The 72,089-nt window shown below is 40.8% G+C and overlaps 2 protein-coding genes across 4 annotated transcripts; one reads left to right on the forward strand and one right to left on the reverse strand.

The window, feature by feature from the left end:
* The first annotated feature begins 3,655 nt into the window (after positions 1 to 3,655).
* Positions 3,656 to 30,134, forward strand: LOC134645965 (galactocerebrosidase-like). 2 transcript variants are annotated; one of them, XM_063499614.1, is made up of 17 exons: positions 3,656 to 3,859; positions 4,009 to 4,077; positions 4,153 to 4,216; positions 4,516 to 4,629; positions 5,124 to 5,263; positions 6,283 to 6,321; positions 6,508 to 6,635; positions 21,189 to 21,344; positions 21,549 to 21,673; positions 22,078 to 22,205; positions 23,496 to 23,585; positions 23,670 to 23,759; positions 23,848 to 23,992; positions 24,099 to 24,279; positions 24,466 to 24,629; positions 27,071 to 27,147; positions 27,780 to 30,134. In XM_063499614.1, the coding sequence occupies exons 1-17, from the start codon at positions 3,719 to 3,721 to the stop codon at positions 27,921 to 27,923; spliced, it is 1,995 nt and encodes a 664-aa protein (XP_063355684.1). In that variant the 5' UTR covers positions 3,656 to 3,718; the 3' UTR covers positions 27,924 to 30,134. The 2 variants fall into 2 exon arrangements, with proteins under 2 accessions (XP_063355684.1, XP_063355683.1); XM_063499613.1 differs by lacking the exon at positions 6,508 to 6,635 and adding an exon at positions 8,780 to 8,910.
* An 8,954-nt stretch (positions 30,135 to 39,088) lies between these two features.
* LOC134645035 (galactocerebrosidase-like) lies at positions 39,089 to 59,074 on the reverse strand. Of its 2 annotated transcripts, none has more exons than XM_063498272.2 (17): positions 58,812 to 59,074; positions 58,594 to 58,662; positions 58,455 to 58,518; positions 58,021 to 58,134; positions 57,475 to 57,614; positions 56,395 to 56,433; positions 53,149 to 53,279; positions 49,100 to 49,255; positions 48,771 to 48,895; positions 48,239 to 48,366; positions 46,907 to 46,996; positions 46,733 to 46,822; positions 46,500 to 46,644; positions 46,213 to 46,393; positions 45,863 to 46,026; positions 43,345 to 43,421; positions 39,089 to 42,713 (listed from the first exon to the last, which is right to left on the reverse strand). In XM_063498272.2, the coding sequence occupies exons 1-17, from the start codon at positions 58,950 to 58,952 to the stop codon at positions 42,570 to 42,572; spliced, it is 1,998 nt and encodes a 665-aa protein (XP_063354342.1). In that variant the 5' UTR covers positions 58,953 to 59,074; the 3' UTR covers positions 39,089 to 42,569. The 2 variants fall into 2 exon arrangements, with proteins under 2 accessions (XP_063354342.1, XP_063354341.1); XM_063498271.2 differs by lacking the exon at positions 53,149 to 53,279 and adding an exon at positions 56,081 to 56,208 and having other exon boundaries at positions 39,091 to 42,713; positions 58,812 to 59,072.
* Positions 59,075 to 72,089: the final 13,015 nt, after the last annotated feature.

Consider the following 72,089-nt stretch of genomic DNA (forward strand, 5'->3'; position numbering starts at 1 on the left):
CTGCGGGAAGAAACGGTAAAAACGGCGTTTTATAAGAAAAAAGGCTCGAAAGCACTCTCCGCCTGTGAGCAAAAACAAACACGTCCAAAAAAGTACCATGTCGACCAATCAAAAAAATGATATGGCAACGTGGCATCTAGTTGTTAAGACACGGGGGGAAGTTTTAGGAGTGACGGCGGTGCTTTGAGATGTGAGAGATTTGAGACGTTTAGCGCAAATCTTGTGTAGTTAGTGTGTAGTGTAGTTTTTGTTGTGTGTGTCAGAACAATGAGGCAACTGCTGAATGTTACAGGTGTTACAGGAGTGATACATCTCCTGTTGTCAGGCCTGCAGGTATCAGGCTGTTGTTCTCCTTTATCTCACAGTGGACAGAAATTAATTTTTGGAGTGGCACAAATAATTTGTGTGGCATCAGACTTGATGCAGAACAGCTGATTGTTCTGTAAATAGTTTGAAATGTTTATTTAAAAACACCTTGGCTGCATTTAAGAAAATAGCTGCAAAAAACTTTGTTGTTTGCAAAACTCAGTTACTTTTTTTTAAAGAAGTAACTATATAATTAATTGCCCAGCATTGGTCGTTATATACTATATTTTGCAGACAGAGAGTTACAGGACTCTCTCCCAGACCATACTCATAATACAAGTCAGAGCTTTATTTAAAAAAAAAATAAAATAAAGTTGTGTTTTCAAAATTGGAGTTCAAGTTATTTTTTACTTCCAATAGTGTTAACATACTACACAGGTCATGAACAAGATTTTTTTTTTTTTTACATTTTCATTGTAAGTGGGCTAAAGCAGTTAATTAAAAGTAGTCTAACATAAATGTAAATGCTGTAATTTGATTATCTTAATAAACCATGTAACTTGGATGGATTCAATGCTGGCGTGACCACATTGCACAGGTCTGATGTCGCTCACAGTGGTCCAAGGGCTCGCTCAGGGCGCTTGTGTGTTCGCTCAGACACGTGAAAAATTAGAGGGAACATTGCTAGTACCCATAACTTTAATTATCATTATCAGGAGGCTTAGTTTAAAAAGAAAAGACATATTTTTCACGGACCATAATAGCTACTGTTAGAAATTCTGAACCTAAAAATAAATAATGCTTATGCTAATTGGAAAGCAATAAGTATAACCTTGGCAGAGGGTCTGAGGGGGTGTTCAGACCTTTTTGTAATTTTATACAAACCCTTTTGGAAACAGTTCGGATTCGAAGAATTCTAATGAAGCATGTTTCTGTTCTTGTATGACAGCTTGTTCCAATATTAAACTGTAAAGATATTCACAAGTGGATTTCTTTCAGTTCAGTGGGTTTCTTAGATTTAGATTACAATCACGTATTGATCAAATAAGAAAAAATCCCCAGCATGAGAAAATGAAGCTGACAAGTTTGAATAAAGTATTCCTTGTGTGGGGCTGGTCCTGCCCTGTCATAGATCAGCAGGACACAGCAGCAAGCTCAGCCAGAAGCTACACACAGCTAAGTTGATTCCTGAAAGGAAAAGAAAATGAACTGTCCCCAGACTCTTCTCTGTCAGTAGTATTAAGGAGGTCCTCAAAGTATTCCTTCCACCGCCTGTCTATATCCCCAGTTATAATCAGTAGTACCCCAACTGCCACTATCCACTGTGTAAATAATGCACTATATTCCCCTTCTGAATTGTCTGGTGGTTTGCTAGAATCGCTTTGAGTCAGACCTGAGTTTCATGGCCTCGCCGAACTACTTTTGCTTCAGCAACTTCCTGAGCAAGTTCCTAGTTTTCCAGTGTTAATTCTTAGTTTCCATGTTCAGGGTGTTGGTTTGCTTTTCATGTGTTTATTTAATGGAGTGTTTTTCCCAGCAATAAAGCTACCATTTTAAGTTACATTTCCATGTTCGAGTCCTGTATTTGGGTCCTTTCTCCTGCCTGCCACATAGCGAAACATGACAACAGTGACCACTGGGTAATTTGTGTTATAAACATGGATAAACATTACTACTTTGTAACGTGGGTTGTATTAAGTGGTTGAGAGGAGGTCGCAGAAACATTCAGCAGGACATGACCACACTGATACTGCAAATTCCACAGTGTTCGTCTTTTAATAAACACACTCTTCACCAACCTTACAAAGGCCCGGTTGAACAGCTGCTGTCTTACATGAAGCAAGCAGTGTTCATACAACCTGTAACATTACTTTGAGTTTGGGAGCTGAAAATACGAGGTCCATCTCAGTCCATGTGTCCATGTGTAAGCACGTTTCTCCCACACTCTACAGAGGGCAGTAGCACATACTTGTGACATCATTAAACATTAACTTGGGTTGTCTTAAAGAGACATCACACAGTTGTGACTGTTATAACTTCCTAATCAGTGTATATGAATTTAATAACCCATCTCAAAATAGACAGTTTTTCTCTGACATCTTTGTTGCTATTGATAATCGTAGGCTACTACCAAAGTGCTTCTGTAATTATGAGGGCAGATTTGAATATGGTTAATGACGAATTCCTAGATTTCCTCCCAAATTCCAGTGTGTCTCTCATAACCCTATTCTGTCACAATTATGTAGCACTCACAGTTTATCAGACCACTGGAGGCTTAAATTTCCAGACACAAAGCAATATTTTTGGTTTAAACCTAACAATGCAGAAAAATCAATATTAGATTACTGGCTACAGTCATCGTCTGTTCTTCACACACTCAAAAAAATAACCTGTTGGTTGAACACAATTTAATCATGGCACACATTTCCACGTAATTAAATCAAGTACAAAAATCCCCTCTTTATCACGTCAAATTAGCACACTTGGCATTCGTTGGTTAAATCTATTATCTATTACCTCAGCTCAATTTCTTCTCTTTGTATTGAAGCCAAATGTTTTATTTAAGTAAGTAGAGCCAAATTCGATTGAATTGATTGAACACACCGGTTAAAAATGTAATATGACAAAATCAAATCTTGTTATTATTATTTTTTAACAATGAATATGTCATTTGATAGTTTTTCCTCATTTCAGTCTTGTTTTTCAATTAGACTTGCTTTAATTTGTTTCACAATAAATATATTTAATAACCCATTACTTTACAAGTTCTCTCATTTTGAAGACTTCACTAAAAGGGATATTGTTTATGGACTCATTATGCACAATAGCAAAGATGACTTTCTGGTGAATGTTATAATCACTCTTTGTAAATTTTAAATACACAGATCTAAACATACAAAGGTGGCTTTTGTAAAAATTTACTTTAAAGCCCTTAATTTTATGAAAACAAAAGATGCAGTGAAACCTTTGAACACAACTGAAGAATATGATTTAGTTAGTAAACCCAAATTTACCCCTTTATTTTGTCTTCCTTTTTTTTTTAAACTGAAAGCTAATTTCTTGTAATCACCTGCTCCAAATGAATGTTGCATGAGCCATGTTGTTATATATTAATTCTTGTTTTTGCATCAATAAAAAAGAAAAACAAAAAAGCCTCTTCTAATGCAGCACACAAATGCGTCACCGTTTTTCCCCGGATTTTAAGGGTGGGTCGTGTGTATCCTTACAAAAAATCATTGCGAACACTGTTTGAAGATTTTTTTTTTTTTTTTTTTAATTGCGGACGTTCGTAGAACGAAATAAACGTTTAAAGGTATGTGACGGGTTTCAACGTCACGTGGCCGCTCAGCTGCGCTGTCATGTGATAGAGAATGTGTGCGCGCGTACAGCGTCTTGTCAGCTAGCGCTCAGGATGGACTGCAGAGAGTCGGCGTTATTAGTGTCCGTTCTCCTCCTGGCTTTGGATTTGTGCTCTGCTCAGAATTATGTCCTGAGCGATGACGGGGGGTTGGGAAGGGTTTTTGATGGAATTGGAGGTTTAAGCGGCGGAGGGGTGAGTTTAGTGTACTTTTACTAGAGTACTTCCTTGTACGACACTGCCTCCACAGGAACAAGCTGATCTATGCATGCCTGCACGTTTCTGTTTCTCTGATTAGCTTATCATTTTACTAACAGAACATTTCGACTTGTGCCTTAATGTAGGCGACGTCTCGGTTACTGGTGAGTTATGCGGAGCCGTACCGCAGCCAGATACTAGACTTCCTGTTTAAGGTACGGCAGAAGCAACTCATTCACACAGTTCAGTTTTAAGCACGGGAACTCACTGCTCTGTGTTCCTATTTTCAGCCAAACTTTGGAGCTTCTTTGCACATTCTGAAGGTGGAGATCGGAGGAGATGCGCAAACTACTGGTAACGTACATTTAGTCGAACTACATTCCTGACAGTTTCCAATTTGTAACTTGTTACATTTCAAATTCTCTGCTGCCAGGTCTGAAATGCATTATAACCCGCAGCTAAAGTCCAGCAGAATGACATAAATTCCTTCTTAACAAGGAAACACTTGTGACATCTGCTGTATGGATAGGATATTGGCTATAATCACCACATATTTTGGTGCTGGGGTCGTGATAGACACTTTGGATCATAGTATAACTTCAAAAATAAACTCTCTCCATTTTTTGGTATTACTGAACCTCTGACTTGATCAGATGGAACAGAGCCGTCTCACATGCACTATGAAAATGATGAGAACTACTACAGAGGCTACGAGTGGTGGCTTATGAAAGAGGCCAAGAAGAGGAACCCAAATATCACACTCATAGGTAAGAAGAAACATTGTTTCCTTTTCTGTCTGATAACTTGACAGCAGTAAACCAAAACCAGTAGACATCAGAGGGAAAATGTCATAGTAGGAAACTGAGATTTAGAATCTACATGTGTTGTTACAAATGACCACTCCTGCTTTTCTTGGGATGAACACATTTGGTATTACTGGCAAACCTCGTGGAATTTCTGCCAGAACTTTCCACCCATTTACTTCTATCCAGAGATTTTGTTGTATTTTTTATTTTTTTTTTAAATTTGAATAAAGTAGTTTTGATATAAAAGTTACAATTCAGTGCATGCAGTTATTTTATATGGAATGTAAATAATACAATAATAATATTGATATTATTGAAAGCTTTAACAAGTCTGCTCAGTTTGTTGGATAGATGGTGGGGGTGATTGGAAATGTGACCAGATAGTGACATTTATATTAAATGTAACACAAAAAGAATCATTGTCTTTTCTTGTGTGTCTGCTTGTTTTCATATAGGTTTGCCCTGGGCGTTTCCCGGTTGGGTGGGCCGTGGCAAGAACTGGCCCTATGACTACCCGGATGTCACTGCAACATATGTGGTGAACTGGATCCTTGGTGCCAAGCAGTACCATGACCTAGACATTCAGTATGTTGGGGTGTGTATACCACTTCTCAGATTAGAATGCAGCTCTGCACAAACCCACAAAATTTATGCATATAAATCTGTGTGTTGAAGTAGGGATGATTATTGCTTGTGTGGTCCTTACAAAGGCTGCTTCCTCAAAAAGTGAATGCTTTGCAGCTTGGTGGCTTTTGGCCTGTTTTGAACTTTCCTCTCATATCAGGATTATAATTAATTAATATAGCTATTAATTATAATTCTTTGTTACATTTCAAACACACACAGTCATTTTTGAGCTCTGGTTAAACTGTTTGAACATCTGACTGCTTGCAGTATCTCTCAGTATCTCTGGCATTCTCAGGATTTTAATAACCAAAAGAAGTAATGGTCAAAACTTCTAAACACTAAGCAGTTTAAAATTAGTTAGATTTGAAACTTATTTGCAGCCACCTAGTGACAGTAAATTCTCTAATGTAAGTCCTGTTACCAACTTCTGTATTTCATCAAATATAAACCAGGAATTGGAACAAAGATGGACCTCTAGTAGCAGATGTGAGTCTGGTCAATGTGACCAAGTGAAAACCAGCCCACAAACACAGGGAGGAAAAAACTAGTTCTGTTAATGTTAAATGTTACTTATTGCTCTCTACAGTAACTTACATGGCTTTGATTTATTCATGTTGTCTTAATCCTGTGCGACTGTTGTTGCATGGAAGTAGCCCTGTTAGAAAATGAAGGGTTTCTGTCAACTAAAGTGTGACTTTAACATGGTAAGTAGGAACGTATTAAAGCCTGACTTTGTTGTAAAATGTGACAGATGACATTTATTAGTTGCTTAGTACTGAAGGCCTGCCTGGAATATAAAAGTCATTTTTGTCCGTTGAGGTAAAGAAAGGCTGTTTTCATTATTTTGCAAATACTGTGTTCAGTTTGCTATAAAGCCTGTTGAATCAAAGCTTTACCACGTGATACTGGATAGATGGATTTGCCTTAGCAGGAAATTGAGCCTGCAAAAGTTTGTTTGCAAACTAAAATTCTCTTTCATCCATTTAGATCTGGAATGAGCGAAGCTTTGACATCAAGTACATTAAGGTAAACATAACTTACTGTAATCTTTCACTGTACTTTTGTCATAACGAGTAGCCTGCAGTGTAAATTGAAGTAGAAAAACAGCCACTAACATTGAGTTGTCCTACTGAGAGATGCAGTGTGACGGTGTTTGGGATGATTTTAAAGCTCTAGCTGAGTTCCACTGAGAGCATGTCTTTGTCGCCAAAGGTGCTCCGGAACATGCTGGATAAAGTTGGTCTAACTGATGTTGGCATCATCGCAGCAGACGGCGATTGGAGCGTCGCTAATTCTATGATCCTTGACCCATATTTTAATAATTCTGTTGATGTGATTGGGTAAGTACAGAGTCTCAAGAAGTTTGAAATGAAATGCTCCCACTGCGTAAATCATTGGACCAGGTGGCACAGTAAAAGCAGAACTTTTACCATGTGCTATAAGTTTACTTGAAGGCTATTTGGTGCTTAACGACTGATTGCGTAAATCCGAAATGTCCACTGAGTTTGGGTGTGTCTCTGTTAAAGCACACTCTTCTTCCACAAGTACCCAGCTGAATGTTTGTGGCTGTTATTCTGCTGGACTTGAAAGGTAAAAGTCAGAGCTGAATCATGTGTAGGTGTGTTGCTGCCGTAAAATATTTTCAGATCTGCCACATTTCTTAGGTGGTTTTAAAGCTGCATTAAAAAAAATTTTTAAACATAAATATTGACCCAATACAGAAAGTAATCATAAGTGCTGAGAAATGTTTTTATTGAATTTGGAGTCTAATTTGCATCTGTCTCTCCTGGGTGACAGCATGTTGATGTGCCACTGTAGGAAAAAACAAATGACTACAGTTGTGCCACACACTTATAAAATCAAGCACCTAGGCATGCAGACTGCTTCTACAAACATTTGTAAAAGAATGGGTCGCTCTCAGGAGCTCAGTGAATTCCAGTGTGATACCGTGATAGGATGCCGCCAGGGCAACAAGTTGTTTTTCAAGAGTTGGGTTCAGCCTCTTATTTCCAGTGAAAAGAAACAGTTAATGCTTCAGTATAAGACATTTTGAACAATTTCATGCTCCCATCTCTGTGGGAACAGTTTGGGAATGGCCCTTTTCTCTTCTGACATGACAGCACAGAAGTGCACAAAGTAAGGTCCACAAAGACATGGATGAGTGAGTTTCGCAAGGAAGACCTTGGCCTGCAAAATCCAGACCTCAACCTGATAGAAAACCTTTGGGATGAGTTGGAGCAGGCCTTCTCATCCAATGTTGGCATCTGACCTCGCAAATGCACTTAATTGTTTAAAGGAGTAGTGATATAGGTCATCTATATCCACAGTAAATAACAACCTTTGAACAGAGGGTCGATCAGTGTATATATATGGAGGAGGACGGGAGAGAGGTACAGTGACTCCAGCCATCTGTAAAACACAGTGGAGACTCTGGCATGGTTTGGGGCTGCAATTTTGACAAGGATATTGTCAAAACTGATGGAATTATGAATGCAGGAAAGTACGCTCATATTTTATTTCACATTTAATAACATCTGGGACAAATCTGATTGGCAGCAACTTTATTATAAGCATATCAAAAATCCCAAACACACTGTCAATGTAGTAAAACCACACCTGGACAGAAAAACACTGTGGTGTGAATGAGACATGGCGGGTCCATAGATCACAGTTCTGAGCCATTTTATTGATTCCGACTGCAGCTCTCGGCTGTCAGCCATACATGCTTCACACCACAAAAAAACCCAACAAACCCCAATTCCCCGTGTTTTAACTCGGTGGGCGTGACTGCGGATGCCATGCAGGTGCATCTGCACTGCCCCGCACACCACACCCCACTACAAACACATAGTAAAACACTGTCAGTCATGGACTGACCCATTAACATTACTGAAGCAGTGTAGGATCATCTTGACAGAACAGAACAAAAGGTAGCTTGTTAAGGAATAAAGGTAACCATACCAAATATCAAGAGTTACTGTAAAAGCAGATGAAGCTGATCACCATCCTCAATCCCTGCCCCCCTCAAATTCCCTTTCCTGGACACATGACTGTGATAGCTGGCCTGGTGAAGAGACAGCTGGAGTGAATGCATCTATGTTCTGTTTCCTGGTGTAATATAAAGAAAAAAAGGAAAGATTCAAGACTTTACAGTAACATTGTAGCATCAGAGAGCACCAAAATGTATCAAACATTATATGAAGGACTGGGAGCCATAACCTCAATGATGACTTATAATAAATTGTCCCAAACATGGACAGAATCACTGAAATGTTAACTGTAGTCAGCAGTTTATCCCTCCTATTGCATCAAGTCTCTGCAAGAGCATCTTTAATGCCACCAGTTTCTTGAGAAACTAGTTCTGTATATAAAAGTTTTATATGGAAGCAGCAAAGATTGTATAGACAAATTCTGAATTGTGCTAGCTGTGAATCCGTCTTCTCTGCTGTCAATCTCCCTCTATGACTGTGACTGTCTGCACCAGCTGCTGCGATACACTCTGGATAAGAGTGGTCTGGAGAGGGTCAAGATCATAGCCAGTGACAACCTGTGGGAGCCCATTGCCTTCTCTCTGCTGCTGGACCCTGAGCTGAGCACAGCTGTAGACGTGATAGGGTAGGATCCTCCTCTGTCCATAGTTTGTATACGTAGCCTATGTTCTCTAACCTCAGCAGCTAAAACTTCAGCCAGCTGATGGTTGCTGCTTAAAAATGAACCACCAACAAGGCTTCTGATCTTTTGCACCTATCGGGGAACGTGCTTTTTCTTTTCGTGCCCCATTTTTGTGGAACAACCTTCCTCAAGATATTAGGCAGGCATGCTCTATGGAGGTTTTCAAAGCTAAGTTGAAGACCCACTTGTTCACCCTATCCTACATGTCTTAATTCTTTGCCTTTTAGTTTTTTTTTAATTTTTATCGTTTTTAACTTTTATTAATTCAATTCAATTCAGTTTTATTTATATAGCGCCAAATCACAACAAAAGTCGCCTTAAGGCGCTTCATAGATTAGGGGCCAATGACACGATATGGCAGCCTCGCTTCTGTCAGTCTGCCCCAGGGCAGCTGTGGCTACAACTGTAGCTTGCCTCCACCAGTGTGTGAATGTGAGAGTGAATGAATAGTGGAATTGTAAAGCGCTTTGAGGGTCTCGAAAAGCGCTATATAAATGCAATCCATTATTATTATTATTATTATTATTATTATTATTAGCTTGTATTAGAGCAGGGCGATATGACCAAAAATATTTATCACGATATACATTTGAAAATTTGCGCTAACGATATAACTGACGATATAATTGACACTAGACAAAATACTTTACAACTCCACAACTTTATTAGTGCAAAAAAACCAACAAAAAAACAGTGCAAATGCAAATTTCTTGCTGACAGTTTAACCAAAAGGCATTTCCAGTGGAAATTGGCCTATACATATCCTCAGCATAAGAATGTATAATATCCACAAAACTTAAAAAGAGGTTATACACACACAATACCGTAATATTATGTTGAAGCACAGTACGTATCACTCCGCGAGGCTCCTGCCTACGATAGCCGTAATGTTCCGACAATCCGTTAAGCGGTGCGGCTTCGTAGCTTAGCAAAGTCGTACTGAAACATTTGACACGTACCACATAAAATCGTTTCGAGGTCAGTAAACACAACCAGAATAAGGCACACGGGATTATAAGGGACACTGTCGATTTTCAGAAAAATCAAAGGATTGATTTTAAGTGTGCCGTATTTTCCAAAAAACACGGTAATAACGACGGCCCGCTAGCATGCTCTACCAAAAATAGTGCTTTGTTGTGTATCTGACGGACGAAAGCTAAACCAGTTCCACACCACTGAAGTTGCAGCATTTCTACAAACCAATTCTGGTTCATCCGTTTCATTCAACGATCCGCTTTCACCCTTCTCATTCTCCGCCATACTTTTTCCGCCATGTGCATATGAAAACAAAGGCATTGCGCATGCACCTTTTACCCATATTCTATCGCGATATTTTGTTTTCTTATCGTTGCCCGACATTATACCGGTATAGGGCTTTGGAGCGTGATGTCACGGGAGCGGGGCCACGCCCCCTCCCGCCATGACAGTAGGCCAAAGAAAGCACAGGGAAGTGTCAGCTATGGTTCGTACGTGCTGTGTTGCAACGTTAGAGCACACGATAGGGAAGGCAAGAACCTGGAAAATGGGCTCTCTTTTCATCGTTTCCCCTCCTGGAGGCAATCATGTATCCGATATTACTAAATGAAGACGTCAGGCTTGGATTGCAGCGGTCAGACGAGCGGATATCGCGTTCTCTGCCATCCCCAATTTTTTGTTGGTTTGCTCGCAGCATTTTCTTTCCGGTGAGTTCTAAATAAATTCATATCTCTCTTAATAGGCTTTTAGTGTTATTTTGAATGCGCTGAGGTCATAGATAATTAGATAAAACATCCTAATGTGTGATGCTGCAGAACCACGTCATGTTGACGGAGTAGCGTATTATTTGGCATTATTGCAGGCAAACCAGCATATGAAATATGAAACAGAAAAGAAAAGTATGTTTATTTTTTTTATTCAAGATCTGTTCACATGTACTTAGCAAGTACATACACATGAAATGCAAACTATTTACATGGCAACGCACAGCTGGCAACCTCTGGCTGTATCTTGGTCATATGGTCAACGTACTCACAACGTGGAGGCTTAAAAACGGCCAAATCTTGTACCCAACCGTTTGTGAATTAGATGTGCGCCTCCAGGAATTTATAATTCTGAAAATGATTCGCCGTGTATGCGCTGACTCCACAGACAAGGTACGCGAAGATATCGGGATAGGACAACGGCGGTAGGCCGTCTGGGTTTCCGCTCCACTGCCTTTTTTCATACGGGTCCACATTACCAATGCACGCTATTTTTTTCCATGAACCGTCTCTTGGCGTCTGGGCACAATCGTTCGCGATACAGCCTTTGTCTTTTGCGCTGATTTTATGCATGTTTCTGGCAGTCCTGCTTCCAACACAGTGTGTTTGTTTTGATTTATGGCCTTCTGACATGGCGCCGCGATCCCACAATGCACTGCGGCGTGACGTCAACTCCAAAGCCCTATTACCATGAACGGTATGATATGGCCCAGCCCTAGCTTGTATTGCTGTGCTTCACTTTTATTTATTTAGCTCTTAATTTTTAAATAGCTGTACAGCACTTTGTCTGAAAGCGCTTTATAAATAAAGTTGTTATTATTATTATTATTATTATTATCATGATTATTATTATGGCCCTGCGACAGACTGGCGACCTGTCCAGGGTGTACCCCGCCTCTCGCCCCATGACAGCTGGGATAGGCTCCAGCGCCCCCCGCGACCCTGAAAAGGATAAGCGGAAGCGAATGGATGGATGGATGGATGGATTATTATTATTATTATTATTATGTAAACTACTAGCAGTAAAAACAACATGCGTTTTTCTAATGGCACTATAGCACAGAGTAGTTTGTTATTCGTTCTTTTGCGTTTAAACAAAGTGCAGCATTTAATAGCTTCTAAGACGGATTTCATCCAGGTTTCAGAGCTCATCACAGCACAGAAACGGCTTTGGTGAAGGTTACAAATGATCTTCTTATGGCCTCTGACAGTGGACTCATCTCTGTGCTTGTCCTGCACAAAGATGAGTGCAGGACAAGCACAGTGCAGCATTCGATACTGTTTTATCAGAGCAATTAAAACATGCTGTAGGTATTAAAGGTACTGCACTGCAGTGGTTTGTATCATGTCTATCTAAACCTCCTGTTGTGTGCACTCCCACCCCCTTTACTTTAGTGTTCCGGTCACAATTGACTGGTCTTTCGTAACAGCTCTTAAATTAACATAAGAAACGTTTTTCACCAAATTCAGTTTAGTGGGTGGGTCAATGGGTTGTTCAGTGGTCATTCAGTGGGTGGTTCAATAGGTCGTAAAGTGGGTCTTTCATTTTGTCATTCAGTGGGTCAGAGGCCAAAGGGGAGGGGGGAGAGATTCCCATTCATTTTCTATGGCAGTCACTTCTGACCGGGAACACCACAGATGTAACAAAGTTGATTAAAACACTCAAAATTCAACGAAAGAGGTGCTCATCACTTTTATATGTTCAAGTGCATAGTGTGCAGGATGTCATAAGGCCTTGAGGCAATCGGATGTAAAACATAATATATAGGAGTTTTTAAATTTGTAAATCGGGCAGATTTGACCCGAACACGACAGGAAATGGAGAGTCCTTTTCACACACTAAGTTTAATTATGGAGTTACACTGGGTTCTGTGCTCGGACAAATTCTGTTTAAACTATACCTGATATTCCTATGGCAGTATCATTAGAAGGCATAGCACACATTTTCACTGCTATGCAGATGACACCCAACTTTATCTATCCATGGAGCCAGATCACACACACCAATTAGTTAGACTGTAGTAATGTCTTAAGAAGCTCATAAAGATGTCTCATAATGACCTTGATGACCTCTAATTTGTTTTTGCTTCTAGTATCAGAAAAATTGTATCTAACTAGATGCTTACTCTGGATGACATTACCTTGGCCTGGATGGCATCCTGGATTTAGGATTCCACAATTGTAAAAAGTTGATAATCAATATTTGATCAGAGCATTTGTTCACTGTTCATCAAATCACATCAGATCAGCAATTTTACTAATAACCAGGGATCTAAGTACAGAGCAGAAACAGCTTTTTAATATTGTTCTTGCTCGTACCTTTGTGAACACTTTTAAGATTTAAAATAAACAAATATATAAACTTATTAAACACTTATTCCCTGTGGTCTGCAAGTCCAGGCCCAGAGACCAGACTGATGGATCTAAAACAGACATAACTAAAGTTAATCCAGTGGTTACCGGCACAGAGATAACCACAAAGCATAAAAAACTTAGCTGCTGCAAGCTAGGTGTGCTACAAGCTTGGTGTGCAATGTAATATAATATAAGATCCTTTAGATTTACACAGCATGATCAGACACTAGTTCAGACCAATGAGCTACTTACTAAAGATGTCCAGACTCTTTTCTTTCCAAGCGCCTTAGACTACTAATGACACCCTGTTACATCCTCCTCTTCTGTCCACTCCACAGATTGTCTGTTCAGGTTCATCTAGATAATATTTCAGGCTCTCTAAACTCACAGTTAGTGGAGCTCTGCAGCCAGATGTCTAAGAAACAATTTTGTTTCTTAGATGTAGCATTTCTTAGGAATGCTGCATGCTTAAATCATAGAAGCTATGTAATCATAGAAGCTATGTAAGTAAATCATAGAAGCTATTTAATGCTATGCACAGCATTACATAGAAGCTGTGTAATGCTGTGCTTGTTGCACAGCATTACACAGCATCAATGGGACAGCAGTGCAGAGGATTCAGAGCTTGTCTTAGAATCCTCGGGTTTAAAATATTTCTTCAACATTAAATCCAGTGACACACCAAACAATAGCTTGATTGTTCCAAACTTTATTTTTCAAATTGTAAACAAATACAGTTTAAAAATGTGATAGCAACAAAGAAGAACACTTTCTTCTTTCCATAACAAAAAATGAGAAGGGAGTCAAGGATTAAATGGAATTTTAAAAAATATATGATTTTTGTAACCGTATTATTCAAATTGGATAATGCAGCTTTTCTGTTTTTCTTTTTTTTCCCCTCTGGTAAACTAATCAGTTCCCTTTCAGTCAATTCACTCAGTACACCACATAAGTATGGGATAGTTCGCCCTCGCACATCCTGGCTGAAGAAACCTTTATTCATGCCTTCAAGGCAGATGACCTGTGTTGACATGCACACAGCCCCGCCTGCACATATAACCACTATCATCACAGACATCCCTCAGTTCTTACGCTCTTCCCCTCGCTGAGAACACCTCTGCTGAGTTGGGCTAGCTATCTGCTGCTAGTTAGGTCTGTTGTCTGCTGACTTGAACTTAGCTTAACTGCCCCTGTTGGTGTTAGCCTCCATCGCTGGTTCCTGATGACAGCCCGCTGGCACCTCTTCTTAACGAGGTCAGCGTCGCCACGGATTACATCCTTCGTGCATCCCGCTGTGCAGCGCTCTCCCTGGGCAGAGGGATGGCTTCGACAGTAGTAGCGCAGAGGCACCTGTGACTGACCTTCTCTGGCGTCCCTGATAGGGACAGGGCAGTATATCTGGACTAACCAGTGTCTGCGGCTGGGTTATTCGGACATTCACTTGAAGCCATTCAAGCTAGATTCAATCTGAGGAAGAAGCAGACAGAAGCTTTGCACGACATCATCCCCAGATGTCAGGCGAAACCCAAACCTGCAGCTAGCTCTCACAGGGCCACCGCTCCTCTGCCAACTGGCAAAAGACCGGTGCCGACTGCTGCAGTGGGTGTGCCGCCAGCGGGAGCACATCCTCCGGCCTGAGCTCCGCGCCAGTCAGCCCGGAGCAAAGGACAACCCTTGGGCCCCCGGCGGGACCCGACGCCCAGGAGGAAGCCTCAGCCCTCCTAGCTGTGGTTCTGAGTAGAGAAGGGGGTCCGGTGGCAGGGAGACGCTGCTTTTACCCCTCTGTTGCTGCCCAAGAGGTGCCGCTGAAGTTCTGTTCAGGTTGTCAGCTCCAGAAGGCGCTGCACTTTCCTAACACTATCTCCCAAGCACAAACTCCCTGCACACAAAATGCCTCAGGTTGTAATTCCCTGATCAGGTGTGTTAAATGTTCAGGTGACTACATCAAGTGTTCCCACTGTTTTTCATTGCTGTGCAATCAAAGAGTGTTTATTCTCAAATAATCGCAAAAGCTCATCCTGCAGGTAGAATGAGCCAGGTCAGGCAGGTGATGCATTCCCCTGCAGACACACTGGGGGGCGACAACGCCCCGCCAACGGTGCTGCAGATCAGCCGGCTTGCTGCTCACTTCCCTCACTGGCATGCTTGCACCCCCTATCGTGTGCTGCGAACTGTTGCTATGGGTTACTAGTTGCAGTTCCAGGTCAAGCCCCCTCATTTCCGCAGAGTCATAAACACGACTGTCAGCATCAAAGCATCAGGAAGAAAATAAAGGCGCTGTTGCAGAAAAGAGCAATACAAGTGGTCCCCCAGCCTGAGACAGAAAAAGGTTGATACAGCCGTTAGTTTGTTCAAAAAAAAAGGGGGGAGGGCTTCATCCCATCCACAACCTGTGAGTCTTGAACATGTATCTACGAATGTACAAGTTCAAGATGCTAACACTCAGACAGCTCTTGAATGCAGTTGGTCCGGGAGATTGGTTTGCAACAATCGATCTAACAGATGCTTATTTTCATATGGCTATACACCCGAACTACAGGCAGTTTCTGAGGTTTGCATTCGAGGGCGTAGCCTACAAATACCTGGTGCTGCCTTTTGGGTTGTTGCTCGTCCTTGCACCTTTGCGAAATGTGCCGAGGTGGTGCTAGCACCCCTCAGAGAGAGAGACATCTGCATCTTAGCCTACCTAGACAACTGAACTCTCGTAGCTTGCTCCAGAGAGCAGGTGGAGACTCAGCTGTCACTGGTTTTGTCACACATTCACACACTGGGTTTCTCGGTGAACTTTCAGAGCTCGCTAATCCTGAGTCAGCAGATTTATTTCCTCGGTTTAGAAATATGCTTGCTTTCCAGCCGCTCACGTTTGTCGGAGCATCACTGCCTCATTCAGTTTCAGCTGGGACGCAGACTGCATTTCCAGACGATATTAGGTTTGTTGGTGTTACGTCCCCACATGAAAGCTAGGCGAAGAGGGTGGGGGACAGTAACAGTTGGATCTGGGTTGAAATGAAAAGAACGCCAGGCAGAGGTATTTAACACAAAATAAATCTTTATTATAATCAATTAACTCAATAATCATATAAATAGTAACAACAGAAAGAGACAGCACCGCTGCTTTAATGATAAATCAGACAGGTCAACACAAAGAGATGGTGACCACTTCAACAAAGAAAACAACTATAAGGCTTCAACAGAAAAAGACAGCAACGCTGCTATTAACAATAACCAGGCAGGCCAAACAAAATAATGGAGGCCGCCGTCACTTAGGGAAAACCACTGCTCAGTTAAGAACTACTCACAAAGAGCCACGCACGGTGGGGCTGGTCACACACAGCAGGCCTTTTCCACACCTAGACCAGTAGGGATGGGTATCGTTTAGGTTTTATCCGATACCGGTGCCAAATCGGTACTTTTGAAATGGTGCCGGTGCTTAAACGGTGCTCGAACCGGTGCTTAAAGAATGGAGAACACAAACTTCGTCCAAAAACCTCTCATGTTTTTATTTTTAGCAGTCTTTTTTTCTGCAAAATGATAAGAACCGTAACAACATATAAACATCATCTGTGCAAAGATTTATGTTTTTAAAGTGAAACAGTGAAAAATTACAGCGCTGTCAATACATGAATATCCAGACGTTGTACAAAAATGTCCAATTCTGGCACACAATTGGACACCATGCCAGTTGGTTTTTTTTAGGTATTTAAGAGCAGACATTAATTAATTTTATTAACATGCCTAAAAATGCTTTTTTAAAAATACGTTTTTGAAGAATTAACCATACATTTACATGGTAATGGGCCTTTTCTGCCATGGAGCGCTTAATTGGTCTCTGGCCCTTTAAACTCTGAGGGGCTGTAACTTTGGTTTCTTTTGGTCAATTTGCATGATTGACACCTCTTTTTAATTGTTTGAGCCAATAGAGTCACAGTAACGATGCCACGTTCACGTTAATTCAATCAATCAGACATTCCAAGGCCAAAACCCACGTGGGCCCAAATTTACTGCATGTGACGTCTGTCCAGTCACGTGTCTATAGGTGGGTCTAAAATGGAGGTTGTTGACGGAAAACGACTCTGATGCGGCTAGGTAGGCGTGGTAACTGCTGATAATCACATGGCTACCGGCTACCGGCGAAAATAACGGAGGAAATCTGGACGGTAAGACAATTTCTGTCTTAGCGCATTTGCGCCGCTGTGTGTTTTTGTAGTCTTCTTTTGCGGCTCATTCAGTGAATTTTGGTCAGAGTGTGGTGAAACTTGGTGTTTGGAATTGGTGATAGCTCTGGAAGATAACCAGCTTTTCTTTAGCCGGTTACATGAAGTCTGGAGAATTTCTGGTTCGCCTTGTTTGTTTAGCGGACTTGTGCGCATTTACATAACTGCTCGTTTAATCATGGCTTGTTTTCGTTGAGTTTGGTGGTTGTAGAAATGGTTTATATGACATTTTAGCTGAGATTCAGAGGTTTCTGTGGATACCACACATGTCTGGACTTATATTTCTCACCCCGTGTTATAACCGATTAAACGTGATCTCCTCCTTTTTGCTCGCTGTACCGGGGGCATGGGGCTTAAAGCACTTGTTGCAGGCTGCTGAGTTTGCATCTTTTGCTGTGAAGTACAGCCAGACTTTTGACCGCTTGGACTTGGGCATTTTTAATCTGTAGCTCTGCTCTAAAAGAACGTACATACCTGGACCCGCCTATTATCCTTGTAAAGGTAAAATGATTGGCTAGAATCCAAAGTGTATGACATCTCAAGAAAAAAAAAAAAGCACCGAAATAAAGCACCGAAATGTGCACTGCTTTTCGGTCTGGTTACTACCGTTTATGTCAGAACCGGTGCCATTATGGCACCGGATACCGGTACCCATCCCTATAGACCAGTATCACACACTGACCAACACAGAGGATATCCACCAGAAGCCTCTCCCACATCCACACTGCTCTCCTCCAGCTTATATCACCTCTGGAGGGCAATTGGTGATAAACGAGGGCAGATGAGCAGCAGGTGTGTCCTAAAGGAGAAGGCAGGGGCAGAGAGAGACAAGGGGAGGGGCAAGAAAGAAGGAGGAGGAGAGGGAGAAGACAACACCACGCCCACACACTCCCACAGCCTCACAGGATGTAACAGTTGGGCATGATGGCATCTATGATCGCCGTAGTGCCACTTGGACTTTTAAAGATGAGTGTTTCAGTGCTGGACTCTCTCTTATTGCCTGTGGGCATCGTGTCACCTCGGGAGGAGGCATGCTTGCTCTCCGTCCCTGGAGGAATCCCGGGCTGTTGCATCAGGGCTCTTGGACTGGGAGGGTGTTGTTTCGCTAGGTGGTGTCCACAGATGCTTCCCAATGGTGGTAGGGAGCGCCGTGCGGTGCATCAGTGAGAGGGATCTGGTCCCCAGCCCGGCGCGAGCTGCACATCAACCACTTAGAGCTTTTAGCAGTGTTCTTAGCTCTCAAACATTTCAGTCGTGGAGGGCCAACATGTCCTAGTCAGGATGGACAATTCAACAGTGGTCTCTTACATAAACAGGCATGGAGGAACACGCTCTTCTCAACTGTTGAAGCTGTCTCGCTCTGCTGTTATGGTGCAGTGTTCATTTTCTGTCCATCCATGTTCTGGGTCACCTGAACCTGGGGCCAGACCTTCTCTCTAGCGGGGGGTCCTCTGGTGAGGGAATGGAGGTTGCACCCTTTGATAGTGGCTCAGATTTGGGATCTGTTAGGCAAGGCACAAGTAGATCTTTTTGCCGAGATAAGGGCCTTTCATTTTCAACAATTACGGTTTATTTAGCAGCTATATCTGCTTGTCATATTGGCTTTGACGGGGTGACACCAGGTGCACATGCCCTTGCCTTACGTTTTCTGAAAGGGGTTCACCGGCTGAGACCCATGCTTAGGCCCAGTGTCCCTGCTTGGGTCTTATCTTTGGTGCTGGAGGCCCTTTGTGGCCCACAGTTTGAACACATTGAGACTTTGGATATGAAATTTCTCTCATATAAGATGCATTACTTCTCGCTTTGGCTTCGGCAAAGCGAGTGGGTGACCTTCTGTGCACATACATATGTCTGTGTATTGCGTTCAAATGGTGCCTATTTTCCCAAGATCATGCCTGCATCTTATAGCTCAATGGAGTTTGAGTTGCTGAGCTTTTGCTCCCCTCCTTTTGCATCTGAGGAGCATAGAGGGCTACATTCTCTTTGTCCTGTGTGTGCGCTACGTACCTACATTGAGCATACTCAGAATATGCGTTTATGTAACCAGCTGTTCATCTGTTTTGCTAGTCCAGCCAGAGGTAGAGTTCCACCAGGGGGATGGCAACTTCATGGGCTCTTTTGGGGTGCCTATAGCTGATATTTGTGCAGCAGCTAGTTGGGCATCACCACACACTTTTGTGCGGTTTTATTGGTTCGACGTTACAGCCCCTTCGGTGGCTCATACTGTCCTTTCTGCTGGGTCTATCGCACACTAAGGTGGTGGTGGTCCGATTCCAGTTCAGTGGCTGCTCTGCAGGGCGTGTATATATCTTCCAACACAAGGTTGTCCCACTGAGCAGTTTGCCTTGTGAAGAGCGGCTATCGAGCTAAGGGATGTCTGTGATGACAGCGGTTATATGTGCAGGCAACGCTATACGCATGTTGTTGGGTCTGTGTTTCCACAAGCCCCGCTGGTTCAGAAACTTATTCTCGTTAACGACAAAAACAAGACAAACATCTTTTACTTGCTAGCAAGGGAGGCCCCAGCCGGTGTCTCAGACCGCAAAATGACCTCAACGACGGCCTCCGCTTGCTGCCTTTTATTGGGAAAACAGTTCACACAATACACATCACAGCAAAGCACCTCCCACCGTAAACCCCCCAAATGGTTCTAAGACAACGCACTATGTGTGTGTATGTGTAAACATCTGTATGCATGTGAGAATGTGTGTTGTGTGTGTGTGTGTGTTTGAGTGAGTGTGTGAGAATGTGTGTCTCTCTGTGTGCGTGACTTCCAACTGTTTCTAACAACATCCTTCAAACAAACCTTCACAAGGATGTGCTTGTGATAAAACACTACAGCCCTCCCAGAACCTCGAGAGGCTGGGGAGGGGGACAAAGGAATTCTTTTCATCACAGAGTTGAAACAGTGTAGAGATGGTAAGCATAAAAATGACAACATTTAACAATTCACTTTAACATATGTCATCACGGGTCATCTGCCTTAAAGGCGTGAATAAAGGTTTCCTCAGACAGGACACGTGAGGCATGATATCCCATACTTATGTGTTGTACCTCGTTCCTCTCCTTCAAGGAACAGAAGTAATAAACATAACTGTTTGCTTCACAAGCTATAAAATACAGGCTTTACAATCTGTGACTGTTTGATACTCAGCCTTAACTCCTTAAGGCTAAAGCTGGCTCCTAGCTACTTTTGTTTTGTTTTGTTTTTTTGCTGTATGGAAACAGCTTGAATACAGAAATCTGAACTGTGATCACCAAGATTGACCTTTTGTATGTCCAGATTGGACTATTGCAACTCTCTTTACTTGGAGCTCCAACTCTCCCTCCTTCAGCTCCTGCAATTAGTCCAAAATGTGGCAGCACGCCTCTTAACTGGCACTAGAAGGCATGAGCACATCACCCCTACCCTCGCTAACTTACACTGGCTTCCCGTCAAATATCGCATGGATTTCAAAATCCTTCTGCTCACTTTTAAAATTCTAAATAACCTGGCCCCTAGCTACCTAACTGATCTCCTTGATCTGTACAACCCAAAGAGAGCACTAAGATCCTCCTGCTCGTAATGCAACCAAGGTCTTGTTTAAAAACCAGAGGTGACCGTGCCTTTGACATTGCCGCCCCTAGACTCTGAAATAATCTCCCAGTTGATATCCGTAAATCGGAATCAACTCAGCCATTCAAATCATGCTTAAAACACACCTGTTCAACTTAGCTTTTGAAGCAAATTAGTTTGACTTTCATTTGGCCTGCACTACACCATGCAATGTAATTTTAATTGTAACTGTTCTACTTGTTCCTTGTTCTGCCCGCATTGCGGTTTTATTGTGAAGCACTTTGATGTACACTAGTCTTTCAAATGTGCTATAGAAATAAATTTTGACTTGACTTGACTTTTGTATGTGGTGATCAGGGCTCACTACCCGGGTACCACCACAATAACAGAGGCCCTGAAGACACAGAAGAAGCTGTGGTCGTCAGAGGACTACAGCACCTTTAACAATGAGGTGGGAGGAGGTTGTTGGGCTCGTATCCTCAACCAGAACTATGTCAATGGACAAATGACTGCGTAAGTTAAAAAACAAGCAGTACATGCTAGCAAAATATTAAGCATTTCACAGAATGTATATTAAATTTGTTGAATTTTAATCAGTTTGATGGTAAGTTTATTTTTAGTTAGAATAAAGTGTAAACTTGGTGAATACATGCTTTGGACAGACTGTTAAGCCTTAATGTCGAACAATGTGGTTAATGACTGTGATCCTTCCTCCAGCACCATCTCCTGGAATCTGGTGGCCAGCTATTATGAGGATCTCCCATTCGGCAGGGACGGGCTCATGACAGCTGAGGAGCCCTGGAGTGGCAATTATGTGGTCGAGTCTCCAATTTGGATCACGGGTCTGCATACAGAGACAGATAGTTTGAAAATGTGTTTCAGATCAACATAACATTTCTCATAATAGCAAAGTTATTAGAGGGTGTTCTGTTACTTATTTATCGTGGATCATAAAGGTCGGCAGTGTACTTTTAAATCCAGAAATCATGACACTAACCCTTAGGTTCTGAGTAAATATAATTCATTATGTCACTACATTTTTAGTGTTGACTGTATGTTGCATACTGATGGGGTAGACTGCATGTCATTAGAAGACATCTCACTTGTGAGACAGATTTGATGGGTTGGTGAAAGTTTTGGCATGAGAGCAATCTGATTTTTTTTAGAAGTGAATTAGTTTGACAGTTGTTGGGTCTGGCTGAGCGATTGTTTTGTAACCCTTTGTTTTCAAATGTTTTCCTTGCAGCCCACACCACACAGTTCACCCAGCCAGGATGGACCTACCTGCAGACTGTTGGACATCTGGCACAAGGTGGAAGCTATATTGCTTTGACTGATGGGAAGGGAAATCTCACTGTTGTCATAGAAACAATGGTAAGTTAGTTACACACACACACACACACACACACACACACACACACACACACACACACACACACACACACACACACACACACACACACAGAGCTGGTAAAATAAGTACCGAACATGTCAATTTAATTTAATTTAGTTTTCATATTTTTAAATATTAACATACTTTTTAGTAATTCGCTTTCAGTCTGGTGTACTCAGTAGCACTGAAATAATAATATCAGAATAGCCCCACCCAGGTTGGAGACAGAAACACTGGAAGAACATATGGGAAAAGGACGCAACAGATAACTACAATGCTTAGTGGTTAGTGGATCTAAGAGCTGACACCATGAGCCTCCCTGAACAGGATCCAGTAAGGATCCCCAGAAGGGACTGGTCTCATCCAACTACTGGCCAATAACAGGCCTCAACAACACACGGAAGCTCTTGTCAGATCTCACAGCGGCTAAGATGAACAGGCACATGGCTGAACATGAGCAGGGAACCAAAGAAATTGACATAAACATCAGAGGGGGCAAAACATCAGTTCCTGGTAGATGGAGCAGTCTGTAGACCGTAAGACCAGACTGACCAACTTGTGCACCACCTGGGTTGACTATAAGAAAGACAATGCCAACTCAATGCCTCACACATGGATCCTGGAGTGGCTAGAAATGTACAACATGACTGACAACAGGACCCTAAGAGCCTTCATCAAGAACTCAATGAAGATGTACTATTGGCTTAAAGTTGGCCTCTACTTTTGTTCATTACAAGTCATGCCAAATACAAGCAGAGAGTCTTATCATCTTATCACTATGCGGAACAGAGCTTTCAGTCTCTTGGCTCCTCGGCTCTGGAACTCACTTCCTGCAGAGATAAGAACTATAGATTCCCTTCCCTTATTTAAGTCACAGCTCAAAAACTACTTGTTTAAACTGGTTTACTGGCTTTAATTCAGATCTTTTTTGCTGTCAAATCTTGTTTATTTGTTGTTGTTTTTTGTATTCTAATTTATTTTAAACTATTTTAATCCACTGTTTTATTGATATCTTTTTCTCTTTCTAAGGTGACCTTGGGTTTTAGAAAGACGCCCTGAAATAAAATGTATCATTATTATTAGTAGTAAAACCATTTTAGCCGACTCTGTAGACAATGTTTTTTTGGGGTTTTTTTTGTGTGTGTGTATGTGTGTAGCTCAAATACATATAAATATATAGCTCAAACATATGAGCACTATCAGCCACATCCAACTCTGCTTTCTAATGTTTGGAATGCTCCTTTTAACAAAGCTTTTTGTTTCCTTTATAGACTCACAATCATTCAGTGTGCATAAGACCTCCACTACCTCCCTTTAATGTAACATCCCAAAATGCAACTTTCTGGCTAAAGGGGTCTTTTGTAAGTTCATGTTATCTTCTTGAATCTGCTGAGAGTTTCTGACTTGTACATCTCTGATGTTCAAGATTATTTATTTCTTCTTAGGCATCCATTAAAGAGCTCCAAGTGTGGCGGTCACAGTTTGACTTTAAGACGAACAAGCCTTCCTTTTTTGAGAAACTAAAACCACTGAAGGTATTGTTTACACTCTGAAGAAAGATGCACCTCAGTGATATGTGGGCACCAGTTTGTCAACTGTAACACTGTCTTTATATGACATTAGCTTGTAGATGGCTCGTTTACCCTGAATCTGGCTGAAGACGAGGTTTACACACTGACCACTGTTAGCACAGGAAGCAAAGGCAGCTATCCCGACCCACCTCCCTCAGCTCGCTTCCCTAAAGTGTACAAGGATGACTTTGATGTTCGTAAGTTAACCATGTGCATGACCCCAAATCTCACCGAATTTTTAACGTCCATTAAAATGACAGAAAAAGTGACCTTTATTTTAAATCTGCTTCTGTGTATGTATAGGGAGCCCACCTTTTTCAGAAGCTCCATACTTTGCTGATCAGACAGGAGTGTTTGAGTACTACATTAACCTGACTGATCCTGGACCTCACGTTTTCACCTTAAGACAGGTTCTGACAGAAAGGCCCATCACATGGGCAACGGATGCTGATCAGACCATTAGTGTCATCGGAGACTATTACTGGTGAGTAGACCTGTGACTACTATGATTACTTTAGTTGGGTTAGTCACTACTATCACTAACCCAACTAAAGTAATCCATGGGGTGTCTGTGGCTCAGGAGGCAGGCAGACACACACACACACACACACACACACACAAAATATATATATATATTTTCTCCACCCTGTTACATTGTTATTTTATACAGGCAGAACCTGACAGTGACATGTGACGTCTTCTTGGAGAAGATGAATGCTGGTGGTGTGTTCATAGCAGCCAGAGTGGATAAAGGGGGACAGTCAATCCGCAGTGCTAAAGGAGTCTTCTTCTGGGTGTTTGCTGATGGCACCTACAAAGTTACCAATGATCTTGGTCAGTACAATCTGTATCTGCTCCAACCTTATATAAGAGTGCTCAAAGATGTCTTAAAAAATGATCAATCTGTCTTTATTAATGGGCTGTGTACCACAGGGTTTTAATGTTCCACTAGTTAAACAATTAATTACAAAGCTATTACTTGATCCTGCTGTCTTAGCTAGTTCTAGGCCAGTCTTCAACCTTTTGAAAAATGGCCTAACATAAATATTAGATTTGTCAACTCTTTCTCAAATTTTTGAAAGAACAGTTCTAAAACAAGTAACTGATCATCTACAGAGGATTGATTTTATTAAAAATGATAATAATACATTTTATTTAAAAAGCGTAAAAATCATTTTACGCTATCGTTTGCTTCGTGGTGTCGCAAAATAAACTGTTTACAGCAATATTTTTTCATTGTTTTGATGGTCACTGTAGTGGCTATATTGATTTCTTAAAGTTCTCTCTTTCTCTTATATTTAAGATAACCACACTACAGACGGACAAGCGCCTGTTTTTATGCGTTGTCGTTAGCAACAACGACGGTAAAACCACCGCGTGTCCGCTTGTTTATTTTCCACGTAAGCCTTTCACAATAAAGCTCAAGATCCTGTTGAGACTTTTCAAAATAAACTGAATCACGTGAAAGATGCACAGTATTTACGGATGAAAAGCCAAAAAGAGCCGTCAGGTGCTAAAAAATAAACCTTAGACTCAAACGTTAGAACAGGCTTTTCCCCACAGCACGCTGTGTAATAAATACTCACAAAGAAAACGGCGGCCGTTACAACTTACGTCTAAAAATGTATAGTTTCATGCATCGGTTAAAACACTCGACTCCAGGTCCACGACGCCCAGCTGGAAACACTTCACGCAAGTCGAGCTGCCCGAGATTCACAGAATTTACAGAAAATGTTACATTTTTGTGATTTATATCGTTATCGGGACAATAGATGTCTTATATCGGGATATGAGATTTTGGTCATATCGCACAGCCCTACTTTAAGCAGAGATTGGCGTGCCTCTTTGTTGGTCTCCTGATCTGAAGGCACTGTCCCATGCTCTTAGTAGGGCTCGCACCTCACTGTTGAGCCATGGCTTCTGGTTCGGGAACACTTTAACAGTCTTTATTGTTGTTACACTCTCATTACAGAAGATGATGAATGAGAGTACAGCAGATGTGTGGCCCTCCAAGTCTGATCCTTCTGCAAATACACTCCAATTCATGTTATCAAAACAGTCTTGTGGGGCCGTGGTGGCTTCCACAGTCTACACTCGTACTGTTTTTACAGATGGTTTTTGTCTTTGAATTAGAGGTTTATAAGCAGGGATCAGGGACAGAGAGAGATGGTCTGAGAGTCCAAGATGAGGCAGTGGGGTGGCTTTGTAAGCATCTGGGATGTTGGTGTAGACCTGGTCAAGTGTGTTGTTTTCGCTTGTCGGAAAGCTCACGTTTTTAAAGAATCCAGGCAGGACAGATTTCAGGTTTGCATGGTTAAAATCTCCTGCCACGATCACAGCGCAGTCCGGGTGCATTGTTAGCTGTTTATTAATGGAGCGCTGGAGTAGCTCCATGACTGACTGCACTGCAGTGGTTTGTCATCTAATAGACTCCAATTTTTTTCCTGTTAAGGAGTCTTCTTCAAACACTAAGGTTAATTATGGAGTTCCACAGGGCTCTATGCTTGGGCTAATTTTATGTACATTATACTTGCTTCCTTTAGGAGGTGTCATTAGAGGGCATATCATACATTTTCAGTACTATAGAGATGATACCCTGCTTTGTCTTTCCATGAAGCCAGATGACACGCCAATATAGTTAAACTGCCGGAATGTCTAAAAGACATAAAGAGTTGGATGACCTCTAATTTCCTGCTTCCGAATTCAGATAAAACTGAGGTTGTTATAGTCGGCCACAAAAATCTTAGAAATATGGTATCTAACCAGAGGCTTACTCTGATTGGCATTACCTTGGCCTCCAGTAACACTGTGTGGAATCTTGTAGTTGTTTCTGACCAGGGTATGTCCTTCTGTGTGCATATTAAACAAATATGTAGGACTACTTTCTTCCATTTGTGCAATATCTTTAAAATGAGAAATATCATGTCTCAGAGTGACGCTGAAATACAGGTTCATGCATGTATTACTTTTAGGCTGGACTACTGTAATTTGTTATTATCAGGATGTCCTAAAAACTCCCTGAAAAGCCTTCAGATGATCCAAAATCCTGCACCAAGAGTACTGACAGTATTGACAAAGCTCCTTGAGGACACTGCTGTTAGGATTTGGCACTGTATAAATAAAATAGAATTGAATTGGTTCATCACACTTAACTCCAAACTGAAAACCAAAATCATCACTTGTAGTCTTTTATTTCGTAGACAGTTTCTCCATAATTTCCATAGTTGGACAGTTTGTTGTTGCTGTGCCTCTCATCACTGTTCTTTTGTCAACAGTTGGCGAGACTGTACTCGCAGAGGGACAGTCTGGTACTGAGGTACATAGGTGGTACACCTTGTCACTCACTGTAAAAGTAAGTAGACACTTTTTACTATTTCTAATGTTTCTTTATACTCTCACTTCTTCCACTGTTATGATGATTAAAGGAGTTTTTAATCCAATAAACCATGTTAGGACTTGGAGATTAGATCAACTCAGATTAGCTACTCTCATTATTAATAGTATCTTTAGTCAGCATCTTAATCACATGAGAGATTTAAGATGATGTATTAGCAAGACAAAGCAAAACAAACTGCCTTTTTCCTACTTGGATTTTATGTGGAGGGTTTTTTTTAGGCGATTTGTAGATTTGTAGGTGTGTTAATACAGTATGTCAAAATCAAGAAATAACAGAAGTCACACTTGAGGTTGTACTGAAAAAAGGCAAGGTAAACAGATCATATATGAAGGCAAAATAAAAGTGAGGGATTATAACCTTGACGACACAATTAACTGGGGGCAGTAATCAGTCCTGTTTGTTGGTAGCTGTGCAGGAACAGTCCTTTCTGATGTAGGTTATTGTGTTGACACACTGTAACTAAACATTTCAGCAATATGCCTGTCTTGTCAACAGCCACATTAATTTACGAATTAACCTATGAAAAGTTACATTGTATCTTGTTACATGGATTTGAAAATGTAAAGATGTTTTTCTCTTTACTGTAGGGACAGTATGCATCAGGGTCACTGAATGGATACCCTCTGTGGAAGAATGCTGTGGTACTGACCCCAAAGGCTGGCTGGGCTGCCATAGGAACACGCTCATTTGAACTGGCCCAGTTTGATAACTTTGCTTTGGTGGCAGAGTGATGAATTAACTTTAAATCATGATTTACACTATGCTGAATGTCCTGATTCATTTATGGACGTGATTAGTACTTTACAGCCGATAGCTTCAAGCATAATAATCATGTTGTGTGTAAAATTTTGGGCATTGTATTGACAGAAATGGGTTATAGTATTTAATTACCATGTAATTATGCATCACTGTGTTTTTGTTGGAATGATCCTGTCATATCAAACCTCAGTCCCGAACAGAAACTAATGTCTTTCTACAGCTCACAGCCAACAAAACACTGGTTTAAGACCTTTCTTTGAAGAGATGCCAAGACTTCAAGATAAGGCTGGAAATGTGTTGGGGCATAACTTGTAGTGAATCGTGTGTTTTTAGCACATCAGAATCCATCACACTTGTACAGGATGTGCCTTATAGCCTGGTGTTAGAATCAAATGATCATATTAGTATTTGGTGTTAGCCATGTAGTTGGCTTGTCACTACCATAGGAGCATCCCTCAGTTTCCTCAATGGGCTCCACCCCTCATTTGTTGCATCTGTTTTCAAAACAGCTAAGTTTCAACGCACCACGCTTCTCAAAAATAATACTTAATGTCTTGGCGGTTGCCTCCATCTCCTCCACATAGAAAAAAATATATCATATGGCACTGAATCCTGGAACTTTGTTTGATGTGATTGTAAATGATTTTGTAGTTTGACTTTATATTGTCTTAACTGCTTTGAATAAATCAAATAGAAAGCCAACCACAAGTGTAGTGTAACCTGAGCCTCCTGCAGAAAACAAGTTTACTAAACTGATATTGTGATAACGCCAGAGCCAGCAATATTTGTTCATTCAGTTGTTTTAATGAAAAAACGCATTATTTATTATGTATTAGCAATATTATGTGTTTAGACCAGGCGTGTCCAAAGTCCGGCCCGCCGGCCCGCAAGTAATTTTATAAATAGAATAGAATATGGCCCGCACTTCAACTTTTGCTTGAGTGTATTGCACTTCTTAGTTTTAACACCAGTGGGAGCTGCTGTTGATCAAGGCAGTTGCTCCACCAAAAAGGACAATCACAGAAGAAATTTACCCCGAAGTTATTAAACATGGCAGAACCAAAGAAGCGAAAGGTAGAAAGTGAATGCAGAAAATTTCAGACAAGGTGGGAGAGTGAATATTTCTTCAAAGAATTCAAGGGGAAGTGTATCTGTTTGATCTGCACTGAAATTGTGGCAGTTATGAAAGAGTATAATGTACGACGTCATTATGAAACCAAACATCAGGCCTATGCATCCTACACTGGTGCTGAGCGAGAGCAGAAATTACGGTAAAGCAAATGCTAGCTCTCCTGCGAGGTCAGCAACAGTATTTTTTTTCGTGCTCAAATTGTCCAGGAAAAGGCTCCAATAGCCAGCTATGAGGTCGCCCAACTCATCGCAAGACATGGCAAGCCTTTTTCAGATGGAGACCTCATAAAACACGGCCTCGTTAAAGTCACCGAAATAATGTGCCCGGAAAAAGTGCAGGACTTCAACAACGTCAGCATGTCCAGAAATACAGTTGTGCGACACATTGAAGACTCGTCAGCCAACATTAAACTGTAAATGGCTGATAAAGCTGTGCTTTTGATTTTTACTCCATCGCATGCGATTAGAGCACCGATGCCACAGACACCGCACAGCTGCTAATTTCTTTGCGGGGAGTGGACGAGAGCACGAGCACTTTAGGTGAGTAAAAAAATGTATTCCACAGTACCCGTGTGTTAATGTGCAGGTACACATGCTTCAAATATCAATAATGCGCACCAATTCTGTCACTACCCTGCTTTTGCGCACCACTTTCTTATATGCGTTTTTCTTGTTAACACACAGAGTACACACCGCTGTGCACAGCGCACGCACACGCAGAGTCAGCTGATCTCATCTGATGCAGATTTGCTCCTTGATCAAGTGACATTTGTCCAGATTTTTGCCACGAGTGGCGATCAGCACCGCAGCTGGATGGCCCGATTTACATACCCAGCGCAGCTGATACTCACCAGAATAATTTACTAAAATTATATGCACTCCTGTTATTAAGTCCAGTGTAGTCTGTTAATGTTGATAACAGTTTCAAACGAACGTTAATAGATGTGTTGCTAAGCCTAATAACTTAAATAACAAACTTGAAATGTACCCGTCCCATTTTCCCCTTTATTGTTTTTTTTCTCTGTGCTGTAAATCTTCTGTCTAAGAAGAAATCTGAGGCTGCTGTTCTGAGAATGAGCTACCAAAGCTTTTTCTGAATAAATCAATAAAGATCCATTTATGGAAAACTGTGATGAAGGCAGTTTTGTCTTTAATTATATTCAACAGTATAACACATTTGACCACTTTTAAGTGATTTTTCTAACTTTAATACACTAAAGTTAAGGTTATATACCTAATTTCTAGTAAGTGGCCCAGCCCCTCCGATATTTTTATGTATGTGGCCCTCAGCGAAAAAAGTTTGGACACCCCTGGTTTAGACACTCGAGCAATAAACTAAAATCAGATAGTTTTTTTAATAAGGACCACTGTATCGATGGTGGACAATCAAATACAAAAAAAAAAAAAAAATACACTGGCCAGTGTGGTTCATCTGTGACTCCCCATTAATCATGTCTGCTCCCTACTCCCATATAGCTAACTGCACAGTCACCAGGATAACCTAAGACAGCAACACACGTCAGCACAAGCACTACATTTTAATTTACATTCATAAAATCACTAAATTTAGGGTCCAATCCTGATCTGTTTCCTATGTTTTGAGTACCCTAGTTGTCAAAAGTGGAATAACACTGGGATTTGGTTTAGTCAGTAGAAATCTCCAGGTTTGGATACTTCTTTAAGACACAACAGCTTACCTGGCCATGCCCGAAGCTTGTCAAAAACAGCTCCAGGATACCTTACTTACCTTGTCGGGGACATCAACTTACCATGTTGATGTCCCCGACATCAACATGGCGGGGACATCAACATGGCGGCGGCGCACACAGTTGCAGCAGCTCGATGTACCACTGGTCGGTGTGGTGTTTGGTTATTTTTGTACGTTTTGTGTTTTGTTTTATGCGCGATCAGTCAAGCGAATAACATCTTCAGCAGACACGATCTCCTTAAGATCGGAGTGAGCTACCGTGTGAGTGTGACCACGGAATTTATTCACTCACACAATATACCAGAGGAAGTAGCAAGGAGACCGGGCGCTCCTTGGATTACTATTCCAGAGGGAAGGAGACGCAGGCGGCGACGAGAGAGAAGGAGGAAGCGAGGCTGTCGGGCTGGCGTGCTAACCAGGCTAAGGAGAAAGCCTTTTAGACCACCGCTCCCGAGTTTATATCTCTCGAATGTCAGATCTTTGGCGAACAAGATGGACGAACTAAGGCTACAAATAACAACGGACAATCGCATTAAAAACTCATGTATTCTTCTGATCACTGAGTCCTGGCTGCATCAGTCCATCCCGGACTCTGCTATTGAGTTAGCAGGCTACACCGTACAGCGCCAGGACAGAACAAACGACTCCGGTAAGAGAAAAGGAGGGGGAATCTGCATATACGTAAATAACAGCTGGTGCACTAACACAGTGACCATAGACAGGCACTGTTCTCCGGACATAGAATATTTGACTGTCAGATGCAGGCCTATCTATCTGCCACGGGAGTTCACTGTGGTAGCAATAACAACTGTTTACATACCGCCAGTTGCAAATACTAACGTGGCACTAGCGCTTTTACACACGAACATTAACAACTTACTCAACAAATACCCCGATGCAGTGCACATTATAGCGGGTGATTTCAATCAGGCGGATTTAAAAACAGCAATCCCTAACTTCCACCAGCATGTGAAATGTGCTACGAGAGGGGCTAATACCTTAGATAAAGTCTATTCTAACATCAAGAAAGGCTATAGGGCTAGACCCTTACCACATCTGGGCCAATCTGACCATCTATCCTTGCTCCTAATCCCTGCATATGCTCCAATCAGGAGAACTGTGCCGACTATCACTAAAATTGTAACAACATGGCCAGAGGGCGCTTCTCAACAGCTACAGGACTGCTTTGACAGAACCAACTGGAATATCTTCCAACATCAAGACCTGGAAATGTTCACAAACAGTGTCCTTTGTTACATCAAACACTGTATAGACACTGTCACAGTAGATAAGCAGATCCGGGTCTACACCAACCAAAAACCATGGATGACCCGGGGAGTCCAGCAGCTGTTAAAAGAAAGGAACAGCGCCTTCAGGTCTGGAAACAGGGAAAGTTACAGCAGGGCTAGAGCTAACCTGAAAAAAGGCATAAGGAAGGCCAAGGCGGACTATAGGAAGAAGATCGAGAACCACCTGGAGAGTAAGAACAGCAGGTTGGTGTGGCAGGGTGTCCAGCAGCTGACAAACTACAAGTCCAAATCAGGTGCGGCTGCAGGCGACCCAGCACTGGCAGAGGAGCTGAACATCTTCTTCACACGCTTTGAGGTCACTGCACCCTACGCCTTAGAGGAACAGCCACAGCACACAGCCCACAGTAGAAGTACCATCATCACTCTGGGAGAACATGAAGTGAGGCGCACCCTGCGGGCCGTTAACCCGAGGAAGACAGCCGGCCCAGATGGCATACCAGGACGTGTGCTGAGAGACTGCGCAGATCAGCTTGCCTATATTCTCACCAGGATCTTCAACCAATCCCTTGAACAGTCAAATGTCCCACCTTGCCTCAAGACCTCCACCATAATACCTTTGCCTAAGAAACCTCATATCTCTAGCCTAAATGACTATAGACCAGTGGCACTAACCCCGGTGGTGATGAAGTGTTTTGAGAAACTCGTGCGCTATCACATCATAGCAGCCCTACCTTGCAACCTTGACACACACCAGTTTGCCTACAGAGCAAACCGATCGACAGAGGACGCCATAGCAACAGCACTCAATGCAGCATTAACACATCTGGAGAAGCGAGGAAACTATGTGCGTATGCTCTTTGTGGATTATAGCTCTGCATTTAACACCATTCTCCCATACAAACTGGATGCTAAGCTAAAAGACTTGGGGCTCCCCCACAGCACTTGTAAGTGGATTAATAGCTTCCTCACCGACCGCAGACAGAGAGTGAGAGTGGGATGTCACACATCTCCAGCCCTTAATTTAAGCACTGGGTCGCCACAGGGCTGCGTGCTTAGTCCACTGCTTTACTCGCTTTACACACATGACTGCATCCCCGCCCACCAGAACAACACCATCGTAAAGTTCGCAGACGACACTACTGTGGTGGGGCTTATATCTGGGGGAGATGAGTCTGCCTACAGAGATGAGGTGGAGCAGCTGTCTTCATGGTGTAAGGACAATAACCTTCTCTTAAACACGAAAAAGACTAAAGAGCTCATAATTGACTACAGAAGACATAAGACAGAAATTCAACCACTAATCATCAACGACGACTGTGTGGAGAGGGTGGCAGACTTCCGCTTCTTGGGAGTCAGCATAGAGGGAAACTTATCATGGAGTGTGAACACCTCTGAGCTACTGAAAAAGACACAACAGAGACTGTACTTTTTGAGAGTACTCAGAAAGAACAACATCACACAGAGACTGCTGGTGTCTTTTTACAGAGCCTCCATCGAAAGCATACTAACGTACTGCATAAGCATCTGGTACGCTAGCTGCACAGTGGCTCAGAAGAAAGCACTACAGGGAGTAATCAACGCTGCTCAGAGGACAATCGGCTGCCCTCTCCTCAAATTGGAAGACCTACACAGTTCTCGCTGCCTCAAAAGAGCCCATAACATTATAAAAGACATCTCACACCCTGGACACTCCATGTTCGAACTGTTGCCTTCAGGTAAACGGTATAGAACAATATACACAAGGACTAACAGACTCAAACACAGTTTCTACCCAATTGCAATATCCTGTCTCAATGCTACTAAAAGTAGATGACGTTCACTGCCCCTGCTGTTATTTATGCCCTGCTGTTGGAATGTTTTAGACATGTCTTGTTGGATACGCTAAATTGACTGAGTGTTTGATTGTTGAGTGATATATCAACTAGGACGTATGTTGAATGACTGTATGTGGCATTAGGCCTGGATTACTTGGGTGCATTTACTGTATGAGAAGATTGCACTTTATTTTATTTTCTACAGTATTTGACAACATAGTTTTTAATATTTACAACATAGTTTTTAAGTATTTATTTTCGTGAATGTTGCATTGACCAGAGACATCTCTCAATTTCATTGTACTTATGACAATGACAATAAAGAATATTCTATTCTATTCTATTCTATTCTACTGGAGGATTTAGACCAATAAAATTGTTGTAGAATTGTTTGTTAGCAACAGAAAAAAAAGTAAAAGTAGATAATGAAAATAAATTGAAAAGATGCTCATTAGGGAAACAAAGACATTAGCACAGGGATAGTGATGCTATTTTCTAAAGAATTGGTCAATGACCGGTCATTTCATACGTGTTGATCTCTAATCTCGATCTTAACCTGCTCTGAAGCAGACAGAGGTGGGGTGTAGTTCTGTGCCTCAAAGCAAGCTAAAAATTCATTTAGCTCATCTGGTCAGTTCCCTCTCTCTACCGGATGAGCTAAACACATTTTTTGCTCACTTTGAGGCACAGTAGTAGTGAGAGCAGCGGAGAGGATTGTGGGGTTTTCTTTTATCCTCCCTCCAGGACATTTATTGCATACACCTCACCCGAAAAGCCCTTTGCATTACAGGTGACTCCACTCATCTGTTCAACAGTTTTTCAGTTTGCTGCCATCAGGAAGGAGACTGAAGAGCCTCTGGGCTAGAACCAGCAAACTGAGAGACAGCTTCGTCCATCAGGCTGTCAGGATGCTGAATTCTCTCCCTGCTCTGTCCCTCTTGACTCTGACAGACACGAACATCAGACCTGCGTTCACCTCTTCCCTCTCAACCCCCCCCCCCCCCCTTCCCCCCGCCCCCGCCAATAAAAAGGACTAGATAATGCATTGATTTAGATGGAGAGACTCTTGAGGGATGGCTGTTATGAGGAAAGCCCAGAAACTTTGTCAGTCCAGAAACTTTGCCAGCAGCACACATCGTTGTGTGCCTCAACTTTCGGTCTTTTACCCAGGCTAATCTGCCATTTTCCTTCCTTGGTTAGGTTTAGGAATTAGAGATCTGATCTGGATTATCATTTTAAAATTTGGGACACATTGTCAGTAGTGGACCTTGGATTCATCGGGTGTTTCGGCCATTATCACTAGACACCCTCATTGAAGGAGGCCCTGCCTCCTTGGTGACTGGTCCTCTCAGCAGTATTAGCTAGTTCTCTTATAGCCTGCCGTTGCGCCTGTCCTCTGATCCCAATTTCTCTAAGCAGTTTTGCTGTTGTACTGACAACAAAGCCCCTGCACCCCCTTCCACTGGGTGCACCTTGATTTTCCAGCCTCTGTCCTCTGCCTCAGCTGCTAAGTTGGCATACCGCAGCTTCTTACGCGCAAATGCTTTCTCAATTGCTTCCTCCCATGGTACCGTCAGCTCAATGACGTACGCAAGTTTTCGGGAGTTAGACCAGAGGACGAGGTCTGGTCACAGAGTTGTTGTTACAATCTCTGTGGGAAAAATTAGCCTCTGATCCAAGTCCACTTGCATCTGCCAATCCCTGGCAACCTTCAGCGGGCCCAGGTCTGGGGTTGAGGGGCTTGTCCTCGGCTTGTCTCCTTCCTGGACAAATGTTGATAAAAACTGACGCTCCTCTTGGTTCGTGAAAGGTTTGCACTCAACTTTCTCGGCTAGACACCTGAGAACCTGGTTGTGTCTCCATGTGTATCTGCCCTGAGTAAGGCTAGTCCTACAACCAACCAAGATGGTAAATGGCCTGCATTTGTATAGCGCTTTACTCAGTCCCAAAGAACCCCAAAGCACTTTACACTACATTCAGTCATTCACCCTGCCCTGGGGCGCACTGACAGAGGCGAGGCTGCCGGACACTGGCGCCACCGGGCCCTCTGACCGCCACCAGTAGGCAAACATGGGGTTAGTATCTTGCCCAAGGATATTTGGCATGCAGCCAGGAGGCAGCCTGGGATCGAACCACCATTAGTGGCTGACCTGCTCTGCCACCTGAGCTACAGCCACCCCATTCAAGCACACTCAAGATGTGCTTGAGTGTTGCTGGGACTGTACACAGGCGGCAGGATGGGTCCTTTCCAAACCACAGATGCAGATTTATTGGGGAAGGTAGCACATCGTATGTCGCTCGGATGATGAAACTTAGTCTATTAGACTCCATGCCCCAGATTTCACTCCATGAGAGTTTCCTCTTTTCCATACTCTCCCAATTCATCCAGTGACCCTGCTTGGCCAGTGCCACGGCTCTGGCATGTCTGGCTGTTTCCTCCTGTCGACGCACCTCCTCCACCACCATTTTTTGACGTTCGGTTACAGATGCCTGTTGCCACCGAGGTGTTACTGCGCCAAGACCAAATCCTCCTCTACCCTGTTGGATGTGACCACATCACGATGCCGAAGAGCGGATTTCACTTGTAGCACAGATGTGGCTGGGGTCCACTTCCTCCCCGTTGCTAGGGTAGGAGCAGTGCCTCTCACTATGGGGTCCCGGGAGTCCGTGAGTGACATCTCAAGCCTCACTTTTGCACATTTAAACTCCTCAACCAGGCTAGGGATAGGCAATGACAGTATCCCGTTGCTTTAGAGTCCAACGCTGCTGAGGCATTTGGGAAGTCCGAGCCACTTCTTAATGTAGGAGCTCACTAACCTCTCTAGTTGATTGGCATGATTGAGTGAACGGCCACAGTAGTCTGGGTAATAACCCAAACTGGAAGCACCAGAGCTTCAGGCTCTTTATGGGCTTTTCTAAGACTGCTGGAATTGGTTCTCCACTGATATAGAATTGCTCGCCTGTTAGTTTTCCTTTTATGATGGAGATGCTGCTAGATTTACTTGGCTTAAACTCCATTCTTGCCCATTCTATGTTTTCCTGGAGCTTCTGTAGCAATCGCCTAGTACATGGTTTTGTTGTTGTAATGATGGTCATGTCATCCATGTAGGCCCTAATGGGTGGAAGACATTCCACTAGCCACCGGGATGACCGCATGACCAACTCCATTGCCATGATAAATGGAGAATTGGAGTTATTAGTTATTATTAGTGATGTATGAATGATGAGCAATACCTTTGTAGAAAGGCAATTTATGAAGTTCGTCCATTTACTAGTATAAAGGGCAGATCTGTCAGATCCAATGTGGTACGTGCTCACCAACTCACTCAATATGCTGTCTATGTCTGAATATAGGTTTGAAACCTTATACCTTAAATTCCCCACCCCAAATAAAAAATAAAACTTCGTTTACGCCCATGGAGCTTAACCTAAACCTAAATCCTTGACTTTAATCCCCCTATTTTTAACAGCTTCTGAGCTTTCTTGATATTATAAGTTTTAGTGGGGAACGCTGCCTTGTTTATTGTTGTGTCATGAAGCCTTATGCAAACTGCAAGAAAACAGAGGCACCCGTTGCTACTTTTTTTCCGTCTTGTTCTCTGTGTGTAAGGTTCTTCACTGAAAATAGCTGTAGAGTAACTTGAAAGCTCTACTTTGGAGCTTGGAAGCCCGACACCGGACCAGCATGGAACAATGGAACTGTGAGAAGAGCTTGATGATTGGACTTTTCAACAACCCCAATCATGGAGGAAAGAAAGAACACAGATGTCATGAACAGCATGGAGTAGAGTGAGTGTTTAAAAAAACAAACACAAAAACAACACAAAAACAAAACAGGTGATCACCTTTGGTAAGCCTGCTTAAATTGTCGTATTCATGGGATGCAACAGTGTTATAAGAGTTTCTGAAATTACGATTTCCATTTCCTTTGGCCATGGTACTCAGAAGTTTACATTAGTTCGGACAATCTAGGACTGGAAAAATGAGTAAGACAAACACCTAGACCAGTATTTTGCCCTGACTTTCTCCACAGAATTTGTATATCTAATCCTAACCTGGAGATTTCTACTGACTAAACCAAATCCCAGTGTTATTCCACTTTTGACAACTAGGGTACTCAAAACATAGGAAACAGATTAGGATTGGACCCTAAAGTTAGTGATTTTATGAATGTAAATTAAAATGTAGATTTTAATGTAGATTTTAATTGTCCACCATCCATACAGTGGTCCTTATTAAAAAACTATCTGATTTAGTTTATTGCTCGAGTGTCTAAACACATAATATTGCTAATACATAATAAATAATGCGTTTTTTCATTAAAACAACTGAATGAACAAATATTGCTGGCTCTGGCGTTATCACAATATCAGTTTAGTAAACTTGTTTTCTGCAGGAGGCTCAGGTTACACTACACTTGTGGTTGGCTTTCTATTTGATTTATTCAAAGCAGTTAAGACAATATAAAGTCAAACTACAAAATCATTTACAATCACATCAAACAAAGTTCCAGGATTCAGTGCCATATGATATATTTTTTTCTATGTGGAGGAGATGGAGGCAACCGCCAAGACATTAAGTATTATTTTTGAGAAGCGTGGTGCGTTGAAACTTAGCTGTTTTGAAAACAGATGCAACAAATGAGGGGTGGAGCCCATTGAGGAAACTGAGGGATGCTCCTATGGTAGTGACAAGCCAACTACATGGCTAACACCAAATACTAATATGATCATTTGATTCTAACACCAGGCTATAAGGCACATCCTGTACAAGTGTGATATTAAGAAAACAGAAGAAAATACAGTCAACCTGGACATCAGATTGTAAAGTGTTCATTAAGTTAAATGGAACACCGGAGCAGGCAAAGGTCTTAGTCATTAAAGAGCTGGCGGAATTAGAAAAATACGGCTGATAAAATGTAAGGCAAAGCATTGGGATGGTCGATGGTACTTTCAATGAATTGTCAAATTGGTTGGTACTTGGCTTAGACAAAGTATTGTTAAAGGTGATGGTATGTGGATAAGATATATAATAAAGTCAGATGTCTGACAGATTTCAAGTAACAAATCAAATGGATGTTGAAACTGGGACACTGGGGTATGATAGCAATATAGATCCTGACTGTAATTTTTTTACCAAAATGTTAAAGGACTGTAATTATTATACAATGGAACAATTTAATAGGAACATAGAGCGGGGTAAGAATATAACCATGGTTCATTTCAATAGTAGAAGTCTATATGCAAACTTTCAATTTATTAAAGAATATATAGCACAGTTTAATCCATCATTTGATGTGATAGCAATATCAGAGACTTGGATAAACACTGGAAAAGAAGAGGATTTTGAGATAGAGGGATATGAATTCCTCCACTTAGGACTAATAAAAAAGGAGGTGGGGTGGCACTCTATGTTGATAAAAATTTAAGGTTTGAAAAAATGAGAAGAATGACGAGGGTGGTAGATGGAGTGATGGAATGTATAACAGTGGAAATAAATATGAAAAAACAGAAAAATATGATTGTCAGTTTCATATATAGAACACCAGGGTCAAAGATTGAGACTTTTAAGGACATTATGGAGGACTTATATACAAATCTGAATCAGAAAAGAATGTTTATTTGTGGAGACTTTAATATTGATTTATTGAACCCAAATCATAATAAGAGTATTGAAGAATTTATTGATTCAATGTATTGTATGGGATTATTTCCCCTGATAACAAGACCGACGAGATTAACCACTCATGGTGCAACTCTATTAGATAATATTTTTACAAATGTAATGGAAGAAAATATAAAAGGCAGGATATTGATAAATGATATAAGTGACCACTTACCAGTTTTTGTAACTTATGACTGTTGCTATAAAGTTCATAGAAATGAATGTAAGACGATATATAAAACAATTAGAACAGAAAAGACAATGCATTGTCTCAAAATGAGTTAATAAAACAAGATTGGACTATTGTATATAAACACAAGGATGTCAATAAAGCCTATGAGGCATTCTTAAGCATATTCATGGCCTTATTAGAGAAAAACAGCCTACTCATTGAAGTCAACAGGAAAGATAAGTATGCAGGAAGATCATGGATGACGAAGGGACTGCAAAGTGCCTGTAAAAAAAAGAACACCTTATATAGAGAATTCATTAAAAAGAGAACTACAGAATCTGAGAAAAAATATAAAAAGTATAAAAATAAATTAACTAACATAATAAGAACTTGTAAAAAAGAATACTTCATCAAAAAGTCAGAAGATAATAAAGATAGCATGAAAGGGATATGGAAGGTATTAAATAGTATAATAAAAAATGGACCAAGGACTAATGACTACCCTGGGTATTTTATGGAAGGGACAAATACTATTAGTAAAATGAACGAAGTAGTAAATGGATTCAATGAATTTTTTGTAAATATATAGGGCCAAAACTGGCTGCGGAAATAAAGGTTGATATGACAGAAAGGGAGACTGGAGGAAACATTGAAAGGAATGCAAGTTCAATGTTTTTAAGAGCAGTGGAAGAGAAGGAGATATATGATATTGTCAGTGGACTTAAGAACAAAACAAGTACTGACTGTCATATTGATATGGTAACGGTAAAGAGAGTAATTGATGGTATTGTAAAACCGCTACAATATATTTTTAATTTGTCTTTCCAGGAAGGGGTTTTTCCACAAAAAATGAAAGTTGCAAAAATTATTCCCATTTATAAATCAGGTGGAAAGCATTGTTTTACAAATTATAGACCAGTGTCGGTACTCTCCCAGTTTTCTAAGATACTGGAAAAACAATTTCTAAAAAGATTTGATAGCTTTGTGGATAAACATGAATTGTTGGCGAATTGCCAGTATGGGTTTAGAAATAATAGATCAACAGTTTTGGCATTGATGGATTTAATGGAAGAAATAACAGAATGTATGGATAACAAGAAGTATGCACTTGGAGTCTTTCTAGATCTAAAAAAAGCATTTGATACTGTTGACCACAAAATTCTAATAATCAAACTGGAAAAATATGGGTTTAGGGGTGTGGTATTGGATTGGATAAAAAGCTATGTGATGAATCGACAGCAATATGTACAAATAAATGAGTTTAAATCTAAATTGATGGATATTGAATGTGGAGTACCTCAAGGATTAGTATTGGGTCCGAAAATGTTTATTATGTATATAAATGATATTTGTAAAGTATCGAAGATACTAAAGTTTGTAATTTTTGCAGATGATACCAATATACTTTGTTCAGGTGTGGAATTTCAACAGGTTTTGGAGGTGATCACACAGGAGTTAAAGATATTAAAGAAGTGGTTTGATAGAAACAAATTGTCCTTAAATTTAAATAAAACAAAATTTATGTTATTCGGAAACTATAAGAAAAACATTAACATTGAAATTTGTGTTTATAATGTATATCTAGAAAGGGTTAATACCATAAAATTTCTTGGTGTGATCATTGATCATAAGGCCTGTTGGAAATCACACATCACTTATGTGAGGGGAAAGTTAGCACGGGGCATTGCTGTCTTGGGGAAAGTAAAACAATTTCTGGATAGGAAAACATTGTATATGTTATATTGTGCTTTACTATTATCATACATGAGTTATTGTGTAGAGGTTTGGGGAAATACATATAAAAGTAATATTCAGACTATAATCATAATGCAGAAAAGGGCCATTACACTAATAAATCAGGAGGGGTATAGGGCTCACACAAACGCACTCTTTATTAAGACACAAGCTATAAAATTCCAGGATCTGGTGAAGTTTAAAACAATGCAAATAATATATAAGGCAAGGAAAGGGATGCTCCCAATCAAAATAAGTAAATGGTTCTTAGAAAGAGAAGGGAGGTATAATTTTAGAGGGAAGTGGAATTTAAAAATACAAAGAGTAAGAAAACTTTGAAAAGGATATCTATTTCAATAGCGGGTGTTAAATTCAGGAATGAGTTAAAAGAAGAAATAAAGGTCAGTAGTGATATAAACCAGTTTAAAATAAAACTCAAAAAAGAAATTTTAAATAAGTATAAGAATGAAGAAAATGCAATTAACCCAAGACAGCAGTCAAACTGATGATTATTTTCTTCTGCAAATTAGCAAACCTAAATATAGTTTTAGTTGAACATGAGAAAATATTTTTTTGTGATGTTATGTTCTAAGTTGAAGGCATTGTATACGTTTTTGTTGTTCAAATTTAGATGATGAGGATGTAAACCTGAGGGGGTAGGGCTAAATAAATATATACTTCTGCCTACTCCTTTTCAAACAACTGCATGGAATGATTTTATGAAATGTTGGTGAATGTATATGTTTGAAATAAAAATGAACTGAACTGAACTGATTCTGATGTGCTAAAAACACACGATTCACTACAAGTTATGCCCCAACACATTTCCAGCCTTATCTTGAAGTCTTGGCATCTCTTCAAAGAAAGGTCTTAAACCAGTGTTTTGTTGGCTGTGAGCTGTAGAAAGACATTAGTTTCTGTTCGGGACTGAGGTTTGATATGACAGGATCATTCCAACAAAAACACAGTGATGCATAATTACATGGTAATTAAATACTATAACCCATTTCTGTCAATACAATGCCCAAAATTTTACACACAACATGATTATTATGCTTGAAGCTATCGGCTGTAAAGTACTAATCACGTCCATAAATGAATCAGGACATTCAGCATAGTGTAAATCATGATTTAAAGTTAATTCATCACTCTGCCACCAAAGCAAAGTTATCAAACTGGGCCAGTTCAAATGAGCGTGTTCCTATGGCAGCCCAGCCAGCCTTTGGGGTCAGTACCACAGCATTCTTCCACAGAGGGTATCCATTCAGTGACCCTGATGCATACTGTCCCTACAGTAAAGAGAAAAACATCTTTACATTTTCAAATCCATGTAACAAGATACAATGTGACTTTTCATAGGTTAATTCGTAAATTAATGTGGCTGTTGACAAGACAGGCATATTGCTGAAATGTTTAGTTACAGTGTGTCAACACAATAACCTACATCAGAAAGGACTGTTCCTGCACAGCTACCAACAAGCAGGACTGATTACTGCCCCCAGTTAATTGTATCGTCAAGGTTATAATCCTTCATTTTTATTTTGCCTTCATATATGATCTGTTTACCTTGCCTTTTTTCAGTACAACCTCAAGTGTGACTTCTGTTATTTCTTGATTTTGACATACTGTATTAACACACCTACAAATCTACAAATCAACTAAAAAAACCCTCCACATAAAATCCAAGTAGGAAAAAGGCAGTTTGTTTTACTTTGTCTTGCTAATACATCATCTTAAATCTCTCATGTGATTTAGATGCTGACTAAAGATACTATTAATAATGAGAGTAGCTAATCTGAGTTGATCTAATCTCCAAGTCCTAACATGGTTTATTGGATTAAAAACTCCTTTAATCATCATAACAGTGGAAGAAGTGAGAGTATAAAGAAACATTAGAAATAGTAAAAAGTGTCTACTTACTTTTACAGTGAGTGACAAGGTGTACCACCTATGTACCTCAGTACCAGACTGTCCCTCTGCGAGTACAGTCTCGCCAACTGTTGACAAAAGAACAGTGATGAGAGGCACAGCAACAACAAACTGTCCAACTATGGAAATTATGGAGAAACTGTCTACGAAATAAAAGACTACAAGTGATGATTTTGGTTTTCAGTTTGGAGTTAAGTGTGATGAACCAATTCAATTCTATTTTATTTATACAGTGCCAAATCCTAACAGCAGTGTCCTCAAGGAGCTTTGTCAATACTGTCAGTACTCTTGGTGCAGGATTTTGGATCATCTGAAGGCTTTTCAGGGAGTTTTTAGGACATCCTGATAATAACAAATTACAGTAGTCCAGCCTAAAAGTAATACATGCATGAACCTGTATTTCAGCGTCACTCTGAGACATGATATTTCTCATTTTAAAGATATTGCACAAATGGAAGAAAGTAGTCCTACATATTTGTTTAATATGCACACAGAAGGACATACCCTGGTCAGAAACAACTACAAGATTCCACACAGTGTTACTGGAGGCCAAGGTAATGCCAATCAGAGTAAGCCTCTGGTTAGATACCATATTTCTAAGATTTTTGTGGCCGACTATAACAACCTCAGTTTTATCTGAATTCGGAAGCAGGAAATTAGAGGTCATCCAACTCTTTATGTCTTTTAGACATTCCGGCAGTTTAACTATATTGGCGTGTCATCTGGCTTCATGGAAAGACAAAGCAGGGTATCATCTCTATAGTACTGAAAATGTATGATATGCCCTCTAATGACACCTCCTAAAGGAAGCAAGTATAATGTACATAAAATTAGCCCAAGCATAGAGCCCTGTGGAACTCCATAATTAACCTTAGTGTTTGAAGAAGACTCCTTAACAGGAAAAAAATTGGAGTCTATTAGATGACAAACCACTGCAGTGCAGTCAGTCATGGAGCTACTCCAGCGCTCCATTAATAAACAGCTAACAATGCACCCGGACTGCGCTGTGATCGTGGCAGGAGATTTTAACCATGCAAACCTGAAATCTGTCCTGCCTGGATTCTTTAAAAACGTGAGCTTTCCGACAAGCGAAAACAACACACTTGACCAGGTCTACACCAACATCCCAGATGCTTACAAAGCCACCCCACTGCCTCATCTTGGACTCTCAGACCATCTCTCTCTGTCCCTGATCCCTGCTTATAAACCTCTAATTCAAAGACAAAAACCATCTGTAAAAACAGTACGAGTGTAGACCGTGGAAGCCACCACGGCCCCACAAGACTGTTTTGATAACATGAATTGGAGTGTATTTGCAGAAGGATCAGACTTGGAGGGCCACACATCTGCTGTACTCTCATTCATCATCTTCTGTAATGAGAGTGTAACAACAATAAAGACTGTTAAAGTGTTCCCGAACCAGAAGCCATGGCTCAACAGTGAGGTGCGAGCCCTACTAAGAGCATGGGACAGTGCCTTCAGATCAGGAGACCAACAAAGAGGCACGCCAATCTCTGCTTAAAGTAGGGCTGTGCGATATGACCAAAATCTCATATCCCGATATAAGACATCTATTGTCCCGATAACGATATAAATCACAAAAATGTAACATTTTCTGTAAATTCTGTGAATCTCGGGCAGCTCGACTTGCGTGAAGTGTTTCCAGCTGGGCGTCGTGGACCTGGAGTCGAGTGTTTTAACCGATGCATGAAACTATACATTTTTAGACGTAAGTTGTAACGGCCGCTGTTTTCTTTGTGAGTATTTATTACACAGCGTGCTGTGGGGAAAAGCCTGTTCTAACGTTTGAGTCTAAGGTTTATTTTTTAGCACCTGACGGCTCTTTTTGGCTTTTCATCCGTAAATACTGTGCATCTTTCACGTGATTCAGTTTATTTTGAAAAGTCTCAACAGGATCTTGAGCTTTATTGTGAAAGGCTTACGTGGAAAATAAACAAGCGGACACGCGGTGGTTTTACCGTCGTTGTTGCTAACGACAACGCATAAAAACAGGCGCTTGTCCGTCTGTAGTGTGGTTATCTTAAATATAAGAGAAAGAGAGAACTTTAAGAAATCAATATAGCCACTACAGTGACCATCAAAACAATGAAAAAATATTGCTGTAAACAGTTTATTTTGCGACACCACGAAGCAAACGATAGCGTAAAATGATTTTTACGCTTTTTAAATAAAATGTATTATTATCATTTTTAATAAAATCAATCCTCTGTAGATGATCAGTTACTTGTTTTAGAACTGTTCTTTCAAAAATTTGAGAAAGAGTTGACAAATCTAATATTTATGTTAGGCCATTTTTCAAAAGGTTGAAGACTGGCCTAGAACTAGCTAAGACAGCAGGATCAAGTAATAGCTTTGTAATTAATTGTTTAACTAGTGGAACATTAAAACCCTGTGGTACACAGCCCATTAATAAAGACAGATTGATCATTTTTTAAGACATCTTTGAGCACTCTTATATAAGGTTGGAGCAGATACAGATTGTACTGACCAAGATCATTGGTAACTTTGTAGGTGCCATCAGCAAACACCCAGAAGAAGACTCCTTTAGCACTGCGGATTGACTGTCCCCCTTTATCCACTCTGGCTGCTATGAACACACCACCAGCATTCATCTTCTCCAAGAAGACGTCACATGTCACTGTCAGGTTCTGCCTGTATAAAATAACAATGTAACAGGGTGGAGAAAATATATATATATATTTTGTGTGTGTGTGTGTGTGTGTGTGTGTGTCTGCCTGCCTCCTGAGCCACAGACACCCCATGGATTACTTTAGTTGGGTTAGTGATAGTAGTGACTAACCCAACTAAAGTAATCATAGTAGTCACAGGTCTACTCACCAGTAATAGTCTCCGATGACACTAATGGTCTGATCAGCATCCGTTGCCCATGTGATGGGCCTTTCTGTCAGAACCTGTCTTAAGGTGAAAACGTGAGGTCCAGGATCAGTCAGGTTAATGTAGTACTCAAACACTCCTGTCTGATCAGCAAAGTATGGAGCTTCTGAAAAAGGTGGGCTCCCTATACATACACAGAAGCAGATTTAAAATAAAGGTCACTTTTTCTGTCATTTTAATGGACGTTAAAAATTCGGTGAGATTTGGGGTCATGCACATGGTTAACTTACGAACATCAAAGTCATCCTTGTACACTTTAGGGAAGCGAGCTGAGGGAGGTGGGTCGGGATAGCTGCCTTTGCTTCCTGTGCTAACAGTGGTCAGTGTGTAAACCTCGTCTTCAGCCAGATTCAGGGTAAACGAGCCATCTACAAGCTAATGTCATATAAAGACAGTGTTACAGTTGACAAACTGGTGCCCACATATCACTGAGGTGAATCTTTCTTCAGAGTGTAAACAATACCTTCAGTGGTTTTAGTTTCTCAAAAAAGGAAGGCTTGTTCGTCTTAAAGTCAAACTGTGACCGCCACACTTGGAGCTCTTTAATGGATGCCTAAGAAGAAATAAATAATCTTGAACATCAGAGATGTACAAGTCAGAAACTCTCAGCAGATTCAAGAAGATAACATGAACTTACAAAAGACCCCTTTAGCCAGAAAGTTGCATTTTGGGATGTTACATTAAAGGGAGGTAGTGGAGGTCTTATGCACACTGAATGATTGTGAGTCTATAAAGGAAACAAAAAGCTTTGTTAAAAGGAGCATTCCAAACATTAGAAAGCAGAGTTGGATGTGGCTGATAGTGCTCATATGTTTGAGCTATATATTTATATGTATTTGAGCTACACACATACACACACACAAAAAAACCCCCAAAAAAACATTGTCTACAGAGTCGGCTAAAATGGTTTTACTACTAATAATAATGATACATTTTATTTCAGGGCGTCTTTCTAAAACCCAAGGTCACCTTAGAAAGAGAAAAAGATATCAATAAAACAGTGGATTAAAATAGTTTAAAATAAATTAGAATACAAAAAACAACAACAAATAAACAAGATTTGACAGCAAAAAAGATCTGAATTAAAGCCAGTAAACCAGTTTAAACAAGTAGTTTTTGAGCTGTGACTTAAATAAGGGAAGGGAATCTATAGTTCTTATCTCTGCAGGAAGTGAGTTCCAGAGCCGAGGAGCCAAGAGACTGAAAGCTCTGTTCCGCATAGTGATAAGATGATAAGACTCTCTGCTTGTATTTGGCATGACTTGTAATGAACAAAAGTAGAGGCCAACTTTAAGCCAATAGTACATCTTCATTGAGTTCTTGATGAAGGCTCTTAGGGTCCTGTTGTCAGTCATGTTGTACATTTCTAGCCACTCCAGGATCCATGTGTGAGGCATTGAGTTGGCATTGTCTTTCTTATAGTCAACCCAGGTGGTGCACAAGTTGGTCAGTCTGGTCTTACGGTCTACAGACTGCTCCATCTACCAGGAACTGATGTTTTGCCCCCTCTGATGTTTATGTCAATTTCTTTGGTTCCCTGCTCATGTTCAGCCATGTGCCTGTTCATCTTAGCCGCTGTGAGATCTGACAAGAGCTTCCGTGTGTTGTTGAGGCCTGTTATTGGCCAGTAGTTGGATGAGACCAGTCCCTTCTGGGGATCCTTACTGGATCCTGTTCAGGGAGGCTCATGGTGTCAGCTCTTAGATCCACTAACCACTAAGCATTGTAGTTATCTGTTGCGTCCTTTTCCCATATGTTCTTCCAGTGTTTCTGTCTCCAACCTGGGTGGGGCTATTCTGATATTATTATTTCAGTGCTACTGAGTACACCAGACTGAAAGCGAATTACTAAAAAGTATGTTAATATTTAAAAATATGAAAACTAAATTAAATTAAATTGACATGTTCGGTACTTATTTTACCAGCTCTGTGTGTGTGTGTGTGTGTGTGTGTGTGTGTAACTAACTTACCATTGTTTCTATGACAACAGTGAGATTTCCCTTCCCATCAGTCAAAGCAATATAGCTTCCACCTTGTGCCAGATGTCCAACAGTCTGCAGGTAGGTCCATCCTGGCTGGGTGAACTGTGTGGTGTGGGCTGCAAGGAAAACATTTGAAAACAAAGGGTTACAAAACAATCGCTCAGCCAGACCCAACAACTGTCAAACTAATTCACTTCTAAAAAAAATCAGATTGCTCTCATGCCAAAACTTTCACCAACCCATCAAATCTGTCTCACAAGTGAGATGTCTTCTAATGACATGCAGTCTACCCCATCAGTATGCAACATACAGTCAACACTAAAAATGTAGTGACATAATGAATTATATTTACTCAGAACCTAAGGGTTAGTGTCATGATTTCTGGATTTAAAAGTACACTGCCGACCTTTATGATCCACGATAAATAAGTAACAGAACACCCTCTAATAACTTTGCTATTATGAGAAATGTTATGTTGATCTGAAACACATTTTCAAACTATCTGTCTCTGTATGCAGACCCGTGATCCAAATTGGAGACTCGACCACATAATTGCCACTCCAGGGCTCCTCAGCTGTCATGAGCCCGTCCCTGCCGAATGGGAGATCCTCATAATAGCTGGCCACCAGATTCCAGGAGATGGTGCTGGAGGAAGGATCACAGTCATTAACCACATTGTTCGACATTAAGGCTTAACAGTCTGTCCAAAGCATGTATTCACCAAGTTTACACTTTATTCTAACTAAAAATAAACTTACCATCAAACTGATTAAAATTCAACAAATTTAATATACATTCTGTGAAATGCTTAATATTTTGCTAGCATGTACTGCTTGTTTTTTAACTTACGCAGTCATTTGTCCATTGACATAGTTCTGGTTGAGGATACGAGCCCAACAACCTCCTCCCACCTCATTGTTAAAGGTGCTGTAGTCCTCTGACGACCACAGCTTCTTCTGTGTCTTCAGGGCCTCTGTTATTGTGGTGGTACCCGGGTAGTGAGCCCTGATCACCACATACAAAAGTCAAGTCAAGTCAAAATTTATTTCTATAGCACATTTGAAAGACTAGTGTACATCAAAGTGCTTCACAATAAAACCGCAATGCGGGCAGAACAAGGAACAAGTAGAACAGTTACAATTAAAATTACATTGCATGGTGTAGTGCAGGCCAAATGAAAGTCAAACTAATTTGCTTCAAAAGCTAAGTTGAACAGGTGTGTTTTAAGCATGATTTGAATGGCTGAGTTGATTCCGATTTACGGATATCAACTGGGAGATTATTTCAGAGTCTAGGGGCGGCAATGTCAAAGGCACGGTCACCTCTGGTTTTTAAACAAGACCTTGGTTGCATTACGAGCAGTTGGCTGGAGGATCTTAGTGCTCTCTTTGGGTTGTACAGATCAAGGAGATCAGTTAGGTAGCTAGGGGCCAGGTTATTTAGAATTTTAAAAGTGAGCAGAAGGATTTTGAAATCCATGCGATATTTGACGGGAAGCCAGTGTAAGTTAGCGAGGGTAGGGGTGATGTGCTCATGCCTTCTAGTGCCAGTTAAGAGGCGTGCTGCCACATTTTGGACTAATTGCAGGAGCTGAAGGAGGGAGAGTTGGAGCTCCAAGTAAAGAGAGTTGCAATAGTCCAATCTGGACATACAAAAGGTCAATCTTGGTGATCACAGTTCAGATTTCTGTATTCAAGCTGTTTCCATACAGCAAAAACAAACAAAAAACACATCATTTTGTTCTATCAATTTAAAAACAAAAAACAATCAAGAACATTAAAACAAATATCTTGGTCTGTACTACATTTGTGCAATAATTGTAATGATTGTGCTTGTAGTATTATCTAGTTTATAGGCCCAGACATGTTAGGCTGCGAAATAATTTAACTTCAAGGTTGCAATTAAATTCAGCGTGCGCAGAACTCAGCACCCTGCACGCACAAAAAAGTTATGTACGCAAGAGTGCCCACTTTGCCCGTGCTGCAACAGTACCCATTATTGTGTGTAGCTCTCTGTGTTCGGAGAGAAATCCTGCTCGCACTTTGACTGCCTCGAGGAGGAGCCCAAAGAAGGACAGGGTCATTAACGAATCATTCACTTTGATGGACACTTCAGGCTGAAGTTACACTGGGACAGCGACAGAAACACATTTTTAAACTCATTTTGTTTACAACTTGAAAAATCAAGTTTGGAACCGTTACGAGTTATTGTTTGCTGTGTCACTGGATTACTTTAATGTTGAAGAAATATTTTAAACCTGAGGATTCTAAGACAAGCTCTGAATCCTCTGCACTGCTGTCCCATTAATCTGTTGCACAGCATTACATAGCTTCTATGATTTAAGCATGCAGCATTCCTAAGAAAGGTAAAATTGCTTCTTAGACATCTGGCTGCAGAGCTCCACTAACTGTGAGTTTAGAGAGCCTGAAATAATATCTAGATGAACCACAATAGATAGTCTGTGGAGTGGACAGAAGAGGAAGATGTGACAGGGTGTCTTTAGTAAGTAGCTCATTGGTCTGAACTAGTGTCTGATCATGCTGTGTAAATCTAAATGGTCTTATATTATATTATGTTACACCCCAAGCTCGTAGCACACCCAGCTTGCAGCAGCTATGTTTTATATGCTTTTTGGTTATCTCTGTGCAGCTAACCACTGGATTAACTTTAGTTATGTCTGTTTTAGATCCACCACTTTGGTCTCTGGGCCTGGACTTGCAGACCAAAGGGAAACGTCACGCATCTATCAGCTGTCTGACAAATATTTTTTGCAGTTTTCTTGAAATTCTTTTAATTTGTTTTAAGTTTATATATTTTCCTTTAAATTACAATATGAGGTGCCATGAATCAACTGTTGTTGTTATTTGGTGCAATATAAATAAAACTGCATTGATTTGAACTGAACTGGCCCATGGAGAGGAGTTTAAATTTCTTGGGGTCTTGCTCAAGAGTGGAGTGGGAGAGACTGATTGATGTGGCATCAGCAGTGCTGCAGGCGTTGTACCAGTCCAGTGTGGTGAGGGAGGAACTGAGCAAAGCTGTAAATTTACCCTCACCAATGACCCCAAGCTGCAGATATTGATGATAAGCTCTGGGCAGCAGAAAAACGAAGGATAGACAATGCTTATTTGTCAAACAGTTCTTTGCCATCATTTCACTAGGTGTTTGTGGCAGTCTAATAAATACTTGGTGTTGTGCTTACAAAACTTCTCAGCTGTAGATATTTAAACAATATTTTCTATTCAGAAAGGACAGGAATTCACAGTTTTAAGGAGGCTACTTTGTATTCTTTATCATTTCCTCAGATGGGAAAGGGTTAGGAACATCAAATGCAGTAGAAACCAAACAACAACAACAACAACAAAACAGATTTATCCTTGAATATCTATCCATCTATGTATATATCCTTACAGTAGATCAAATCTTAAGCTATTTTTTCTCTCTGTACACGCACGCACGCACACGCACACACACCAAAGAAAAACATCATGTGTGATCTACTGCAAACAAAAAAATGTAACCGTAACCTAACCAGCTTTGGAAAACAGAACTGGCTTTTACTATACTTAATACTATACTTAACTATAAGCAATTGAATGAATATTCAAATCTGTTTTATTTATATAGCGTCAAATTACAAAAACAGGTACATCAAAGTGCTTTATATTGTTAGGTAGAGTGAATACCCCAACAATCGTACAGCCCGCTATGAGCAAGCGCTTTGGAGACAGTATGAAAGAAGCACTCCCGTTTAACAGGAAGAAACCTCCAACAGAACCAGGATCAGGGAGTGGGGCCATCTGCTGTGACCGGTTTGATTTAGGTGAGGAAAACAGGACAAAGACACGCTTCGGAAGAGAACCACGGATTAATAAGAACTAATAATTAAATGTAGAGAGATGAGTATAATTCCCACTCTATTTTTAAATACCCTAGGAACCCTAGAAGTAAGATAGCATTCGGAGAGCAAAGTGCTCTCATGTGGTGATACAGTACTATAAGATGGGGCCTGATTATTCAAGACCTTGTATGCAATTAGCAGGATGCCATCCAGGCCAAGCATCTATTTAGATACCATTTTTCTGAGATTAGAAGCAAAAGAAAAAGCAAAACACTTCATCAATGTGATTATGAGACATCTTTATGAGCTGTCTTTTTAAGACATTCCTGCAGTTTAACTAATTGGTGTGTGTTACCCGACTTCATGAATAGATAGAGTTGGGTGTCATCTGCATAGCAGTGAAAATGTATGCTATGTCTTCTAATGATACTGCCCAAGGGATATCAGGTATAGTTTAAACAGAATTGGTCCAAGCACAGAACCCTGTGGAACTCCATAATTAAACTTCGTGTGTGAAGAGGACTCTCCATTTACATGAAAAAAAAAAAAAATGTAGACTATTAGATAGACATGATACAAACCACTGCAGTGCAGTACCTTTAATACCTACCTACAGCATGCTTTAATCACTGTAATAAAATATGGTCAACAGTACTGAACGCTGCACTGAGGTCTAGCAGGACAAGCACAGAGAAGTCCACTGTCAGAGGCCATAAGAAGATCATTCGTGATCTTCAGCAAAGCTGTTTCTGTGCTGTGATAGGTTCTGAAACCTGGATTAAATCCGTCTTAGAAGCTATTAAATGCTGCACTTTGTTTAAACACAAAAGAAAGAATAACAAACTACTCTGTGCTATAGTGCCATCAGAAAAAGGATGTTTTTACTGCTAGTAGTATACATATTACATCACACAGGAAAGGGCAGTGTTTTCAAAGCAGTGATCCAAGTGTTTTATTTTTAAGCAGCAACCATCAGATGACAGCTGGCTGAAGTTTTAGCTGCTGAGGATAGAGAAAATAGCTACTTATACAAACTATGCACAGAGGAGGATCCTACCCTATCACGTCTACAGCTGTGCTCAGCTCAGGGTCTAGCAGCAGAGAGAAGGCAATGGGCTCCCACAGGTTGTCACTGGCTATGATCTTGACCCTCTCCAGACCACTCTTATCCAGAGTGTATCGCAGTAGCTGGTGCAGACAATCACAGTCATAGAGGGAGATTGACAGCAGAGAAGACGGATTCACAGCTAGCACAATTCAGAATTTGTCTATACAATCTTTTCTGCTTCCATATAAAACTTGTATATACAGAACTAGTTTCTCAAGAAACTGGTGGCATTAAACCTGCCTTTACCAAGACTTGATGCAATAGGAGGGACAAACTACAGAGAGACATCTGGCTTAGGCTACGTTTACACTGCAGGTCTTAATGCTCAATTTCGATTTTTTGGTCAAATCCGATTTTTTTTATCTGCTTGTCCACACTACAAATAAATGTGACAGCAAACTAGTGTGAACCCTCAAAGTGGCCTGCATGCGCAAAAGAAGACGTCACACACAACGCGCTCTGTTTAGACTCAGAGCAAACAATATTGTTTTACTGATGGCCCTTAAATACTTTGGACTTTACGTTTCCCAATTTTTGCTTTAAGTTATTTTGTTATTTACATAATAATGTAAATAACCTAATAATTATCCTTATTGCTGTTTTAGAGAGGAGTGGTGCTTCAAAGGATAGTTGCAGATTTCTGTCAGAATCTGCAGATTATACAGTACAAATAAAATGTTCACGTTTCTCCAAAGTTGTCTTCCCAACAGTTGGACTAACATCTACACTGGATGACCAGGAAGCATTCGCGATGTCTTCTCGGGCGCTTCTCCGGAGCTGATAATTGGCGTCTGTCTTTTGTCAGTGACGTAAAAGACGGATTTAATGCGACACGACCATTCAAACAGCAGTCGCTTTCTAAAACATCAGATATGTATCGGATTCAGTACCACATACGAAAGTGACCCAGATCGGATTTGAAAATATCGGATTTGTGCCGTTCACACTGTCATACCATGATCAGCTATGGGTCGCATAGGGAAAAATCGGATTTGATGCGCTTTCGCCTGCAGTGTGAACGTAGCCTTAGAGACAACTAAATGCTGCACTGTTTACTAGCCAATCTGAAAAGCCTTTTTGACAACACGTGAAGTGGCACAAGCTAAGAGCAAAGAGTTTTAACTTATACGCTATATTATACTAGCTGCTTTTAAAATGAGAAAATCTAGGTTTGATATGCATTTATGAGAAAACATCAACGAAAACAGTAAACAGGTTAGGAAATCTGCTGTAGAAACTGTAGTTTATGACTGTGAGACCGTCCTTTGTCTAAAGCAAAGTACACAATGTAATTTGCAGTTAACATTTCAGTGATTCTGTCCATGTTTGGGACGATTTATTAGAAGTCATCATTGAGGTTATGCTTCCCAGTCCTTTAATATTTGATACATTTTGGTGCTCTCTGATGCTACAATGTTACTGTACAGTCTTGAACCTTTACTTTTTTCTTTATATTATGGCAGGAAACGGGACATGCAAGCATCAATTTATATAGTTGGATAGATAGCAATGTCAAAAGAAATCTGCTAATGCAGTGCTAACCAGTCTGGAGGAAAACAAGCTCTGCTGCCTCATTAGTGTATTGTGGAGTAGATGAGATTGGTTGTCTATGATGGAAAGCAGTTTGTTCAGTGTGATCAGCTTCATCTGCTTTTACACTAACTCTTGATATTTGGTATGGTTACCTTTATTTCTTAACAAGCTACCTTTTGTTCTTTTCTGTCAAGATGATCCTACTCTGCTTCAGTAATGTTAATGGATCAGTCCATGACTGATAGTGTTTTTCTGTCCAGGTGTGGTTTTACTACATTGACAGTGTGTTTGGAATTTTTGACATGCTTATAATAAAGTTGTTGCCAATCAGATTTGTTCCAGATGTTATTAAATGTGAAATAAAATATGAGCGTACTTTCCTGCATTCGTAATTCCATCCCCAAACCATCCCCAAATTCATGCCCCAAACCATGCCAGAGCCTCCACTGTGTTTTACAGATGGCTGGAGTCACTGTACCTCACTCCCGTCCTCCTCCATATATATACACTGATCGACCCTCTGTTGTTATTTACTGTGGATATAGATGACCTATATCACTCCTCCTCTAAACCATCAAGCGCATTTGCGAGGTCAGATGCCAACATTGGATAAGAAGGCCTGCTCCAACTCATCCCAAAGGTTTTCTATCAGGTTGAGGTCTGGACTTTGCAGGCCAGTCAAGGTTTTCTTGCAAAACTCACTCATCCATGTATTTGTGGACCTTGCGTTGAGCACTTGTGCTGTCATGTTGGAATACTGTCATTCCCAAACTGTTCCCACAAAGATGGGAGCATGTAATTGTTCAAAATGTCTTATACTGAAGCATTAACTGTTTCTTTTCACTGGAAATAAGAGGCTAAACCCAACTCCGGAAAAACAACTTAGTATCACACTGGAATTCACTGAGCTCCTGAGAGCGACCCATTCTTTTACAAATGTTTGTAGAAGCAGTCTGCATGCCTAGGTGCTTGATTTTTTATTAGTGTGTGGCACAACTGCAGTCATTCATTTTATCCTACAGTACCCAGGAGAGAGAGATGCAAATTAGACTCCAAATTCAATAATCATAATTTCTTAGCACTTATGATTATTGTCTGTATTTGGGAAACATTTATGTTTAAAATTTTTTTAGTGTAGCTTTACTTGTGGAAGGAGAGTGTGCTTTAACAGAGACACACCCAAACTCAGTGGACATTTCGGATTTACGCAATCAGTCGTTAAGCACCAAATAGCCTTCAAGTAAACTTATAGCACATGGTAAAAGTTCTGCTTTTACTGTGCCACCTGGTCCAATGATTTACGCAGTGGGAGCATTTCATTTCAAACTTCTTGAGACTCTGTACTTACCCAATCACATCAACAGAATTATTAAAATATGGGTCAAGGATCATAGAATTAGCGACACTCCAATCGCCGTCTGCTGCGATGATGCCAACATCAGTTAGACCAACTTTATCCAGCATGTTCCGGAGCACCTTTGGCGACAAAGACATGCTCTCAGTGGAACTCAGCTAGAGCTTTAAAATCATCCCAAACACCGTCACACTGCATCTCTCAGTAGGACAACTCAATGTTAGTGGCTGTTTTTCTACTTCAATTTACACTGCAGGCTTCTCGTTATGACAAAAGTACAATGAAAGATTCCAGTAAGTTATGTTTACCTTAATGTACTTGATGTCAAAGCTTTTCTCATTCCAGATCTAAAATGGATGAAAGAGAATTTTAGTTTGCAAACAAACTTTTGCAGGCTCAATTTCCTGCTAAGGCAAATCCATCAATCCAGTATCACGTGGTAAAGCTTTGATGCAACAGGCTTTATAGCAAACTGAACACAGTATTTGCAAAATAATGAAAACAGCCTTTCTTTACCTCAACGGACAAAGATGACTTTTATATTCCAGGCAGGCCTTTCAGTACTAAGCAACTAATAAATGTCATCTGTCACATTTTACAACAAAGTCAGGCTTTAATACGTTCCCACTTACCATGTTAAAGTCACACTTTAGTTGACAGAAACCCTTCATTTTCTAACAGGGCTACTTCCATGCAACAACAGTCGCACAGGATTAAGACAACATGAATAAATCAAAGCCATGTAAGTTACTGTAGAGAGCAATAAGTAACATTTAACATTAACAGAACTAGTTTTTTCCTCCCTGTGTTTGTGGGCTGGTTTTCACTTGGTCACATTACCAGATTCACATCTGCTACTAGAGGTCCATCTTTGTTCCAATTCCTGGTTTATATTTAATGAAATATAGAAGTTGGTAACAGGACTTACATTAGAGAATTTACTGTCACTAGGTGGCTGCAAATAAGTTTCAAATCCAACTAATTTTAAACTGCTTAGTGTTTAGAAGTTTTGACCATTACTACTTTTGGTTATAAAAATCCTGAGAATGCCAGAGATACTGAGAGATACTGCAAGCAGTCAGATGTTCAAACAGTTTAACCAGAGCTCAAAAATGACTGTGTGTGTTTGAAATGTAACAAAGAATTATAATTAATAGCTATATTAATTAATTATAATCCTGATATGAGAGGAAAGTTCAAAACAGGCCAAAAGCCACCAAGCTGCAAAGCATTCACTTTTTGAGGAAGCAGCCTTTGTAAGGACCACACAAGCAATAATCATCCCTACTTCAACACAGATTTACGTGTGTTGAAGTAAAGATGATTATTGCATGAATTTTGTGGGTTTGTGCAGAGCTGCATTCTAATCTGAGAAGTGGTATACACACCCCAACATACTGAATGTCTAGGTCATGGTACTGCTTGGCACCAAGGATCCAGTTCACCACATATGTTGCAGTGACATCCGGGTAGTCATAGGGCCAGTTCTTGCCACGGCCCACCCAACCGGGAAACGCCCAGGGCAAACCTATATGAAAATAAGCAGACACACAAGAAAAGACAATGATTCTTTTTGTGTTACATTTAATATAATTTCACTATCTGGTCACATTTCCAGTCACCCCCACTCTCTCTCCAACAAACTGAGCAGACTTGTTAAAGTTTTCAATAATATCAATATTATTATTGTATTATTTACAAATAAAATAACTGCATACCTTTATATCAAAACTACTTCAGGCAGAAATTCCACGAGGTTTGCCAGTAATACCAAATGTGTTCATGCCAAGAAAAGCAGGAGTGGTCATTTGTAACAACACATGTAGATTCTAAATCTCAGTTTCCTACTATGACATTTTCCCTCTGATGTCTACTGGTTTTGGTTTACTGCTGTCAAGTTATCAGACAGAAAAGGAAACAATGTTTCTTCTTACCTATGAGTGTGATATTTGGGTTCCTCTTCTTGGCCTCTTTCATAAGCCACCACTCGTAGCCTCTGTAGTAGTTCTCATCATTTTCATAGCGCATGTGAGACGGCTCTGTTCCATCTGATCAAGTCAGAGGTTCAGTAATACCAAAAAAATGGAGAGAATCAGTTTATTCTTGAAGTTATACTATGATCCAAAGTGTCTATCTCGATTCCAGCACCAAAATATGTGGTGATTATAGCCAATATCCTATCCATACAAGACTTTAAGATCCATATGAAGCAGATGTCACAAGTGTTTCCTTGTTAAGAAGGAATTTGTGTCATTCTGCTGGACTTTAGCTGCGGGTTATAATGCAGACCTGGCAGCAGAGAAATGGAAATGTAAGAAGTTACAAATTAGAAACTGTCGGGAATATAGTGCGACTAAATGTACGTTACCAGTAGTTTGCGCATCACCTCCGATCTCCACCTTCAGAATGTGTAAAGAAGCTCCAAAGTTTGGCTGAAAATAGGAACACAGAGCAGTGAGTTCCCGTGCTTAAAACTGAACTGTGTGAATGAGTTGCTTCTGCCGTACCTTAAACAGGAAGTCTAGTATCTGGCTGCGGTACGGCTCCGCATAACTCACCAGTAACCGAGACGTCGCCTACATTAAGGCACAAGTCGAAATGTTCTGTTAGTAAAATGATAAGCTAATCAGAGAAACAGAAACGTGCAGGCATGCATAGATCAGCTTGTTCCTGTGGAGGCAGTGTCGTACAAGGAAGTACTCTAGTAAAAGTACACTAAACTCACCCCTCCGCCGCTTAAACCTCCAATTCCATCAAAAACCCTTCCCAACCCCCCGTCATCGCTCAGGACATAATTCTGAGCAGAGCACAAATCCAAAGCCAGGAGGAGAACGGACACTAATAACGCCGACTCTCTGCAGTCCATCCTGAGCGCTAGCTGACAAGACGCTGTACGCGCGCACACATTCTCTATCACATGACAGCGCAGCTGAGCGGCCACGTGACGTTGAAGCCCGTCACACCGGCACGTACCTTTAAGTTAAGTTTATTTCCGGTGTTGTGGTACTCTATCCTACCTTTGCTACCTACGTCACGTAGGGTAGGTCATTTAGGGGCTTTGGAGTTGACGTCACGCCGCAATGCATTGTGGGAGCGCGGCACTAGTGATAGTGAGATGAAGGCCGTTTATCAATGCCCAAGTACGCGAGTACGTACTCGCGTTCTCGGTGAGTACGTACTCGCCGAGAACGCACGGGAGTACGTACCCGCCGAGAACGCGAGCACGGACTCGCGATGTGTACAATTGGAACACCTGCGTACGTGATGATGTCACAGGTCCGGAGTTTTTACTGCCCTCCCCTCTTAATTTAACTGTGAGTAACATGTTATGAAGCTTAACTTTAATCACAGCCAAACCGGTTTACTCAGGAACAAATAAAACACTGAAATAAACCAAACATTAACATTTAAAAGTGATCTAAGTGACTTATATATCATTTTTAACCTCAGTAGTGAAACCTCTATTAATAAAAATAGTGTACATGTACATACGTGCACATACCTTAATAAAAACAAGCAGGTGAGATGTTAGAACGCTTTTATTTCTATTTCAGTGGACACTCAATACTATAGACAGCTGCTGGGGTTTCTTTAACCTGAGTAGTGAGAAGTCCGCGAGCGGGGGCGGGGGGGAACGATGTGCCGGGAGTACGCTGTTGAGTTTTGGACGAAATGCATTCTGGGATATATAGCTGTCCCAAGGGCGTTTATCAATATGCGTACTTGTGCGTACTTGCGTTCTCGTGTACTCGTGATACGTCATCAGTCGGAGACCAAGTACTGTTCCAATTCGAAGTACGCATCACGCCGAGAACGCGAAAAAGTCCCGGATGTGTTCTCGATCCGCCCGTTTTATCGAGCATGCATCGGCGTAGACTTGGTACAGCTATATATCCCAGAATGCATTTCGTCCAAAACTCAACAGCGGACTCCCGGCACATCGTCCCCCCCCCCTCCCCTCCCCGCCCGCTCGCGGTCTTCTCACTACTCAGGTTAAAGAAACCCCAGCAGCTGTCTATAGTATTGAGTGTCCACTAGAATAGAAATAAAAGCGTTCTAACATCTCACCTGCTTGTTTTTATTAAGGTATGTACACGTATGTACATGTACACTATTTTTATTAATAGAGGTTTCACTACTGAGGTTAAAAATGATATATAAGTCACTTAGATCACTTCTAAATGTTAATGTTTGGTTTATTTCAGTGTTTTATTTGTTCCTGAGTAAACCGGTTTGGCTGTGATTAAAGTTAAGCTTCATAACATGTTACTCACAGTTAAATTAGGAGGGGACGGCAGTAAAAACTCCGGACCTGTGACATCATCACGTACGCTGGTACAAATCACGAGTCCGTGCTCGCGTACTTGAGAACTGAGAGACGGCCCACGAGTCCGTGCTCGCGTTCTCGGCGGGTACGTACTCCCGTGCGTTCTCGGCGAGTACGTACTCACCGAGCACGCGAGTACGTACTCGCGTACTTGGGCATTGATAAACGGCCCAAGTCTACACCGATGCATGCTCGATAAAACGGGCGGAGCGAGAACATATCCGGGACTTTTTCGCGTTCTCGGCTTGATGTGTACTTGGAATTGGAACAGTACTTGGTCTCCGACTGGTGACGTATCACGAGTACACGAGAACACAAGTATGCACAAGTACGCATATTGATAAACGCCCATGGTGATGATTCACTTGCTCTACTGCGCCGTCAAGTGGACAATTCAAGTGAAACAGGCTCTTTGATTATAATGATGTGATGTGTAAACCTCTAAACTGAATAAATAAATTGTTTTCATGGTTATTTATCCCGAATATTGTCTCAGTATGTCTGATACAAAAGAGAAAGTGGAAACTATCAGGACAGAGTTTTGGTATGATTGTGTAACTGTGTAATCATGCTTATGTACATCTGGATAATGACACAAACTAGTGTGTGGCACTTCACTTTTTAATAAACTAAAAGACAGAAATCAGATTATAGGATCTGTAGTGTTGTTTATTTATATTATGGTACTTATCATTCGTGATATTTATTACTGTGTGCATACTTTATTAGGAGAGATGAGATATAAAAAAATCTCTTCCTTGCTGGTTCCACCGAAGAAGAAATGCTCAAGTAGCTATGTAGCACGTATGTAATCCAATTCCAACACAATGTGATGGGGGAAATCAGCTGTGTTTTGCTGCCCATTTTATTTCGAATCTGGCATGAACCGGCGAGCCAGTTCCTGAATCAGTCACATGGTACGGACTGCCCATGAGGCCTCGAACGTCACTGTGTATGTAATCAAAGCAAGCCTCGATACGCGCTTCACAAAAACTCCCCCGAGATTACCCGACACACGCTTCGAGGCTTCGACACACAGGCCACATCACTACGCGGCACCATTTTAGCAGGCAGGGGAGTCCGGCAAGATGGTGAACTAAGCAGTTGTCTTCAGCTTAGCTCTGGTGCAAGGTACCTTTTAGTCCTCCTTTTTTGACGCTTTGTTCAAAACGTTTAAGCTGAAAGAACAGAATAAGGACAATCGGGAAAGCAAGTCTTCCCAGAACAATAAAATACAAGATTTGGCTTCAACCGTGGATGACCACGACTACTGCCTCTCAGACATGGAGTTTGAAAGTGGCGGCAGGGAAAAAATAAATTGCTTCTCTCGACTCTGTCTAAAGGTGACCACCCGAGAAAGATTGCTAAACCAAGTCCCACAGCGAGTGACATTTTGGCAGCTATTTAAGCTCTCCACGTGCGATTTGATAAACAAGATGACAAAATGGCGGACATTAACAACAAATTATTGAAGAATGCCTCGTTGCATGCCAGTCTTGCTGAGTCCATTGAATTCAATTCAGCTGAAGTCCGTGATTGTAAAGATAAAATCGTGGGTTTGGAGAAGGAAGCCTCAACCTTACGGAGAGAAGTCAACGAACTCAAAGAAAAGGCAAGAGAGCGAGACCGGTATTCACAAAGGTGGAATCTAAGGATTAAAGGAATGAAAGAAGTTCACAAAGTTCACAGTTCAGTACACAAAGCGCCTACACTGAGACAGAATATTGAAGAAGTCCAAAAATGCTCAGATTTGTGAGAGCGAAAAAATCTGTTTTGCCAAGGATCTGACGAAGGAGGATCGTCTGCAGAGAGAGAAAGTTTGGCCGAAAATTTTACAAGCCAGAAATGCGGGGGAGAAGGCTTACTACAGAGGAGGTGTCGGTTATACTAACGGCCGTCGCGTTCTGGCGGATGGTTGAAAGGTGTTCACTCTTGTTTGTTCTTTGAACTCTGCATAAAGAGGGACGTTTGACAGTTTTGAATGGCATAGAAGGTGCCGGCACCGCTCTCTTTCACCTTTCCCTAAACAGGAAAGTAAACTAACTTTTTATTTTTTATGTATATTTTCAAATTTGATATTCTTAATATTTTGAACTGTGGCGGACCACCAGGTGGCTCCACTCACACCCAAGCTGAAGGGAAGTGCTGAGGTGGAGATTTTGGTGCTTTCGGTATGTGAAGTTCTGCTGAGTCAGTTAATAAAGTTGGAGTGAGACACTGAGACCTCTCCTGTCGTTTTTACATACCTCCACAGAACTCTATTTTTGTTTATTTTTAATGCTACCACGTGTTTATCCTTTGTGTCATTGAATGTTAGAGGTCTCAGGGATAATGTTAAAAGAAAAGCAATGTTTATGTTTATCAAAGGGCTAAAAGCGAATTGCACCTTACTACAAGAAACTCATTCAAGTGATGCTGATGCCACCTTCTGGTCAAATCAGTGGGGTGAAAAAATCCTCTTCAGCCACGGATCCAACCACTCTGTTGGAGTACCTCTCTGTTTCTACCGATGTCCAGGGAAGGTCGTGACTTTTCAGTGTGATAATTCAGGACAATGGCTGGCAGTTGTGTTGAATATTGATGGTTCATTTGTAATTCTAGTCAATGTTTATGGATATTCCTCTATAACACTAAAAAAGCTCATGCTGGAAAAAATAACAGAAGTCCTTTCCGAGTATAAACTTTTATACCACACAGACCATGTCTTACTAGGCGGCGACTTTAATCTTGTTCCAAATGAATGGCAGGATAGAGATCCTCCTAGATACAGTATTAATCAGTGGAATACAATTCTGACAGAGTTCATTGATTCAAACGATTTCAGTGATATATGGAGAGAGAAAAACCCTGGAGTTACTCAATTTTCTTGGATTAAACCAAATGGTAATAATATGTCCAGACTAGATCTGTGGTTGGGCTTGACTTTACTATGTAGATGTGTTTCACATGTTTCCATCTCAGCAGCCCCGTTGACAGATACAGATCTGTTAATTGATGATGGGTATGTTAAGATAGTTAAAGAGCTCCTCCATAAAATTTACAATGATGTAACAACTGGCACTTATTACAAAGATGGGAATTTTTTAAATTTAAAGTTAGAGAATTTTCAATTATGTTTAGTAAAATGAAAAGTAGACAACAAAAGGAATTTGAAAGTAAATTACTTTACAATATAAATAACTTTTGTAATAGACAGTTTATGTAAGAAATCCCTTTTGTCTTTACAGGCTGAATTAGATGATTTATACAAGAAAAAGGCTCATGGACCATACATCAGAACTCGTGCAAAATGGATAGAAGAAGGTGAAAAAAGTACTTCATATTTCTACAATTTGGAGAAATGGAGGCAAGAAAAGAAATCTATTAATACATTAGTTGTAAATGGGGAGGAATGCACAAATCATAAGACTATAGCAGAAGAAATGTCATGATCCATGATGATTTTCTATTGTTGTGATATATTTTGGTTTTTTGATTCTGTTCTCCTCAGTTTCGTGTTTAATCGTTTCTGACTGTTTTCCTCTGTGTAAAGTTCGTGTTTCTTAGTCTGTGTCTTTGCATGTGTGAGTTCCTGTTTTATTTTGTAGGTCTGCATCTCTCGTCAGTGTTTCTGGTTTTGCTTCCCCTTGTCTCGTTATGTCCAGTTACTCCCAGCCATGTCTCCCTCATGATTGCCCTGTGTGTATTTAAGCCCTGTGTTTTCTTGTGTGCATTGCTGGTTCATCTGCGTATCTCCCTCCATCGTCCTGTGTGGTTTCCCTATGTCTTTCTACGTCTCCCTGCATCTCTGTTTCATGTCTCAAGATTTCAGGTTTGTTTTTCCTTAGCTTTTTTCAGTTTAGGTTACTCTTTGCTTTTGTCCACCACGTTCCTGCTTTGTTCGCCCCTCATGTAAATAAAGCTCACTCACTTCTGAAGCAGTCTGCATCTTGGGTCCTTAATAACACACACACGGCTTGTCCCGGCAACCTGTGACAAGAAATACATGAATTTTACTCAAATTTATACTCATCTAAATATTTATTACTGATTCATTAACTTTTTTTGATCAGATTGAACCTTATATTCCAAAAATTTATTCTGTATTCAGAGAAATTTGTGATTCTGATATATCATTGGATGACTTAAACAAACTGAAAATGGACAAAGCTCCTGGTCAGGATGGCTTGACTGCAATCTTTTATAAATTCTTCTGGAAAGAAATAAAAGAAGTTTTCTTCAAAACTATAAGGGAAATCATTAGTAATGAAACGTTAGCAATGACACTGAAACAGGGTCTTATCTCCCTTATTCCCAAACCTGGTAAAGATAAAAGACTAATCGATAATCTACGACCAATTACACTATTGAATACAGATTATAAAAATTCTTGCTCATGTTATTGCAAACAGATTAAAAGATGGCTTAGATCAAATTATTAGTGAAACACAATCCGGGTTCCCTAAGAATCGTTCTATCCACAATAATATTAGATTGCTTTTAGATCTACTGGACTATAATCACTTAATTGAAGATGATGGTGTGATTCTTTTTTTAGACTTTTATAAAGCATTTGATATGATTTGATATGGTCAAACATCCTTTTATTTTAAAAGCTCTACGCTATTTTGGTTTTGGTGAAAAAAATTATAGATTTAATTTTTTAATTTTTTTTAGACTTTATTATACTCTGACATCAATAGTTCTATTTCTTTACCTTTTGGAACATCTAAACGATTTAACGTCAGATGAGGAATCCGTCAGGGGTGTCCAGCTTCTCCGTTACTTTTCATTATTGTAACTGAACTTTTAGCTATTTTTATGAAACACAAATATTCAACCACTGAGTTTGATGGGAGGCCCAGTATCATCTGCTAAGTCAGTTAGCAGATGATACTACACTGTTTTTAAAGAACATGTCACAGGTTCCTCTCGCACTAAATGAAATTTCATTATTTTCAAAGGCTTCTGGTTTCTACCTGAATATTAGAAAATGTGAATTATTAACTATTCATGTCTGTGAAGGTTCTCAGTCATCCAGGTCATCGTAGTCAAAGGAGTTTGCAAAGAAAAGCGTCTGGACTTCTTTAAGTTGCTTGAAGACGTTTCACCTCTCATCCGAGAAGCTTCTTCAGTTCTAAGGTCAAATGGCCGAGAGTCCCAGATTTAAACCCAGTGGGAGTATCCCCCCAAAGAGGGACAAAGGACCCCCTGATGATTCTCTAATCACATGAGCCAAGGTGTGAAAGCGGGTGTGGGACCTAATCAGCCAGGGTTTCGGGTGTGCTCATTGCGAAACCTGGCCCCACCTTGTCATGTGAGTTCCTGAGGTCAGATGGCCCAGGATGTGAGTGGGCATTAAGGCGTCTGGGGAGGGATCTCAAAACTGGATTATAGATGGCAGACAGTTGGTGTCGTAAACCACCGCCTCTGTTCTAAGATGGTCGCTCACAGTGGACATAGATGGCCTCTTTCACTCCTCTTTCAAACCATCTGTCCTCTCTGTCCAAAATGTGAACATTGGCATCCTCGAAAGAGTGTCCTTTATCCTTAAGATGCAGATGGACTGCTGAGTCTTGTCCTGTGGAGGTGGCTCTTCTATGTTGTGCCATGCGCTTGTGAAGTGGCTGTTTGGTCTCTCCAATGTAGAGGTCTGGGCATTCCTCGCTGCACTGTACAGCATACTGTGGTCGCAAATTTTGAAGCCATCCTGATAACCTTCTTCCACCAACAACGTGGTGATCCAAATCCAATTAAAACCAAGACACTCAAAAAGATGCTCTGCAAAAGAGTAGAATTCTTGGAACAGAGTTTAATACACTGAATCATATGAACAGCAGGAAAAATACATACAGACATTTAGCAAGAAAATTACAGAGCAGAAAACAAGCAAAGCAAAACTCCGGGGTGTACAGCCTTAAGCACAGACAGCAGAGCAACACAGAGACGGACAGGTAGCAGCAGCAGGAGGAAAAGAGCCCTGGGGTTGTCCTCTGGTCCCCTAATATAGGGACCAGTATCCCCGCCCCCTGCTGCTGGGTAACTTTCCCACACGCCCAGCACAGCTGCTGGGGTCAGGTAGCGGCCAAGGTCTTGGCCAAAGGCCAGTCAGGACTCTGAGTACCCCTTGCTCTGGCTTATCACAATAGGTCATGACACGGTCAAAGGTCACACATTAATCTTAATTATTAAATCTTATACAGCAGGGGTGTCGAACTCCAGGCCTCAAGGGCCGGTGTCCTGCAGGTTTTTGATAACACCCTGGGTCAACACACCTGAATCAAATGATTAGTTCATTACCAGGCCTCTGGAGAACTGCAAGACATGTTGAGGAGGTAATTTAGCCATTTAAATCTGCTGTGTTGGATCAAGGACACATTTAAAACCTGCAGGACACCGGCCCTCGAGGCCTGGAGTTTGACACCTGTGTTATACAGCAAGTGGCACAATCTTATAACATATAATACATAGGTTACATGCTTTCTCACATATAAAAACACTTCAGTGTGGATTCAAAGTGTGTGTGTGTGTGTGTGTGTGTGTGTGTGTGTGTGTGTGTGTGTGTGTGTGTGTGTGTGTGTGTGTGTGTGTGTGTGTGTGTGTGTGTGTGTGTGATTATATCGTATGATATTTTATTGTGATGTGTTCAGGATCTCTGCTACAATGTTACTGTTTTGGTTGTGCTGCGTTAAAGACGTTGAGTGTGTATTAGGGAAGGTTAGTTACCGGAGAGTAAATTATTCAGGAGAACTCTCCCCTTACATTAACTGCCCTGTTACTATACCAACTTAATAAACCTCGGTGAAGCAAAAATGTCTTGTGCTTAAGACTCCACATGAAAGTTAAAATATATATGTTCAGTGCAGATAGATATATAGTGTATATAGTTACATAGTTATACATATCAAACAATAATCCACCACATTCCCCCCTGTGGTACCTCGAGGTACCACCTAAAAAGACCCCACGACTAAAGAACAACAAAAATCGTGAAAACTAATGCGTGCGCTGTTTTTTTGCTAACATACTTAAAAGCAAGCTCTACATAGAACATAAGAATTTATATAAAGATCGCACACAGTTGTTGCTCAAATGAATAAGCCCTTCCTTCTACTAAAAACCTCATAGTTATCAACATAACATTCTCCCAACATTCCATGTCTCTTAGTCAACCAATTTAAGACAAATGGATTCCTCCTCATTTGCAAATCATGCTACACAGTATCCTTAACAGAATACTCCAGAAACTTAAAAACCAGCCTAATTACAGGAAAATGAAAGTAAGGCATAAAACACATCAGTAGAGACACATAATATATACATGGCTTACACAACACCATAAGTGACATTAAAAATTATACAATTAAAATATTAATTCCCAATTTTGGATTTCATCTTGGTCAGGTGCAACTTCTTTTGCTGAACAGACTTCTCAGTGTGGGCTTTGAAATGTCCCTTGTTAGCTTCAAGGTTGATATTTCTCTGCAGTCAGCTTCAACCTTTACTCAACTTGTGTCCCTTTTTCAGTCCCATATTTCAACCAATTTATGAGTCCGTGAAAAGTCTCTCTTGGTACTTCTTGACTGCTGGATTTTGCATAGCTCCTAAGAATACTCGAGACGTTTTGGTCCTACTCTTGATTAACGTCAGGGTCGGCGATGGGTAGTAGTTGATCTTGCACATCCATCATTCGGAAGCTGGTTTGGGCACTGTATGGCTCCACTTGGGCTGTAGGCTCTGCAGCAGATTCAACAGCTACTGGATGGGTCATGGTTCAGCTTTCTGGAGCAGCCTGTTTCACTCCGTTTTCCCCTCGCACTCGTCATCAGATCGCCAGCACCTGCTCCAGGACCTCTGCATCTCCGTCTGTTATCCAGATGCCATCTCCACCTGCAGAAAGATAGCTTTGCAGACTGCATTAGTTGTGTTCACAGTTACCAACACAGGCCCTTTATGAGGACTTTTCTATGGACATTTGTGAGTATGCTATGCAATTTTAGTTGTTTTAGTCTTGTTAGTTCACGACTGCATGCAACTTAGTACTAAAGTTAATATTTGTACCCAGTTGACCTCTTACTTAACAAATTCCAATTCATTGCTTTATTTTGTGAAGCACTTTGAAATGTTTGTCCTAAACGCTGTTATAAAGAGAAAGCTTTATTTATCTTTACCCAGCTATCAGTTTAGGAAGTGCATAGTAAAGCTCTAACATGTTGTTTCATTTAGGTATTAATGTGTCTGTTTTCTGGTGATCAAGACATCTAATCACAGCCAAAGCACCAGGGAGCTTTAGGGCGACTAGTAGCTGAGTTACTGCTTCTTCATACAGTATTGGGGCTCTGTTGGCTTCTCTAAGATCTCCTTTGTTCTTAAACACTATTGAGCACATGTTACATTTATATGCTGAAGTTGGACAAACATTAACTCTGTTACCGGCTGCCAATTCACATTTCATCATTAGCACTTTTAGCCCTCGACTTAGCGTTGCTGACTATATGGCTGATCAAACTTCCCACACCTCTATAACCGCAGAACCTGAATTTTCAAAGCTAAGTTAGACAATGCCACATTGACCACACAGTTCTTCATGTTGACAGTAGTTAAACCATCACTCAAAAACCATCACTTGACCCAGCTGTCCTAGCCAATTATAGGCCTCCAACTTTCCTTTATGTCAAAAATCCCCACAAGAGAATAGCCACAAAGGAATGCCTTATTTAAAGAGTTTCAGTCAGGTTTCAGAGCACATAACAGTATAGAGACAGCTTTGGTGAAAGTTAAAAATGATCTTCTTAAGGCCTCTGACAGTGAATTGATCTCTATGTTTGACACTTGTGAACATGTTATTCTAAGAATCCTCCCACATACACAAGACCAACCATTGAGCTTCACAAGGTTCGGCATCAGGACCAGTTCCTGTTTATATAACACATGCCTCCTTCAGGTAATACCACAAAAGGCACAACATACCTCTGCCGTGCTGATGACACCCTCTCTCTCATCCATCCATGAAGCCAGGCAACACACACCTATCAGTCAACCTAAAGGAATGCTCTGAATGGTATTACCTTGTTCTCCATTAACACTGTGAGGTTTCCATGAGTTATTTTTTATCCCAATATGTGCTAATATGCGCTTTTTAAGGACTGTTTTCTTCAATTTCTGCAATATCTCTAAAGTCCTGTCCCAGAGTGATGCTGGAAGACAAGTTCATGCATTCATTACTTCTAGGCTGAGCTATTATTATTATTAGGTTGTGGTAAGAACTCCTTAAAAAGCATCCAACTATATCAAAATGCTGCAACATGAATACTGAAAGGGACTAGAATGACAGAGTATATGCTCCTATTGACTTCTCTTCATAGGCTCCTTGTTAAATCTGTTGTTTTTTTTTGTTTTTTTTAATTACCATCCTGCTCCTATAGTACTGTATCTCCCCACTTGACTCTCAAACTTTAAGCTTACTAGAATATTTAAAAGTAGAATGGGAAGCCAGGCCTCCAGGTTTTTTTAGGTCTCTCTTTGAAGTTATTATTAGTTATTATCAATCTCTGGCTCTCCTACACAGCATGTTTTTAGTCCTGTCTCCTTCTCCTTACTCAGCTGGTCACAGCAGATGACCACTCCCCCCTGTGCCCAGTGCTACTGGGCATTTATTCCTGTTAAAAAGGGAGTTCCTCCTCTCCAAATTTCTTGCTAAAAGGGGGTCAGATAAATAATCGTTTTGTAATGTTTTATATTTGCAGTTTATTCTTAGATAATAAAGTGCCTTTAGATGACTGGCATCGCAATTTCATACCTGTTCAACCTTGAATTGAATACTGTACAGCTTGACAGCCTTTGTTCTTATAGAAAAATAGCCATTGAAAAGCTAAAACTGCTATATTAGACTAATCATACAAATTTTCATGCATGGATTGCGTATAGGCAGTAATCATAAGAAATTCCTTAATTGGACCCTGTTACACATTTTGGTGGTGGACTCTGAGGCAGACAATTACTTCACACCCCATTTTCCTTAACTTGAGTAATAGTAAATTTTAGACCATAAATAATACATGTAATTGGTGTTATGTTTACAATACACCTGGATGGCCATGATGAACATTGAGACCTGAAAAACAAACAGTTCTAGTTGCAGGGTAAAAGGTCTACTTCAACAGTTTGTCAATTTGTACAGGACTAGGTCAATAGTTGCTCACCTATGAAGGTTTAATCATGCTGACTCAACTCTGCCTTACCTTAATCTTCTCAGTTTGCCCCACACCAATGAAATGTTCTTGTCTTTCCTTTTGGTTGCCAAGTGCCCGGTCAGACTGTATGTCCCTCCTCAGTACTTCAAACTCTACCTCTGCACACTGTAACTAGAATAGAGTCATTTAGTTCTGCAGTTTTTGCTAGAGTATGCAATTGAGTAATTTAAATATGTCAATCCACAGACAACTGGACCCTGCCACACACAGGAAAGATCATTTATGGCCCATTTTTTCTAATTTGAGGTTTGCTCATTTTTATAGGGGATCAGGCTTTAGCCTCTTTCCCTCCAAAATATCTGATAATTTAGATTTTCTCCTAAATTGTTTTTTTTCTTTTTTGGTTCATTCTTTGGGAGAGTTAACAATTTAGCTCTGCTAAGCTATATGTTTCCCCCCTTTGCCAATACAGTTAAGATTATGACAGAATCCTTCGCTGCTTTCTCCTCCACACTGCATTCATTTTTATCTTTCTTCCGTTTGAAAGGAACTACAAGTTGCTCACACACTAAATCATAGCACTGTGGATAGTTTAGTGCTGCATGTTTAGAGCTAGCATCTTACTATTAGCTTCAACACATGAACAGAAGTAGCTGCCACTGGTCTATACGTAGCCACACTAAAAAAGATAAAAGACAGATTATTTGTCATATCTGCATACAGATTCACACATATTTGCACCCACACAGTTACATACACGTCAGGAGGATACCCAAGAGCAGTGTACCAGGGTCAGAAACAGCAGGTGTTTAAATTTCTCATTTCATGTTACCAGGGATCCTGAGTTTCATCAGTACCCCAACTTTTAGTAAATCCCCATGTGTATGTTTCATCCCTTCAATAATGCAATGCTCACAAGGTGATTAATAACTTCCCTAAGTTTACTTATCTATCCCATGCCCTACTGGGGTTCTAATGCTCTGTGTGTATCTGTTCTAGTGTCAATGAGAGTCATGTCTGCACCCTTTGTGTATTAAACTTTTCAATAATATTCTAATGTAAGAGTGTTAGTAATGAATATATTGCTAATAATCTCCCATCTAATGCTTTCATGTGGCCTAGTTCTTATTATTTGTGTTCTTTTTCTACTGGGAGAGTAACACAAGGAGTGGAGCCCAGGGCTTTAAACTTATTAGTTTGTTGGGAGCATTACTGATGCAGCTGCTTCATGTTGTTCACTGTAGATATCATGGATAGTTAGGTACTCTGGTATCAGTCACAGTCCATGTACTGAAGATTTCTCTTGGCAGTAAATTCCTTGTTGTTATGGTGCTGCCCACATTCCTCTCGGAGATCTCCAGGAACATCCACACAGAGAACATCCCAGATGCAGACGATGTTGGCTCTTAGAGGCCACCGATTGTCAGTCCTCAGCAGATTGATGAGTATGTCAGCTGACTAAAAGTGTGTTTTAATACACTTTTTCAGCCCTCTGCAGATACAG

The sequence above is a fragment of the Pelmatolapia mariae genome, linkage group LG16_19 (genome assembly GCF_036321145.2).
Source record: "Pelmatolapia mariae isolate MD_Pm_ZW linkage group LG16_19, Pm_UMD_F_2, whole genome shotgun sequence".
NCBI classification, from domain to species: domain Eukaryota; kingdom Metazoa; phylum Chordata; class Actinopteri; order Cichliformes; family Cichlidae; genus Pelmatolapia; species Pelmatolapia mariae.

What these genes read in the sequence shown, in the direction of transcription:
- LOC134645965 (XM_063499613.1), top strand. Translation starts at nt 3,719, where the DNA reads ATGGACTGCAGAGAGTCGGCGTTATTAGTGTCCGTTCTCCTCCTGGCT. An exon ending in TACTAGACTTCCTGTTTAAG is followed by an intron (nt 4,078 to 4,152) that starts GTACGGCAGAAG and finishes TCCTATTTTCAG; the next exon opens with CCAAACTTTGGAGCTTCTTT. An exon ending in GTCAATGGACAAATGACTGC is followed by an intron (nt 21,345 to 21,548) that starts GTAAGTTAAAAA and finishes TCCTTCCTCCAG; the next exon opens with CACCATCTCCTGGAATCTGG.
- LOC134645035 (XM_063498272.2), bottom strand. Translation starts at nt 58,952, where the DNA reads ATGGACTGCAGAGAGTCGGCGTTATTAGTGTCCGTTCTCCTCCTGGCT. An exon ending in TACTAGACTTCCTGTTTAAG is followed by an intron (nt 58,519 to 58,593) that starts GTACGGCAGAAG and finishes TCCTATTTTCAG; the next exon opens with CCAAACTTTGGAGCTTCTTT. An exon ending in CCCAAATATCACACTCATAG is followed by an intron (nt 57,615 to 58,020) that starts GTAAGAAGAAAC and finishes ATTTTCATATAG; the next exon opens with GTTTGCCCTGGGCGTTTCCC.